The 72089-nt window shown below is 37.0% G+C and overlaps 3 protein-coding genes, 4 non-coding genes and 1 pseudogene across 8 annotated transcripts in view; 3 read left to right on the top strand and 5 right to left on the bottom strand.

Annotated features, from left to right (window-relative positions):
• LOC131164163 (protein ABCI7, chloroplastic) overlaps positions 1 to 5976 on the top strand; it is a 23172-nt gene extending 17196 nt beyond the window's left edge. Inside the window, exons 3-4 of the mRNA XM_058121157.1 lie at positions 4765 to 5024; positions 5534 to 5976. Of these exons, the coding sequence (XP_057977140.1) occupies positions 4765 to 5024; positions 5534 to 5855 (582 nt within the window). The 3' untranslated portion in view covers positions 5856 to 5976. The remainder of the gene's footprint in view (positions 1 to 4764; positions 5025 to 5533) is intronic.
• Positions 5977 to 41619: 35643 nt separating this feature from the next.
• LOC131165158 (U6atac minor spliceosomal RNA) lies at positions 41620 to 41747 on the top strand. The gene has a single exon (XR_009139479.1). It is a non-coding gene; the product is annotated as a U6atac minor spliceosomal RNA (small nuclear RNA).
• Positions 41748 to 41800: 53 nt separating this feature from the next.
• On the bottom strand, positions 41801 to 41911 carry LOC131165159 (U6atac minor spliceosomal RNA; annotated as a pseudogene).
• Positions 41912 to 42147: 236 nt separating this feature from the next.
• On the bottom strand, positions 42148 to 42271 carry LOC131165156 (U6atac minor spliceosomal RNA). Its single transcript, XR_009139477.1, has one exon. It is a non-coding gene; the product is annotated as a U6atac minor spliceosomal RNA (small nuclear RNA).
• Positions 42272 to 42435: 164 nt separating this feature from the next.
• Positions 42436 to 42560, bottom strand: LOC131165155 (U6atac minor spliceosomal RNA). Its single transcript, XR_009139476.1, has one exon. It is a non-coding gene; the product is annotated as a U6atac minor spliceosomal RNA (small nuclear RNA).
• Positions 42561 to 42724: 164 nt separating this feature from the next.
• Positions 42725 to 42848, bottom strand: LOC131165157 (U6atac minor spliceosomal RNA). The gene has a single exon (XR_009139478.1). It is a non-coding gene; the product is annotated as a U6atac minor spliceosomal RNA (small nuclear RNA).
• A 67-nt stretch (positions 42849 to 42915) lies between these two features.
• LOC131164583 (pentatricopeptide repeat-containing protein At5g46580, chloroplastic) lies at positions 42916 to 45283 on the top strand. The gene has a single exon (XM_058121877.1). The coding sequence runs from the start codon at positions 43027 to 43029 to the stop codon at positions 45187 to 45189; it is 2163 nt and encodes a 720-aa protein (XP_057977860.1). The 5' UTR covers positions 42916 to 43026; the 3' UTR covers positions 45190 to 45283.
• A 3393-nt stretch (positions 45284 to 48676) lies between these two features.
• On the bottom strand, positions 48677 to 66295 carry LOC131164675 (protein phosphatase 2C 29). Of its 2 annotated transcripts, XM_058122051.1 has the most exons (4): positions 64112 to 66295; positions 58524 to 58637; positions 57287 to 57551; positions 48677 to 49570 (listed from the first exon to the last, which is right to left on the bottom strand). In XM_058122051.1, exons 1-4 carry the CDS (start codon positions 65942 to 65944, stop codon positions 49446 to 49448), a joined length of 2337 nt encoding a protein of 778 aa, XP_057978034.1. In that variant the 5' UTR covers positions 65945 to 66295; the 3' UTR covers positions 48677 to 49445. The 2 variants fall into 2 exon arrangements, with proteins under 2 accessions (XP_057978034.1, XP_057978035.1); XM_058122052.1 differs by lacking the exon at positions 48677 to 49570 and having other exon boundaries at positions 57334 to 57596.
• Positions 66296 to 72089: the final 5794 nt, after the last annotated feature.

Here is a 72089-nt window from a genome sequence, read left to right as displayed (position 1 = left end):
ATATATGCAGAAAAAATTAAAGAGCAAGGGTAGAGAGTGAGACCGAGTTTTTTACGAGATTCAGCTTATACCCAGCCTACGTCCGTGCCTTAGGCAAGACCACCTAAGGATTTCACTATAGCGTTCCTTTACGGGTGGAATAAACTGTTACAATCTCTCCTTCAAATCGGGTGGAGCCCCCTCTCCAAGCGATACCCCACGCTCGGTACAACGATACAATAAACCTGAACCGTCAAAGAAAACAAGGAAACAAGAAAAGATTCTTGTGTACAAGAGATGCCCTCAGATAGAGGTGGTTAGTACAAATATAGCATAGCTAATACTTCAAAGAAAATATCAAAGAGAATTGAATTGCAACTCAAGGATGTATGTCACCAGGATTCTTCTTTTGATTTGTATCAAACCTCAGAAGTTTTGCTTTCAAATCGATCAGAAACTCAGTTTATCTCAGAAAAATTCTTAGTAAGAGTATGTGTGCAAGAGGGCTTTGAGAGAGAGTGAGCAATATAGCTTGAAATCTGATTTTCAATTCTTGGTATAATTTGATTTGAGAAACCATGTATTTATAGGCTCAAAAAGTGTTAAATTCGTGTTGCCCAAGTTACTTGGAGTATTTCCCAAGTTTATACGGAGTTTGGGGCACAAGCAACTCGATTTTGTAATTTAAAAAGCTATTTTAAAAACTAGCCGTTCGAGGGTCAGTCACCTGAGCCTTTGGGGGTCAGTCGCCTGATCCTTTTGAACACTGCAAATTTTCAGTTTAAAATAGGGTCAGGCGCCTGAGAATTCGAGGGTCAACCGCCTGATCCTTCACTGCCTATTTAAAATTAGTTCAGCAAAATCTTCAGTTGCCTGAGGTCTAAAGGCTCAGTCGCTTGAACAGTTATAAAATTGTTTTTGTGGTTTGTTTCCAAAATTCTTAGTCATCTTGCTTTGATACATTTAAAAGGCATTTTCCTGGGTTTTCAAAGTAAGGTCTCTAAGTCCATATTAACCCCTAAAATGAGCTTCAAAGCATTCAAAATGATATTTAAAGTGAAGTACTTACATAAAACTTCCTAAAGACTTTAAAAACTCTCTAATCTTGAAGTCTTTTTGTATTTCTTTGCTTTGAGTCATCTTTGCCTTGAGCTTGAGTATTCTTTAAGCTTCCACATGTTTTGAGCATCTTTGTCCTCTTGAGCTTTTCTTTTGATCACCTTGTTGATGAAGTATAGCTTTATGTTACTTGTGATCTTGGACTTTCATTTCTTTGACCCTTTTGAACTTTGTCATACTAGGTTTCCTGAAATATCATCACTCAAACAATAACTTGTTAAATTAACCTTTATTTGTTATCACCAAAACAAGATTCGAAAGTCATACTAGGCCAACACTATTGTTTATAACTTGTATATTTATATATAATGATATAAGAGCTAATGGAGTGACTTAAATCAATTTTTTTTTTTGTGTTTTAAGTCTCTCAGGAAAGATTTTCACTCTATTGTTATGTATAATTTGGTTGAACTTTTAGATGGTGAGACTAAGTACTTGATTTTGTGAGCAATTACCATTTTGATGTGGAATTTAATTTGTGCAATTCCAAGGTTTCAAGTTTCTTGAATTTAAGCATTATGCAAAACTACTAGTTTGTCAATTCAGTGACTGCTCTTCTAGTAGTTTGATGTATGTATCTCTATCTCATTGCTAGATTTTACGGATTGTTTACATGCAAGACCTTTTCAGTCTCTTTGCTCATTTTTTCCCTGATAAGATCTTGAAGCATTGGTCAGTGGAAAATGTTGTCCAGCAATTGAACATGGAATTCCAGCTGCAGGAAGAAGGATGGATGGCTAAGCAGTACAAAGGGACTGAAGAGAGAACAAGGGTCATTGAGTTTCTAGGGTTTTATATCCCAATCAAGAACTCAAATCTGAAATTTTAATGAAACAACTCCAATAAAAACTGCTGCATTAACCTACCTAATAATACTATAACCTACAAAAACCCTAGAACCATAGCCCTTAATATCTCTTGATAGATTTTAATCTCCATCCTCCATTTTCTTCACATGCTAGTCATGTGAATACTTAAAAAGACTAGGAAAAGGTGACCGAAATAAAAGAATCACAAGGCATAAAATCCACTAAAATGAACATGCTCGTACACTAGCATGAATGGTATCCCGCTGCAGTGGCATGAACTGCAAATATTGGGCTGTTTGGCCTTTGTTTGGACCTGAATGTTCCATAATCAGATCTCCTTCTCCCCCCCCCCCCCCCCCCCACCCCCTGCCAGGGGAAAAAAAATAATTTGGCCTGTCATACTTCCTGTAAAATAGAATCTGAGCTTTGATCATATTTCCTAGGATGATTAGCATGCATGGCTGGCTGCAATTGCAGAAAATTCAAGGTTCGTGGCATGTGTTTCTTTGATATAGCACAAAAGCTACATTTTTCTTTACATAATTGCTGCCTTATGAACTTCTTTTTGAAGTTTGTTTTGATTGGGTTCCTTTGGCTGTTATTTCCTATTTTATAGAAGATGAGTTTTCCTTGGTTTACCGAAAAAGCAAGCAAATTACTCTTAAGCTGTAATGACTTCTTTTGGGTTTTTTGGAAGTATCGGTCCTCTCGTTGACCTAAAGGCTTGAGCTGTTGGTGGGAGTGGATCAATGTTAACATCCCTTCTGTGTTTGTATAGGTCCACAGTACATGGAGAGAAAACTATGCAGGTAATAATGTAGGAAGGGCAATGATACTCCAAAACAAGGATTCTATGAAATAAGAGCTTAATATCATGTTGATCAACCACTTGGCTTCAAAAGTTTATGCTGTTAGGGAATGAACTGACAATGTATGGCAGGCAAAAAGGGGAGCGTAGAGAAAGTACTTATGTGGCTTAACATTCTTATTTCACTTTATTTTTTGGCATACTTAAGTTGAACACCTAAATTGGGTTTCAACTTTCAAAAGAATTAAGGAATTATATGATATTGCCTCATTTAATGTCAGGGAATGAAAACCATTGGTGAACTTTTGGTGATGGTGTTGATCTTTGTTGAAATATTTTCTAAAATAATCAATTTTATGGGTTTTCATAGTCTTCCATTTATGTATTTACTAAAGCATTTATGAGGAGCATTTAATACTATGTGGGTTTTTCCCACATTGGAAAGAGTGAAAAAGGAAAAGTCATTAATAAATGATAAGGCGAAATATTCTCTTAAAATTGGTTAAGAGATAGTGCTAGTGTGTACTCCAATACACCCCGCACACGCACACGCACGCACGCGCGCACACGGTATGGTCTTTAGGATGCTAGTGGTGCACAAGCACTTAGCACGCTTGCACACTTGCGAGATCGTGATCGTTGATCATGATCGGATGACTTAAAATTAATCTTATATTTTTTATAAGATCAAATGGTGCGATTTGAACCGTATAAATAATCTGACAGTCAGATTTTAAATTTGAATAGATGTAATTGTTGGGAATAGGCATAATTATGTCTATTTAAAGACATGATTAACTCCAAGAATCTTACAGAAATATTCAATCATTCTCTCTCTCTTTCTTTCATAAGGCTTTCATAAACTATATCTTCTTCAATTTTGTGTTCTGTTTTCTGCAGAAATAGAATTTTAAAAAATTGTTCAGATTCTTCTAAGGGTGTTTGTAATCAGTTTTTCGTTTGTGTATAACGCAAACTGATATCAAATTATATTCTAGGTTTCATTATATCTTGAAAACGTATTTGTTGAATACACACCGATCTGGTTGTGCAAATAACTTTTTAAGGAAAGCGACATTGTAACGTGCCTTGAAGCGTTTTCTGTTCTGCAGCATTTTCTCTATTTCACTTTACAATCTTTGTGTGGCAGTGCCCAATTTAACTTGCTATCAGTAGTGTCTTTGTTTCTTCTCTTTCTTCTTGGGTTTTTCAGGTTAAACAAATTTATAGTTCACCCCAGGAGAGATTTTGAAATATTGTTGAAGGCAATGCTAAATAGAAACCTAGATTGATTTGATGGTTGAGGTAGCTGAATATTTAGTAAATGGGTCTCAGTAGTATCATTGATGAGGGTTTGACTGGGATTGGTCCATTGCAGTCGCAGAGAATTCAGTTTTGAAGACTGTCAGGAAGAGCAATGTAAGATTTAGAGTTCGTACTAATCTTATAGCATTAAGGTTATGTTTGGTTTGGTGAATACCTATTCTCTGTATCAGATTGATTTTAAAAGAAATTATGTTGTTACTATAAAGTAAATAACAATATGAAACTTTTTATGAATTTATAATAAAGAATAGACGAGGAATGACTGTTAGCAACTTTCTCTATGGGGATGTTCATTCTTTTCTTATTACATCTTGAATGAAATAATTAGGAATATGCAAGAAATAGTTGTTTGCTCGATTTCCAAATTTTAAACTATATTCCATCTTATTCCAAGAATACCTATTCCACCGAACCAAATGAGCCCTAAGTTTGCATTCATTTATAAGATATGGTTCTGCAATGTGTTTGCTGGAGAAGTTGCTTGTTGAGCTCTGTCTAAAGCTATTAACCTCACCTCCCCCCTTCTCCCTTTTCCTCTCATTATTAGAACCAAAAAAACAAACAAAAAGGAAGATATTTTAGGACGCTTCACTTGAATCCATGTAATCTTGGCTTTGTCAATGATTCTAGTGCTCCTGTAGTTCAATTCTTGAGTTTCTGATTTTATGCACAAAAAAATTGTTAAGCAGCATTAGAGCATGGTTGTCAGTTGATAATTTGCAGGAGTCATCTAGTACCTACAAACTCATAGAAGTAAGCACAGGTGGGAAATTGAGCAGACACAATCTCCATGTTCAGCAAGTGGGCCCAGACACAATAACAGAGTTATCAACTTTCCACTTGGCGGCTAGTGATCAAACACAAGATCTACATAGCAGCTTAGTCTTGGACCATCCACGGGGTTATTCCCGACAACTTCACAAGTGCATAGTGGCTAATTCAGAAGGACAGGCTGTATTTGATGGGAATGTAAAGGTCAACAGGTACCTGTATTTCATCTCATTTTTTTTATTAAGGTTGTACTGATTAAATCATACGTTCGCCAATCTTCATGATCTATAACTTATTTTTTTGAACAATGTTGTGGCTCCAATATATGTCATGTTGAGCTACACACCCAGTCCCTTGCCAGTGAAAAATGAAAGGTTTATGTCATGTCAATTTTAAAACCAGTCAGGTGCACGCTATGTCAATTTGAACTCCATAATATGATGGGGTTCCTTTGATCCAAAAATGATTGTAATGGCCAATTATGTTCTTACTACAATTTTTTTTTTTTTAAATAAAAATTTGGAGTCATTCAGCTGTGACTGATTATTGAAAACGTTTCAGCACATTGGGCTGATTAACAGATTTAATTCTGTCTCACCCAATTCCGACTTCTCAAACATCCTAGTGCATGGCTTATGAACATATTTTGAAAACACCTTTCAAGGCTAGAAACTGTTCTCAGCTTATATTGTGTGCTGAATTTATATGTTCTATCATGCAGATATGCACAGCAGACTGATGCAGGACAACTAACAAGGAGCCTTCTCCTTGAGCCTCGTGCAACCGTAAATGTCAAGCCCAATCTCCAAATCATTGCTGATGATGTCAAGTGCTCCCATGGGGCTGCAATAAGTGACCTAGAAGAAGACCAGCTCTTCTACTTCCGTGCACGTGGTGTTGATTTAGAGACAGCTAGAAAGGCTCTGGTCTTCTCCTTCGGAGCTGAGGTTGTTGAACGTTTGCCTCATAATATTATGAGAAAGAAAGTGGAATCTCATATAAAAGGACTGTTGGAACCCAAACTCAAAGGGCCCTCAAAGTGAGGGTGATTGACAGATTGTAAATTTGTGTAGAATGTGTTTTCTATTGTTTTCACTATTTAACAGAATGATAATTGTTATTGCCATTATAATTATTTTAAGTTCTGTGGTGGTTGGTAATAAATATTATCCAGTGTGTTTCATATGATGCTCAGGCATATAACAAAAAAAATTGAAAAATTACCACTATGAAATCACCATGGCCATGCTGACAACAAATGTTGCTTCTTTCTTGCTAGGCATAGGCTCTGCCTAGTCTTCTCGACAACCAAGAGGAGATAAAAAATTTAGGTCAAGGTTGATGTGATTATAGTTTTGTCGGAAATGAGAATCATCTGTCCCCATTTCTTTCGTCCTTCTTGGTTGGCTACGTTGTGAAAGTGCAATCAGTGATTTAAAATTTTAACATATCAGTCGAGTAGAATATTATTGATTTTTTCCTCTTTTTTTTTTTGTTGGAAATCAAACATGTTAAACATCAATTTGCCTACGGCTAGCTGATCTCATCAACCATGTTTTTAGCAAAACTCGCCATGTTGAGTATGCAAACTACTGAGGGTTGAAATTGTGATTCTTGGAGAAATGAAGAAATGATACGCCTGTACAGAAGGCTAACGAAAGCAGAAAACGTATTGGGTTAAGAAGCAAACAAGGGCTAGGGTCCACAAACATGTAGAAAGCCTAAGAATAAACGGTAAAGGCCCTTTCTCACATTAGGCATGTGTTACAAACAAGGGGTATCCATTCTTTCCACCAATATTCTCTCATTTCTTTTCAGAGTTCTATAAATTTCAAGTTTTGTTGAATTGTAAAGTTATCTTTAATATTCAAAATCCAACATAGGGGTTGTACTATTCATATGGTGGTTTAATTTATATGGTGCTTGCACAAGTCTACAAAGGTGACTGCACAAGTTTACAAAGGTGACTGCCTAAGTATACAAAGGTGTGCTGCAGAAAGGAGAATTCAACAAAGGTGGTCAGTACTCTCTACTATAAATAGAAATGCCTACTAAGAGTTCCAATCCATCCCAAGTATCTCCAAATCCACCTTTAGAGAAAGAAATCAAGTACTCTCCTGCAAAGTGTCCCTGTTGTAGCCTGTGTTTCTAGTTTCTTCTAATTTTAGAGAGATTTGTATACTCCTAATACAAGAGAGAGTTATCATTGTTCTCCTCTTATAATTATACAGAAGTTGTAACACCCTTTTTCATAGTGGATTCCTTCTACTCTTACCCGAGGTTTTTCCCTTGATTGTTTGGGGGGTTTTCCACGTAAATTTTTTGTGTCAATTCCTATTTTCTCATTTCTTATTTTAGTTGTGTGATATTGTTCCTACCCATTTAATAACTAACAGTGGTATCAGAGCCTTGGGTTACGACTTTTGGGTTGGGTTTACCATTCACGGTTACTATTCACACATGTCACCGGAAACTTTTATAGTATTGTGAACGTATACAAGATTTGTTCAAGTATATAGTTTCATTCATTTACGATACTGTTCACATATACGGTATTGATCACGGTGAAAAGTGGAAGCCTGTTTAGTGAAGGAGCAGATTTTATCTACTACAATGGCAGCAAAGTACAAAATTGAGAAGTTCAATGGGGGTAATTTCTTCCTTTGGAAATTGAAGATGAAGGCAGTCTTGAGAAAGGACAATTGTTTAGCGACAATTGGTGATAGACCAACAGGGATAACTAACGAAAAATTGAACGAGATGGATGACAATGTTGCGGCCAATCATCTTCTAACATTGGCAGATTCTGTGTTATCAAGCATTGCGGAGAAGAAGTCAGCAAAAAAAAAAAAAAAAAATTGGGATGCGATGACAAAACTCTATGAGGTAAAGTCACTTCACAATAAGATCTTCTTAAAGAGGTGACTCTACACTCTTCGAATGAGTGAGTCCACATCGGTTACGAACCACATCAACAATCTTAATATGTTGTTCTCCCAACTGACAACATTAGGTCATAAGATTGAGCCAACCGAACGAGCAGAGCTTCTACTCCAAAGTTTGTTAGATTTGTATGATCAGCTTATCATCAAAATTACAAATAATATTCAGTCAAATAATCTAGTCTTCGATGATGTTGCGGCGGCTGTTTTGGAAGAGGAATCCAGGCGTAAAAACAAGGAAAAAAGATCATCTAATTCTCAACAAGTTGAGGCACTACTGATGACGAGAGGAAGATTAACAGAACGTGGCTCTAGTGGGAGTCACAATCATGGTAGATCAAAGTCAAGGGGTAAGAAGAATTTTAAGTGCTACAATTGTGGAAAAAGGGGGCACATCTCGAAAGATTGTTGGCATAAGAAGAAGAATGCAGGGAAAGCTCCTGAGGAGAACACTTCTCAAGGATGCATTGCGAGTACTTCTAGTGATGGCGAAATCATGTGTCGACCCGGGTGCGTGTCTAGAAGGGGGGTGAATAAACGTTTTTCGCACTTCTCGAGGATATGAAAATTTTTTGTTGTCACAAAATTATCTTGGCAAGATGCAAAAGTATTATATTATAATTTTCATTCAAAGAAAATAAACACAAACAAGCAATATGAAATAGGAAGGATAAGAAAAGCTTAACACAGTGATGTTAACATGGTTCAGCACCAAGCCTACGTCCATGCCTTGAGACCAACTCAAGGATTCCCAAATTCACTAAGCAACCCTCCTTCACTGGCGGAGAAGCCTTTACAATCCAACTGCTCACCAAGAGCTACAACGAGGTGCTCACTAAAAGTCACCTTACAAGGGCTCATAAAGAACCCATCAATACAATGAACTTGAAGCAATGAGATATATTAACAAAGTGCCCCTTCTTGAGTAGATATACCAACACCTCACACTATTCTCTCTTTACAAATGATGTGTACACAAGAGTAAGAAGCAAGAGAGCTTTGGAGCACAAAATGAAACCCTAGAATGAATGCTCAAGTAAATGTCCTCAACAACCAAAGTGCTTGACTTGTCTCAATAAATGCAAAGGACTCATTTTAAAGGCCAAAGGGACGAGCAATGCGCTGGGGAGTCGTTGGGCATTAATAGACATAAGACAATTTGGAAACTAGTCATTATATCGCATTAAATGCTATCTGCAACCTAACATTCGTTGATGAGGTCACTCCTTCGTCGACGAGTTCTTCGTACGCTTTCGTCGATGAGACTCTGTGTTTGTTGACGAACCTTCTATTCTAAATTTAGGTGGGTCTCGATTTCTTTTCGTCGACGAGTCCCCTGTGTACGTCGACGAACCACTCATTGTCTTCGTCGCCGAAACCCCTGTGTTCGTCAACGAGACTGTTCTGAACTTTTAGGTGCTCTTGGTATATTTTCGCCGATGAGTCCCCTGTGCACGTCAACGAAATTCCTATTGAGTTCATCGATGAATCCCTTGTATTCGTTGACGAACCCTTTACTTGAATTTGATTAAATGTGTTCAAAATCTAGTTTTCGTCCAAATAAAGGTTCTATCTTGTCCAGAATAAAGTTTTACCAATTTAAAGATGTCTTGATTTGATAAAACATGTTTGGAAGTCAATTTGACATCTTATTCATTTTTAAGTGACTCGACATGTAATAACTTGAAAAATAAGGGTATTTAAATAATAAAGAGGGATAGAAATGGAAACGGTAACAGAAGGAGGCAGCCGACAAAGCGTTCGTCGACAAAGTTGCACTTTGGATGTAATAATCTCAAGAAATTTTCTAGGCCTCATCGATGAACATAGGGGTTTCATCGATGAGGGTTCTTCAAGATCTCGTCAACGAAGGAACATCTTGTTGACGAGAAGATACCGAGAGAGGATTTTTGGGAAGTCTGAAATTCGTCGACGAGGGTGCAGATTCGTCGACAAACTTTCTACAGAACTCGTCGATGTGGTGACGTGACTCGTCGACGAATTCCACAGTATAAATAGCCTAAAACCGGGTTAAATGCATAAATTTTTAGAAAAATTCACTCTCTCTCTCTCTCTCTCTCTCTCCCTCTCTCCTATGGCTCCACCTCCATTTCTCTTCGATTTCGGCCCCGTCGTTCACCGGATCGACAATCTGAGGCCTCCACGACACTCCTAGGGAAGTTCTCCCTAAGTCTGCTGGAGCAGATCCTTGGTGGGACGAAGTTGTATTTCATCCTAGATTTAGGGTAAAGTCTTTTATTCGAAATTAGGCTTTTCGGCAGTTGTAGGAAGTGTAGAAGACGTAGAAATAATGTTGTTTTGTTTTGGGATTTATGGTTTTCAGTGTGTTGAGTGGAGAACCCTGCGAGTGTAGGACCCGCTATAGTAGGGGAATTTTAGCAGAAATCAGGTAAGGAAAATATGCTATGCTAGGTAATACTAGTATGATTTCAGTATGAATTATATGTTTTTATCAGATTATTATTTCATAGCAAGAATTTATACAGTGTATCAAATACGTTTAAAATGTTTTAAATTACTGTGTGACATGAGAATATGGATATAGTACAGAAACATGTTTTTACAGTATTTTCAGGATTATGTTTTATAGATTATATAGACAGGGAATATGTTTTCTAGTATTTTCTAAATACTATGATTATACATTTATCAGTACCATAACATACAGTTTTACAATTTATTTCAGAAATACAGTTGATATAGATACAGTTTATCACAGCGTCATGGTTAATACAGATATTATAGAATCATGGTAAAACAGATAGATTGTATACAATAAGGTATTATTAGTATCAGACCCTGATGGATCAGATTCAGCAGAGCACTGCATCGTTACTATATACAGATATTCAGTATAGAGTGCACCCACCTATTCAGATAATACGTGGTAAGTAGGTTGATCAAATGCCCAGGAGCGGATGGACTCCCCATCAAATATGGGTTGAGGCTGATCAGACGGATGGAGTATAGTGGTTTATCCTGGTTGACCATCCAGGGTAAATCCCGTCTTTGGGCCGCACAACCCTATTATGAGGGGTTAAATCATGACATACAGTCATCCGAGGAAGTTTTCAGTTATTATTATGTATGTACAGTTTCATAGAAACAGGGAATATATGTTTATATATATTAAAAGTATTATGTATAGAAACCTAAAATACAGATATGTTAAGCAACATGGGAAGGTGGTTGTTATATTATTTGTACTATATTTTCAGATTCAGTTAAATGTGATTATGTAGAAACAGATCTTCTCAGTATTGTAACTCATTTGCCACACACTAGCAATAGCATATTTTGTCTTACTGAGCGTTGTCTCATCCTATTAATTTAACATTTTTCAGGTGATCTAGGTAGACGAGCAAATCAGGCTCGCAGATGGAGGGGCCTCAGTACTGCCCTGTCAGTAGAGTGAGTATTTTTTAGAGTATTTATGTATAGCCCTAGCCTAGTTGAGGGTATTTTGGGAAACAATCTTATACGTATATTTTGGGGACACATTTTAGCACTCTGGTATTGTATATTTTATTTTTGATATTTATATGGATTCTGCTTCTTGTTGCTTAGGTTGATGGTTTGGTTTAATTTAGTAGGTATCAGAGCATTATAAATCTTACAGTAAAAAAAAAAAAAAAAGTCAGAACTAGAAAAGAAATAGCAGGTCGTTACACGACATGCATGTGTGAGCTTGAAATCATTTTCTAAACCTATTATGAACTATATGCTTGTATGATTTCCTTGTCTCTTGCAAGATACTCTTAAAGCACACCATATGCACAAGAATTACAATATACATCTCATACACACACCCCAACACAAATATGTAGAAGTCATGAATGCCTTGCTTGAGTGGTTGAGTTTCGGATGTGTCGTATGTTGGTCTTTGCTGCCTGTTCGATATATATATATTTGACCCTTACGCTTGTCTTAGAGTTTTCCTGTGTATCTGAGCTAAGCCTAAGGAGAGATGTTAGTAAACTTAAGAAACTCCTAATGGGTTGTTGTCATCAAAATAAGCTGGAATGAAAGCCCTTAGCCACTAGGGCTAACATTCTCCCCCTTTTTGATGATGACAAACCATTTGAGTTCTCTTGAACGATTTTTAAAAAATTTCTCCCATAGAAAATATGCATATATGTTAAAAATGTAACAGTTCCTCCCCTTAATGTATGCACTACGTGATCATCATATTTAATTTTGGAAAGTAAATTCAAATGAAATTTTGGCAGCATGCTGTCTATAAGTTAAACATTTTCCATATTTTTAACCTGCATCAATTTAAGATTCTACACAAGCAGTTCAATATCATCATTCAACACAATCAGTTTAGTATTTCCATTCAAGCACAAACATCTCAGTAGAAGTATCAATAATGCATTATAGTCATGTCTACCATTTGTCTATTTTGAGTACATAGGTGGTGTAGGGCAATTTGCATTAGGACATCAAAAGTGATGCAAATTCAACAATATCTTAGATCACGAAAAAAGAACCATCACCACCTCAAAGTGTCTAAAAAAACTAAAACAAAGGAAGCTATTACTACATCAACAATCATCATCTCCCCCTTTGCCACTATAAAAAAAAATAGGGGCAACCCGAAAGCTACTCTGGGGGCGATCTAGTTTGGCGAGGATGGCGGCAAGGGCATCTTCAATGGAGTTAAAGCATGCTCGATGTTGATAGGCTTGCAGAGCCAAGGCCGCATTAAGAGAATCAAAACGGGCATGATTGCGCTAATCAGAATAAGTCATGGCGAGCTGTAGGCCATTTAGACGTTCCATGACGGGATCAACAGTAGGGTCCTCGGCCTCTTCGTCTTCCTCCATGACAGCCTGCACCTCATCCACGGGTGCCCTGCCCTGCTCATAGGCCTTTACCCCGGTGTTCGTATCCTCATCTTTCTCAAAATGCATGTGGGGCAGAGTAGCTTTAGTATAGGTATCGTCTGGTGTAGGTCGAATGCAGGGTATCCCTGTGCAAATGAGGCCAAAGTAATCGAAAAAGGTGGTGAGTAGGCGACCGCATGGCAGGCATCCCCGTTGCCATTTCGGACTCTCCTCCATATGTTGAATAATGACCAATGACTAGTAGTAGATACCTTTGCCATGCCACAGACAGTACATGCAAAAGATATCTCCCAACGTCACCCAGTCGCGTTCGCCGGTCCTTGGGGAGAAGTTATACGTGATCATTTGATGCAGGACTCAAATTTCAATGGTGAGATCCTTTGATTTGGGACGGGCTATAGGAGGAATGTGGGGGTCACCGGTGATCAACTTTAGAGCCTCGTGAGAGTCAAACTAATCAAAGCGAGTAGGCCAAGAGGCCTTGTGAAGGCCCTATATCGGATAGAGCTGGCAACCTAAGACCTGAGAAAATGTGTTGTCCGAGAGGCAAATGATGATTCCCTAAACCGTAGAATAGGCCACAACACCTCGATGGAACAGAAAAAAATTTGCATAAAATACCTGGACGAGCTCCTCATATACAAGCTCACCCAAATCAAACAGTTGAAGGAACAATCTTACTGTGCACGATGTGGCGCTTGGAAATGTCATTCTGATACTAGTAAGTGGCCTTAGAGGAAACAAAGCACCCTCGGTGGAGGCTTACCGGGACTGCTCGGTGGAGGCTTGCCGTTGAGAGGAACCCTCGCCAAGCTCGGGGTGAGAGGGTCTCTTCTTCGAGTAAAAGGCCATCTGAAGGAGAGGAAGAGAGGTGAGAGAGAGCTAGGGAGAGGGAGGTAGGGCAAGAAGGTGGGAGTCGGCTGTGAGGAGTTAGTGAAGGCTGGGGGAGGTGGAGTTGGCCGCAAGAGGCCTCGAGGGTGAGCATAGGATTGAGAGGGTCTGTGAGCTACGAATGAGGGGGTTTTGGGTGTCGAATAAGAGGGACAAAGGAGGGTAAGGTTTAGGGCATCGAACGAGGGGCAAAGGGATGAAGGAGGGTAAGGGGTCGAAAGCTAGGGTTAAGAGCCATAAAAAAATAAAAAACACTGAATGCTGGGAAAGATAAGTAGCCCTAACGAATTTCGTCGACGAAGATCTTTTTACTATTTGGCAACGAATCCCCTGTGTTCGTTGACAAAGTGCTTCCTATTATTCGGCGACGAATGCCATGTGTTCGTCAATGAACACATCTCATGTCTTGGTGAAAAATCCCTTGTGTTCATCGACGAGGCTAGTGAAAACAACTGAGTTTTATCTTTTGGGAGTTTTGAGCCAATGAAAGACAAACTTGTTGTTCCTAAGAGAGGTCCTTGGAAGTGCACATGCCAAAGGCGTGGCTAATTTTGCTGATTCTTTCTATGACGCCCCGACGCGCCGAGTGGGGCCCGGGTGCCACGTGTTCCAATCACCTGCATCCGATACCATAATTATCATGCACGTAGCGGAGCATAAATAAATAACCTCAAATAAATACCAGAGTTCTATATAACAACCAAAAAACTAACACTACAACATCCAAATATCTATCTCCACAACCAGTATTTAAAACATAATCTCGTACAAATATATCTATACATATATCAGTATCTCACAATACCCCAAAAAGAAACTACCACAAACAGTACTAGCCTAGGCCTTCAAACACGGTCTCCAGAAGAACCTGAAAAATTGTTAACCCATTAGGGTGAGACACTTCTCAATAAGGGTGGAATAAATTATAACAGTGTGTGACAAATGAGTTTTAATATTTACATAACAAAATAAATTGCTTCTCATATAATATCAATAACAATTGAGAAAATGTACCATTAATAACATCCCCAACATCTAATATCATACACACATCCAATATGCACAAGCACATAATTTTTATGCAAGCGAAAGTCCCCAAGGATAGGGAAGATTACCCGCCCATACAAGTAACTTCCCTTTGCTCTGGTACTAAAAACTACCTACCAGAGCACTCACCTTACTTAGTAAGCCCTTAGGTGAAGTATTACCTCGTCGCTAGTCCACATATAATTATTATTTTAAAGGCGAAGGTTTCCAAGGATCGGGATGTCTACCCGCCCATACAAGTAGCATCTTTTTGCACTGATACCAAGAAACTACCTAATAGAGCACTCACCTTTCTTAGCAAGCCCCCCCTGGTATGTTTACCTCGCCGCATGCACACATATGCATTCACAATATGCTATACTATTATTTTTATGCTATAATTAAATTCACATGCCCACAACACATCTACACAGAAATCATGCATCTCATACTTCATCTTCCAATGTCCTCAGTACGTGGCCCACACAGAGCAACTGCGTACATGTCAGTACGTGGCCCACACAGGCACCTACGTACTTCTTATCTACACGTGGCCTACACAGGCACCACTACCGACATAGGGTACATAACATGGCCCACACGGGCGCCATTATCCACACAGGATATAACGTGGCCCACACAGGCACCACTACCCACACAAGGTATATAACATGGCCCACACAGGCGCCATTATCCACACAGGATATAACGTGGCCCACACAGGCACCACTACCCACACAGGGTATATAACATGACCCACACAGGAGCCATTATTCACCAGTATCCAATCCCCATGACCTACCCGTCATACATCAGTAGAACAAGCTCCTCGACCTACCAATGTCTTACCCCATATAAATGACAATATGACAAGCTCCTCAACCTGCCAACGTCATATCATGATTTACATCTAGGCAATATAACAACCTCCTCATGCCAATGTTATATTGAGATGCATATGAATAACCACACCAGTTAGTTCACACAAACGCATCAATGCATTTCCACACAGGAATCCAACAGATTAACACATTCCCACACAGTAATCCAATAGATCAATACATTTCCACACAGGAATCAAACATAACAACTCATTCATCATGCCATAATCATTTCAAACACCCCCATATACAAACCCAAATGCCACAAAAATTCATATTCAATTTATTAGAAAGAAATTATTCTCATGTCACACGGTTTTAATATCATAAACAATTATCCCAAATATAGTCTTAAACCAAAATCATTATTTTCCCAATAATCAGGCTATTCTAAAAATCATATAGATAAATAATAAATTTCATACACTCATAAATATCTAGCTCACGTTAATAAAATACTAATATAATTTTATTCCCCCTTACCTGATTCCCTGAATCATGCCTGCATGGCTCCCAAAATTATACCCGTGGCGCTCACTCGAACCCTGATTCAATCAAATCAACCCCAATAAAATATTATTTTAACCTTTCCTAATTTACAATAATTAAATAATAATTAATTTCTAAATAAACTATTTATCCTAATTTTGGAGCTATTCCTACAATGACCCCAAGAGAAATTTGCTCCGCTAGACTTGTAAAGAATCATCCCTAGATTCTCGTAGTGGTATCCAATCACCCATTTGGCTTAAAATTTAGGAAAAATTGAGATAAAAATGAGAATTTGGCTTACCCCAAGAGATATGCCCATGTTACTCTTACGAAAAATCGACTTCGGTAGATATGTCGGTGGCGAAGAATGGAGTTCGGCGGTATCTTTGAATTTTCAATTGAATGAAAATTGACCGTAAAATCATAGAAAGAAGAGGAGTGGAGAGTGAGAGAATATATATTTTTTCCCTTTCTCTCTCTTTCTTTCCTGCAACAGCGCCTGAAATTTTGTTTTTTTATGTTCTTCTTTCCCTTTGTTTTGTTCCAGTAGAAAACATAAGGAGTAAGTTTTCCTTTTTTGTTTTTTGTTTTTTCTCTCCTTTATCCTTAACTTTTCTTTATCCTTCTGTAATTTTATTATATACTTTTATATATATATATATATATATATATCCAAAATCTTTAAATTTCTTAATTTAATTAATTTTCTTAATAATAATTATTTAATTAATAATAATAATTGTTTTTAATTAATAATTTATTATTATTATTATTTTTGGGTCGTTACACTTTCTTTGTTTAGGGGTTTTTTAAAATATCAGCCAATTAATTCTTAGTATTTACGTATACTAACTCAACATCCCCCTTTTGAACATGATCTTGGATAAAGTGGTGTCGTATCTCAATATGTTTGGTCATAGAGTGTAGGCACGAGTTTTTCAAGATATTGATGGTGCTAGTATTATCACAATGGATTGGGGTACCATTTATCAAGATTTTAAAGTCTTCGATTTGTTGCTTCATATATAAATCTTGTGCACAACAACTACTAGCTGCAATATATTCAGCCTCGGTGGTTGAAAGAGCAATCAAAGTTTGCTTTTTACAAAACCATGAGACAAGCGAATGTCTTTAAAAGTGACATGTTCTACTAGTGCTCTTTCTATCAGTTTTGCACCTGCCATAGTCAGCATCTGAGTAGCTGATGAGGTCAAATGGAGCATTTTTAGGGTAAAAGAGCCCTAAGTCATGTGTCCCTACTAGGTACCTAAATATTCACTTAACGACATTAAAATGTGACTCTTTGGGACATGGTTGGAATCTAACACACAAGCAAATACTGAACATAATATCTGGCCTACTAAAAGTAAGTTATAATAAACTACCAATCATTCCTCTATATAGCTTTTGGTCAACATTCGTCCCATTTTCATCATTGTCAAGCTTTGTTGTTGTGCTCATAGGGGTTTCTTTGGGTTTTCCTGCTTCAAGTCCAAATTTATTGAGCATGTCCTTGACATACTTGACTTGATTAATGAATATTCCATTTTTCAATTGTTCGATTTTCAAACCAAGGAAGAAAGTTAATTCACCCATCATACTCATTTCAAATGTCTCATGCATAGTCCGGGCAAATTCTTTACACAAATCTTTGTTTGTGGCCCCAAAAATGATATCATCTACGTAAATTTGAATGACCAACATATCATTTTCCTTATGTTTTAAGAACAGGGTAGTATCGAATTGTCCTCTTGTGAAGCCATCTTCCAAGAGAAATTTGCTTAAACATTCATACCATGCTCTAGGTGCTTGCTTAACTCCATATAGGGCTTTTGAGAGTTTGAGAACATGTTCAGGGTGAGTATGACTCTCAAAACCTAGTGGTTGTCTAACGTATACTTCTTCATTAATGAATCCATTTAGAAATGCACTCTTGACATTCATTTGAAATAGTTTGAAGTTTTTGAAACAAGCAAATGCAAGTAACATCCTAATCGCCTCAAGTTTAGCTACAGGGGCATAAGTTTCATCGTAATCAATTCATTCTTGTTGATTATACCATTGTGCAACTAGTCTCACTTTATTTCTCACAATATTACCATCTTCATCTTTCTTATTCCTAAACACCCATTTTGTACCTATTATGGTTATGTTCTTTGGTTTAGGGACCAATTCCCATACTTTGTTCCTTTCAAATTGATCAAGCTCCTCTTACATTGCACTGATCCAATTTTTACCATTTTCGGCCTTCTCAAAGTTCTTAGGCTCTATTGGAGATACAAAGGCTATGTGATTGCATCCACTTCTCAAGTGTGACCTGGTACTAACTCCTTGGGATGGATTACCAATGATAAGGTCAGTTGGGCGGTTTCTAACAAATTTCCATGCTCTAGGGAGTTCTTGATTTTCTTCTTCAGGTCTTATAGAATCTTCCTTAGGTGATAACTCTTGATGATCATTTTTAATTTCTTGGGAATTTTCATTTTTCTTACCGTCTATTTCAAGTTGCTCAAGTTCCCTTTCAATTCCATAGAAGTTACTTGGTCATCCTCGTCAACTGTTTCATTAGGTGTATTAGGGTGGATTTCATAAAAAAAACAACATGCATTGATTCTTGAACAACTTGAGTTCTTTTATTAAATACTCTGTAGGCTTTACTTTTCATTGCATATCCTAGAAAGATCCCTTCATCGGATTTTGAATCAAATTTGGCTAAGTGATCTCTATCATTTATAATGAAGCATTTGCATCCAAAAACCTCGAAGTGTGAAATGTTAGGTTTTCTACCCTTCCAAATCTCATATGGAGTATTGCCTATTTTGGATCTAATAAGGACACGGTTACTAACATAGCATGCTGTACTAATGGCTTCGGCCCAAAAATATTTTGGCAGTTTATGTTCGTTAAGCATTATCCTAGCCATTTCTTGGAGTGTTCGGTTCTTTCTTTCAATTACTCCATTTTGATATGGAGTTTTAGGTGCGGAGAAATTGTGTGAATAACCATTTGCATGGCAAAAATCTTCTAATTCTTGGTTTTTAAATTCTCTTCCCCTATCACTCCTAATATGAACAATGGACATACCTTTTTCATTTTGTACTTTACCACAGAAGTGAATGAAAACACTGCATGTGTTACTTTTGTTTGCTAAAAAGATAACCCAAGAAAATCTAGAAAAGTCATCAACAATAACAAATGCATACAATTTTCCAGATATGCTTGCAACATCATTTGGCCCAAAAAGATCAAGGTGAATGAACTCTAATGGTCCTAATGTGAAGATTACTTTCTTAGTTTTAAATGATGATTTATTTTTTTTTTCCCATATTGGTAGGCATCACACACCTTATCTTTAACATAGTCATCTTTGGGTAAGCCATTTACTAACTCTTTAGAAGATAGTTTATGCAAAAGGTCCATGCTAGCGTGACCTAACCTCCTACGCCATAGCCAACTGGACTCACTTGTTACCGCCAGACATTTTACATCACAAGAATTTATATCAATAAATTCAATGGTGTATACGTTTGATTCCATCTTGCCTACTAATATAGTATTTCCATGTAAGTCAGTTATAGAACATTGTGTGGATTGAAATAAAACATTTAGTCCTTTATCACATAACTGATTAATACTTAACAAATTATGCTTAAGTGTATCTACAAGAGCAACATTCTCAATGGAGAGAGAGGAGTTACCAATTTTACCTATGATTCTTCCCTTGGTGTTGTCTCCAAATGTCACAAGCCCTTCCTTTTTGTAGCTGAGTGAGATAAATTTGCTTGCGTCCCTGTCATATGCCTTGAGCACCCGCTATCAAGAATCCACTTGTTTTTCATCATGGAGGTCTTCAAGCAAACCTGCAGAGAGAATTAGGTGATTTGTTTTGGTACCCAATTTACCTTGGGTCCTATGGGGTTAGTGTTCTTGACCACATATATGTATATTTCTTTCCTTTTCCTCTGTTTCCTCTAAAAGGACAGGTGAAGCGTACATGACCCTTTCTCTCACAATATAGGCAAGTTTTATTTACGTGCAAAGGGTTTGGTTTGGGTGCTAGATTTTTGTTTGGTAATGAAATTCTTTTGACACAAAGGTTTGTAAAACCGATAGATTTAGATGATGAAAAACCATAGCCTAAACCTTCTTTAAAGATCCCAAATCTTTGAGCTCCAAGTAATTTGTCAAAGTTTTCCTTTCCATTTGTGAATTTGTAAATGATATTGCACTGGTTTTCAATTTTCCTTTTAAAGACAAGTTTTACTCAACACTTTCTTCAACTTGGTTTTTCAAACTTTCAATTTTCTTTTTGAAAAGCTCATGATCAATTCGTGAATTTTCATTGAGATCATCAATTTTTGTAATCAGAGATGCATTTTCCTCCTTTAAAGTAGAGCAAAGACATACTTCTTTTCTCTTGCATTTCGAATGAGTTTCTTCAAGATGTTTATTTCTTCTTTTAGTGGCAATTAATTCATTATAGAGTTTTCTACAAGTATCTTTTAATTCATCATATGAGGGAGTGTACTTGTCGTCAGAAATTACCTCATCTTGCTCGTTCGCCATGAAGCAAAAATTTGCGAATCCTTTCTCATTTTCTTTGTCGGTGGAGAGTCCATCGAGCTTATGCCATTCAATTGTATTCATGGCTTTGTATTTTTCCTTATCTCCTTGCTGATTGTTGTCCCTTTTGAATTAGGGACATTTTGCTATACGATGTCCAGGCTTCTTGCAATTGAAACACTTTATGCTTGATTCTCCTTTATCCTTTTGCTTGACAGCCTTTTTGTTCAATAAAAATCTTCTGATTCTCATAGTAATGAGAGCTATTTCTTCATCATTTTCACTCTCTTCTTCTTCCACGATTTCCTTCTTGCTTGCTGTCCTCAGGGCCATATTCGTTGACTTTTTTTGGCTTTTCAACTTCAGCAGTAGCATTCTTCTTTTTGATCTCATAGGTCATGAGAGACCCAATGAGCTCATCAAGAGTGACCTTAGATAGGTCCTTTGCTTTTTCAATAGCTGTGGACTTTGCATGCCACGACTTTGGCAACGACCGAAGCACTTTCTACACATTGTCTTCCATAGTGTATTCCTTATCAAGTGCTTTTAAGCCATTTGTTATATGTGTAAAACGTGTAAACATGGAAGTAATAGAATCACCTTCTTCCATTTTAAACATTTCATATTCTTTTACCACCATATAGATTTTGGATTTTTTAACTTGAGATGCACCTTCATACGTTACCTGGAGCTTTTCCCACATTTCCTTTGTGGTATTGCATTTGCAAATACGGTTGTACTCTTCATCACTCACAGCACAAAAGAGAAATTTTTTTGTCTTGTAGTTTATTTGAACCAACCTTGCGTCAGCGTCCGACAACTTCTTGTTTGGAATGATCTCACATTCTTTATCTTTGAATACGCATCCTCTTTCAGTGATCATATTCCCCATTTTCAAGTTGTACGATTGGATGAAGATTGTCATTCAGTCTTTTCATGCCGAGTAGTTGCTTCCATTGAATTTTGGTGGACGATTCATAGATTTTCCTTGTGCAAACATGTCCACTATTTGATCTTTACACTCTAGATGTTACTCCAGAGGTCAAGTGACTCGCTCTAATACTAATTGTCGATCCGGGTGCGTGTCTAGAGGGGGGGTGAATAGAGGTTTTTTGCACTTCTCACAGATATGAAAATTTTCTGTAGTCACAAAATTATCTTGACAAGATGCAAGAGTATTATATCACAATTTTCATTCAAAGCAAATAAACATAAACAAGCAATATGAAAGAGGAAGGATAAGAAAAGCTTAACACAATGATGTTAACGTGGTTCGGCACCAAGCCTACATCCACGCCTTGAGACCAACTCAAGGATTCCCAAATTCACTAAGCAACCCTCTTTCACCAGAGAAGAAGCCTTTACAATCCAACTGCTCACCAAGAGCCACAACGAGGTGCTCACCAAAAGTCACCTTACAAGGGCTCACAAAGAACCCTTCAATACAATGAACTTGAAGCAATGAGATATATTAACAAAGTGCCCCTTCTTGAGAAGATATACCAACACCTCACACTATTCTCTCTTTGCAAATGATGTGTACACAAGAGTAAGGAGCAAGAGAGCTTGGGAGCACAAAATGAAACCCTAGAATGAATGCTCAAGTAAATGTCCTAAACAACCAAAGTGCTTGACTTGTTGAAATAAATGCAAAGGAATCATTTTAAAGGCCGAAGGGATGAGCAATGTACTGGGGAGCCATTGGGCATTAATGGACATAAGAAATTTTGGAAACTAGCTATTATCATGCATTAAATGCTGTCTGTAGCCCAACATTCGTCGACGAGTTCTTCGTATGCATTCGTTGACGAGACCCTGTGTTCGTCGATGAACCTTCTGTTCTGAATTCAGGTGGGTCTCAATTTCTTGTCGTCGACGAGTCCCCTGTGTACATCGATGAACCACTCGTTGTCTTCATCGCTGAAACCCCTGTGTTCGTTGACGAGACTGTTCTGAACTTTTAGGTGCTCTTGGTATATTTTTGTTGACGAGTCCCCTGTGTACGTCAATGAAATTCGTATTAAGTTCGTCGAAGAATCCCCTATATTCGTCAATGAACCCTTCACTTGAATTTGATTAAATGTGTTCAAAATCTAGTTTTCGTCCAAGTAAAGGTTCTATTTTTTCCAGAATAAAGTTTTACCAATTTTAAGATGTCTTGATCTGATAAAACATGCTTGGACACCATTTTGACATCTTATGCATTTTTAAGTGACTCAACATGCATGTGTGAGTTTGAAATCATTTTCTAAACCTATTATGAACTATATGGGTAACATCCCTCAATTTCTTAATATAAAATATCACACAATAGATCAAATGGTCAACCCGAACCCGTGGGTAGCGGGGAACACCTGTCAAGCACAGCGGAAAACCTAACAGCAGTAAACATAAAATCTCAAACATCCAATCATAAAACATAATACCAGAGCTTTCTATAACATTATAAAACTGTACTTCTATACATCCTCATATACATCAAAATATGTCTAGGGTCAAACAAAAAATAACTCTGACCCTATTACACAATCTTACCCTTCTCACAGGGTAATCTCACCAGCTCAACGGTGGCCTTGACCCACCGGTCTCTCAGGGGCTTATGAAAAATTAATTAAGTTTGGGGGTGAGACACTTCTCAGTAAGGGAAAATAAACTAAATACAGCTGTGTGGCAACATGAATATTTAATACAATTATACGCATATAGTACATTTCAAATTTCGTAAACGTTCATCATATCATACTGAATAATTACATGCTTTCATATTTTCTAGTAAGTCATATCATACATAAAACATTTGTTATACTAGTAATACTGAAAACAAACCTAGGATGAACAGCTAGCTAGTGTCATGTATTACCCCCCATAACGGGTTGTGCAGCCGGAAGGCGGGACCCGACAATGGCTGGCCGACCACTGCCGAGTCAAATATGTATGTAAGTATGATGGGCTCACCACACCCTAGTCCGGACTGCCAGGTGGACGTCCACACTCTATTGAAAGCCACATCGACTATCCATCTCCCATCCCCTCGTGGAATGTTTAATAATAATAATAATAATAATAATATTTAATTAATATTAATTAATAATAATATATTTTATTAATAAAATAAAAATTAATTTTTTCTTTTCTTTTTTTTAAATCCGTTTAATTAATTAATTATTATTATTATTTTTTTTTGGAAATCATTCCACTAATCTTTTATATCTCTTTTTGGGGTTTTTACATTTTCCCCTCCTTACAAAAATTTCGTCCTCGAAATTTGCCATTCCCTTGTTTCCCTTCCTTAGTGAAAACACTTCCAATTTTTATTAATTTCCCTCACTTATGGCGGAGGAATACCGTGGTTACAACGATGGTTCTGGGAGATTACAACTTTTCCAAAATTCTCCCAAAGCCATTCATATTTCAAAATTAAAAACCCTATATATTATATGTTACACTATACAAATAAAAACTACAATACTATTCCATTCACTTGACTGGCTCAACTCTAAACTCCACTGAATAATTGCGGATATCTCTGGCGCATCTGATCCTCTAGTTCCCAGGAAGCCTTCTCAATGGCATGATTGTGCCATAGAACTTTTACCAGTGGAATCTTCTTCGTGCGTAGCTCCTGTTCCTTCCAGTCAAGAATCTGCACTGGCACTTCCTCATAAGTTAAAGTATCACCCAACTCCAGTGCTTCATATCTGATCACATGGGAGGGGTCGGGGGCATATTTCCTCAGCATAGAAACGTGGAATACGTCATGGATCCTAGATAGGACCGGTGGTAATTCCAAGCGATAGGCAACTGGACCCACTCTCTCAAGAATCTCGAATGGTCCAATATACCTAGGGCTCAGCTTACCCTTCCTCCCGAATCTCATAACACCCTTCAGCGGTGTCACCTTCAGGAATATGTGATCTCTTGTGTCAAACTCCAATTCTCGCAGACGAGTATCAACATAACTCTTCTGCCAGCTCTGCGCTGTCTTGATCCTATCTCTGATGAGTCTGACTTTATCATGAGTCTACTGTATCAGCTCTGGCCCCAATACCTATCTCTCACCAACCTCATCCCTATACAATGGGGATCGGCACCTCCTGCCATACAGTGCCTCATATGGTGTCATCCCAATGCTGGCCTGGTAGCTGTTGTTATACGCAAACTCAACCAGTGGCAAATACTGCATCCAACGACCTCCAAAGTCCAGCACACATGCTCGTAGCATATCCTCTAGAATCTCTATCGTCCTCTCTGTTTGTCCATCTTTTTTAGGATGAAAAACTGTGCTGAACGACAATTGAGAACCCATGGCCCCTTGCAGACTCTTCCAAAAACAAGATGTGAACCGTGGGTCTCTATCTGAAACTATGGACACTGGGACGCCGTGGAGTCTAACTATCTCCTGGATGTATAACTCAGCCAATCTGTCCAAGGAGTAGCTAACTCTGATCGAAAAAAAGTGGGCAGTCTTCATCAATCGATCCACCACTACCCAAATAGCGTCATGTCCATGTAATGCTGGCGGTAATCCTGAGACGAAATCCATCGCTATATGCTCCCACTTCCACTCAGGAATGTGGAGTGGTTGCAACGATCCCGCCGGTCTCTGATGCTCAGCCTTCACTTGTTGGCACGTCAAACACTGATCCACATACTGAGCTATCTCCCTCTTCATGTTGCTCCACCAGAAGGACTCTCGAAGATCCCTATACATTTTAGTGCTACCTGGATGTACGGTATATAGGGACCGATGTGCTTCCTCCAGAATGACTTTCTTGATCTCCGGATCAACAGGAACGCATAACCTGGTATGGAAGCTCAAGGCTCCATCATATGAGATGCTGAACTATGGTTTCTGACCATCCTGTACCTTTCCCATAAGCTTTATTAATTCTGCATCATTCCTCTAAGCTACTTTAATCCTCTTCTGTAGAGTCGACTGCAAAACCAAGTCAGCAATGAACGCTTGGTGATCACCCTCTACCAGCTCCACACCAAGCCTCTCTAGATCCATCTGAATTGGATGCCGAATCTCCACTACAGATATAGGTGAATCCACTGATTTTCGACTCAAAGCATCAGCAACCACATTAGCCTTTCTCGGGGTGGTAGTTGATAGTGCAGTTGTAATCCTTTATTAGCTCCAGCCATCTCCTCTGCCTCATATTCAATTCCTTCTGCGTGAAGAAATACTTTAAACTCTTATTGTCATAAATATCTCACACTTACCCCCATATAGATAGTGCCTCCAAATCTTCAATGCATAAACAACCGCCGCCAACTCTAGATCGTGGGTAGGGTAGTTCTTCTCATATTCTTTCAACTGTCGCGAGGCATAGACTATTACTCTCCTCCGCTACATCAATACACACCCGAGCCCTTTATGGGATGCATCACTATAAATTACGAACCTCTCTTCTCCTGAAGGTATTGTCAACATAAGCGTAGTGATGAGTTGCTGCGTCAATTCCTGGAAGCTCTATTCACATTCATTAGACCACTCAAACTTCACTCCCTTCTTGGCCAATCGAGTAAGTGGGCCTGACAATCTAGAGAAACCCTCAACAAACCTGCAGTAGTACCTAGCCAATCCTAGGAAACTCCTGATCTTGTGCACGTTCTTTGTCATACCCAGTCTACTACCGCCTCAATCTTACTCAGATCAACAAAAATACCACCCTTGGATATAACGTGTTCAAGGAAGGTAACTTGTTCCAGCCAGAACTCGCACTTTTTGAGCTTCGCATATAGCTTCTTCTCTCGCAACACCTGTAACACTATACTCAGATGCTCCTCATGCTCCCCTGGACTCTTCGAATTCACCAGTATATCATCAATAAATACTACCACAAACTGATCCAAGTACTAGTGAAAAACCTTGTTCATAAGATCCATAAACACTGCAGGAGCATTCGTCAACCCAAACTGCATAACTAGAAATTCATAGTGACCATACCGTATTCTAAATGCCGCCTTCAGAACATCTTCCGCGCTGACTTTCACCTGATGGTACCCAAAGTGTAAATCTATCTTCGAAAAGATCTGTGTCCCCTGTAACTGGTCAAACAAATCATCGATACGCGGGAGCAGGTATTTATTATTGATAGTTAGTTTATTTATTTCTCGATAGTCGATGCACAATCTCATCGAGCCATCCTTCTTCCTCACAAACAAAACCGGTGCTCCCCAGGGTGACACACTAGACCGAACGAACCCCTTATCTAACAGCTCCTACAACTGCTCTTTCAATTATTTCAGCTCTACCGGTGCCATTCTATATGGCGCCTTCGAAATCAACGCTATCCTCGGAACCAAATCAATAACGAACTCTACCTCACAATCAGGAGGTAGTCCTGAAAAATCCTCGGAGAATACATCAGGAAAATCCCTCACCACTGGGATATCTTCCACCCTCAGTTCCCTTTCTGATACAGCCTTCACATAGGCTAAATATCCCTAACAACCTTCTGATAGCAATCTACGCGCCTGAATAGCATATAATAACTGAGGTGGGGTGCGCACACGTGATCCCACGAATCTATACTCCTGTCCCTCTAGAGGTTTGAATACTACCACTTTCTTATGGCAATCAATGCTAGCATAGTGGGCAGCTAGCCAATCCATGCCCAAGATTACCTCAAACCCATACATGTCTAAAACCACCAGATTAGCTAACAAAGACCTCCCCTGAATATCCACTAGACAGTCCCTGAGTACCTTTCTACATACCCCCACGGTCCCAGTCGGCGTAGCAACAAATAAACTAATTTTTAACTACTGAGTCTCAAACCCACACAATTTAACATAATCCCGGGCAATAAACGAATGCATCGCCCCAAAATCAAACAAAACAGTAGCTTTAAATGATAGTATTGAAACAGTACCTGTCACCACATCGCCGGCTGCCTCAGCATTGCCTGGCGTCAAAGAGAAAACTCTAGCTGGGGCCGTATTCCTCTGCTAGCCTCCTCGTGGTGCATGGTAACCTCCTCGTGCAGGTCTAGGAGTAGTACCAGTCTGTGTCGAACACTCCCTCATCATATGTCATGGATCCCCGCACCTGTAACAGACACCTTGCCCAGCATGACACTCTCCCAGGTCTCTCTTCCCGTAAGATGGGCAAGCGGAAGATGGTGTGGAAACCGCGATTCCCGGTCTCCTGTCTCTGGTCCCTATAATAGCCACCTCTCTTCCACGCAGCACGACCGACTCCCTACTGGGACCCAGAAGGTGTAGACCTCTTCTTCTGCCTCTGCTCCTCAGCCTCCAACCAATCACCAATTTCTGCTATAGTGGCTCGGTCAACCAGCTCGGCGAAGTCTTGCAACTTCAAAATCGATACCTACTTATAAATTTCTCTCCTCAAGCCTCTTTCAAATTGTCGTACCTTCTTCGCCTCATCTGGAATAATGTACGGGGCGAAACGAGATAGCTCGATGAATCTCACTGCGTACTGCTGCACTGATAGCTGTCCCTGCTTCAGATTCAGGAACTCCTCAATCTTAGCCTCCCTAGAAGAGGCTGGAAAATACCTGTCGAAGAATGTTTCTTTAAACCGTTCCCACGTCATCTCTACAGGTACAATCCTCTACTGCTCTAATACTCTCACTGCCGACCACCACCTCTCGGCCTCTCTAGTCAATTTATATATGGCAAATAGTTCCCTCTGTTCCTCAGAACACTGCAGCACTGCAAATATTTTCTCTATCTCCTGCACCCAATTCTCAGCGACCGTAGGATCCGTTCCCCTTGAGAAAGCTAGAGGATTCATCTTTATGAACTTCTCTATCGAGCTACTGTGGCCTGTCGATGGACCACCCTGTCCCTTCAAACGTCTAGCAATCTCTGCCATCACTTGCTGTGCTACGCTGTGTAAAACGGAATTTGAATCACTACCCGTAGTGCCTGAGGGTCCAGCACCCTCACTCCCACTGGCATGGGCACTATTGCCACCAAGGTCCATCCTAAAAAACATGTAACTTAACTCAATACCTCATTCTCTATACATATCACTCAACTCATATGGTATGTTTTCCTAATTAACTCGTCACTCTTGATTTTAATTTAAGGTTCAATCCTGCAACCTAGATACCCAACCCGACGATAGTTTACAATGAATTTCCTGAAGTCGTCACCTCAAGAAAATCACACAAACCACCACGGAAGTCCTACATCTAGACTACAAAACTAGACCTCAAATTCCCTTATCCTATACTCTAGTATTATTACTGCTGCACTCTAGAGTCTACAGAACCTAGTATCCTAGGCCCTAATACCAAATGTAACGTCCCTCAATTTCTTAATATAAAATATCACATAATAGATCAAATGGTCAACCCTAACCCATGGGTAGCGGGGAACACCTATCAAGCACAGCGGAAAACCTAGCAGCAGTAAACATAAAATCTCAAACATCCAATCATAAAACATAATACCAAAGCTTTCTATAACATTATAAAACTGTACTTATATACATCCTCATATACATCAAAATATCTCTAGGGTCAAACACAAAATAACTCTAACCCTATTACAAAATCTTACCCTTCTCATAGGGTAATCTCACTAGCTCAACGGCGGCCCTGACCCGCCGGTCTCTCAAGGGCTCCTGAAAAATTAATTAAGTTTGGGGGTGAGACACTCCTCAGTAAGGGAAAATAAACTAAATACATTTGTGTGGCAACATGAATATTTAATGCAATTATACGTATACAGTACATTTCAGATTTCGTAAACGTTCATCATATCATACTGAATAATTACATGCTTTCATAGTAAATCATATCATACATAAAACATTTGTTATACCAGTAATACTGAAAACAAACCCAGGATGAATAGCTAGCTAGTGTCATGTATTACCCCCCATGACGGGTTGTGCAGCCCGAAGGCGGGACCCGACAGTGGCTGGGCGACCACTGCCGAGTCAAATATGTATGTAAGTACGATAGGCCCGCCACACCCTGGTCCAGACTGCCAGGTGGACGTCCACACTCTACTGAAAGCCACATCTACTATCCATCTCCCATCCCCTCATGGAATGGTGAACACTAATCTCAGCATAGATATCTGATCTACATATAGCTACGGTACCGAGCCCTTAAACTGAACTAAACTAACATCCTGGTTATGATAACATATAATACATGATCATATATATAACATCATTATGGCCTCATGCCGAAAATATAGTAATTACGGCCTCGTGCCGAGATCATGCATAAATACGGCCTCGTGCCGGTAACATAAATACGGTCTCGTGCCAATAATATAAATACATGGTCTCATGCCAAAATCGCTTCAGGTATATATATTCTGAAAATAAATCATTTATCATATAATCGTCAAAATCATCACAACATAACTCATCTTTTCATAATACCTGAAACCATGCTTTATTCATAAAATCTTTCACATCATAATACATTTCACATAAAATAGTATTCATGCCACACATATGCTGTTAAAAGTCATACTTCATATTCTAAAATCGTGATTTTCCGGCATCTCATACATACATATATATTTTAATCATCATAGCAGTATTTTCCCAATCTCACATTTCATTCATAATAAACAATATAGCATATGCTTTTCTGAAAATAAATTTTACTCATAATTAATAATAATTTGCATGGAAAATAACTGCTTTAGTTTATTCCCTTACCTGGCTACTGAGAAATTCGTTAGGACCCAAATCCTACGCCCTTAGTACCCGAAATTCAACTCCTAAAATTTACATTTTCCCCAGATTAATTAATCTATTTCTCCAAAATAATACTCACCTAGGCTCCATACACCTCAAATTAATATTTAAACTATTATTTAACACCCCCACCTAATTTTCTAAATTTTGCCTGCGGGTCCCAAAATTACACTCGCGATGCTCACCCGGGCCCTAAATTTCAGAAATCCTACTTCAACCTCAGATGCTCAATATTTTAGCATTTCCAAATTAATGTTAATTAATCAAAAGTAAGCCCCTTAATAACCCCCGTACCCCAAATTTGGGATTTTGACCCGACACCCCCACAAGAATTCTGTCCCGTTAGACTTGTAAAGAATCATCCCTAGATTCTCGTGGTGGTGTCCATTCGTTGGTTGAGCTTATATTTTGCAAGAAATTAAAGAAAAAATGGGAAAATGGCTTACCCTAGGGAATATGCCTACGCCTCTCCTACCACCGATCCGCTCCGATAGAAATGACGGTAGCGGCGAATGGAGTCTAGTGGTATCTTTGGATTTTCGATCAGGTGAAAATCTGTCACGAAATCGAGGAGAGAGGAAGAGAGAACGTGAGGAGAGCAAGAGGAACTACACTGCATGAGAAAAGAAAAAGAAAAGAAGAAAGAAAGAAAGGGAAGAAGAAGGAAAGTAATAAATAAAAAAAACAACCTCCTGAAGCTTTAAGGAAGCTTTAGGAAAGAAATAAAAAAAATAATAATAATAATAATAATTAATTAATATTAATTAATAATAATATGTTTTATTAATAAAATAAAATTTAATTTTTATTTTTTTTATTTTTTTATTTTTTTTATTTTTTTGGAAATCATTCCACTAATCTTTTATATCTCTTTTTGGGGTTTTTACAATATGCATGTATGATTTCCTTGTATTTTGCAAGATACTCTTGAAGCACACCATATGCACATGAATTACAATATACATCTCATATGCACACCCCAACACAAATATGCAAAAGTCATGAATGTCTTGCTTGAGTGGTTGAGTTTTGGATGTGCCGTTAGTTGGTCTTTGTTGCCTATTCGATATATATATATATATATTTGACCCTTACGCTTGTCTTGGAGTTTTCCTATGTATCTAAACTGAGCCTGAGGAGAGATGTTAGTAAACTTAAGGAACTCCTAATGGGTTGTTGTCATCAAAACAAGCTGGAATGAAAGCCCTTAGCCACTAGGGCTAACATCCTGTATAGCGAAGCGAAAATTATCTCTAAAGGTGGTAAGAAACTCACTGATGTATGGATCATGGATTCAAGAGCAACCTAACACATAACCTCTCACCGAGACTGGTTCTACTCTTATGAATTTGTTTCCGGCGGATTTGTATTCATGGGTAATGATCATGTAACAACCTGCTATTTATATAACACATTTTCCTTTATTTTTTTCCTTTTTGTAAATCATAAAAACTAACTTTCTGAAGTACTACTAATAATCCCAAGCCCAAAGGAGCATTAAGGAAAACTTTATATGTCATACATACCTAAGCATCGATATACAAAAATTGGGAACTGCTATATACAATACCAGAAAACTACAATATTCTGAAATATATATTTTTTAATGCAAAATGCCCAGTGACGTCGCCATAATCTGAAAACCACCCCAAAACACCGGTATCTTATAAACACCTACCCTTCCAGTGTGCCGGTGCAAAATAATCTCTACTCGCGAGCCTAGGCTGCTCGCCTAACTGGATCTCCTGAAAAACAGTAAGTCACTAGGATGAGATGACGCTCAGTAAGAGAAAATATGCTATTATTAGTGCGTGATGGTTGAGTTACACATTTAATATACTGAAATAATGTTGATACTGTAATATGAGTAAGCTGATAAACTGTATAGAACATATATAATGTAGTTTAAAATATAATTGTGTATCTGAGTTTGCTATTTGCACATACTGCTAATATGATAATATAAATTTCTGTTGTGTGATATATCTGCATATAGGAACTTCTGTTGTACCTAGGATTCTGTATATCATGATATAACCCCTCATGATAGGGTTGTGCGGCCACGTAGGCTAGACTTACTCTAGTTGGCCTACCGGGCAAGTCAATCTGTATCTAATATCTGCCAACCTAGCCCACTGCAATCTTTCCAAGCAATCTCTATATCTAACATCGTCTAACCAGCCACCTCAACCCAGCTCACTGGGGAGACTGCAATCTCTCCTGGAACAGCTAGATGGAATCCACATACTAGTTGAGTAATGTGGTTGCACTCTATCTGTAATAGTAACGGTACCGTGCTCTGTCATATATATCTGTTTGTAATTTCCACAGGGATCTGATATCGTGTAATAATATATACATATATAAATATATATTTATCTTGCTGCTTTTAACATGATTTCAAAACAACCATAACACTATAAATTTGATCTGTAATATCTGGAATATCTGACTGAAATATCTATAATATCTGTCTGAAATATATGTAATATCTGTCTGTAATATCTATAATATTTATCTGTAATATCTGTAATCTCTGTCTGTAATATCTGTAATATCTGTTTGAGTATTATGATTTAGAAATCATGTTATTCTGAGAAATACTATAAGTCTCATTTTCTGCTAATAAACTGTATATTTGGATATCGGTAAAATTGTATAATCAACATACTATATTGTAATTGTAATAACTCGGAAAAAAAATTTAAAATTAATTAATAATTAAAATTATGAATCAATTAATTAGTTAAATATTATTAAATTAATTTATTAAATAAACAAATAAAAAATAGTAGTAAAAAAATTAAGAGTAATTATTAATTAATTAATTAATCAGTTAATTAAATATTATTAAATTGAATTAATTATATTATTAAATTGAATTAATTAAGTTAAGTAAAATGATGGAGATATATATATATATATATATATATATATATATATATAAGTATATAATATAATATTATTATAATATATAATAAAGTTAAAAAAGAAAAAGGAAAGGTTCATAACAGGAAGCTGAAGCTTCCTAAAATCAGTGGAAACTAAATCTCTCAGGTTCTCTCTCGCTGTCTTTGTCTCCACCTCTCTCTCTCTCTCTCTCCTCAATTTTGTCGGTCTAACAAGTGCCGATCGAGAAGTAGAGTGTGTTGTTGGATTCCTAACTCCGCCACCGATATTTCTACTGGAGGGGATTTGTCGTGGAAGCGGCATAGGCACCATTCCTGGGGTAAGGCAATTTTTCCCTAATTTCTCAGTTTCTCATTAGATTTTCAGTCAAATTGACGATCAGACACCACCATGGGGTCCTAATAGTCATCGTCGTCATTTTGATCGGAGTAAATTTCTAATTGGGGTTTTTTAGGCCCCACTCCAAAGCGAGAGTGAGATTTGAGAAATTTGGCGAATTGGTTATATTTGAGGGTATAATTGTTTATTTGGTATTTAAGGGTCTATGAAATATTAAAATAGTATTTTATTTAGGATTAATTTAATGGAATTATGATTTTTGATTCAGGGTCCGAGTAAGCACTGCAGGTATTTTTCGTGGTCCCTGTTGACGTAGTTCAAGAAATCAGGTAAGGGAAAATTATGTATTAAATCAAATTTTATGATATTAAAGGTAATAAATTATGTTATATTATATGTATGTTTTGGTGTGAATTATAAAATGCCAACCATGTAAAACTATGTTTTTTTTTTTTAGCTTAGGATTGCTTATGTAGCTATGTATATGTGAAAGTCAACGGATGAAAGTGAAAAGTAATTTTTGAGGAATTATGTAAGAAATAAAATGTATTTTTGGCATATAAATGTTAAATGTGGGTTGACTTATTTTACGAGAAATATATATTAATTAGACTGTTAAATTGTGTGGCATGAGATTCTGTGCAAATATATGTTAAATGTATGAGATGCAGGCTAAGTAAGTAAAGCATTGAGAATAAAATATGAAATAGACTATGTTGCTTATGTATGTTAAATGCAACCATGTAAACATAAGATAGCTGAAAGACAACCATGTTAGCAGATCTAGCACACTTCTATATAGACTAACTGATGACAGCTAAAAGGAGCTGTAGACTATCTGATGATGGCTAAAGACTAGTTGTAGTACGAAGGAAAGAAATGAAAATGCAATGAAATGGCAATGAAATGACAAATGTGAATGATGTAACGTAGAAGATCACGTAAAGAGAAATGCAACGCAATGTTTAAGCTATGAACATGAATAGATGTGTATGATTGAATAATGAAAGAAAGAATAATGTATTATGATATTAGAAGTATTTATGTATGTAGAACATGTTGGGATTGGGGGGGGGGGTATACTCTTCGCCCGAGAGCTTGCTGAGAAAGGCAAGTGCACTAGTAGTTTCAGATGTGGCAGTAGCTGCATAACGTACTAGGGCAGAGACAACCTACTTGTATGGGTGGGTACATTTCCCTATCCTTAGGGCCTTTGCCGATAAGCTTTTATTGAACGGTGTGAGTACAAGATAAATCGAACACTTAAGGGCTTACTAAGTAAGGTGAGTGCCCTGGTATGCTTTAGTAGTGACCGTGGGGTTACCTAAATATCAGAGCAGAGGGGTGCTACTTGTATGGTCGGGTAATCACCCTTATCCTTGGGTAATCTCGTGAGTTAAATCTCTGCATGTGATTGATTAAGTTCAGAGAATGATTTCAGAGTTATGTTAATGATTTGAAAAATGTTATTAAAATGATATTTATATACCTCATATTAGTCATACACTATTTTAATATATTGTTTCTTCCCTTACTGAAATGTGTCTCACTCGAATATAAATATATTTTTTTTCAAGATCTCCTTGAGATCGAACTTAGAGAACTCATGGTTTTATAGCATTTTTGGGAGATATAAGAAACAAAAAGGGTATAAACATTTTAATGATGTTTTTGGGAATGCAAATATTTTATGTTTTAAATCTTTTAGATATTATGAATGGTTTTGAAATATACTGTTATTGTGAACACGGAATATTTTTGGGAGATATGTGTATATATGGGAATATAGGTGGATGCATGGGTTATTATGGTGTGTAGATAGATTTAGAAAACCCTGGTATTATATTTGTTGGAAGATTATAATTATGTTTTCCGCTGCATAAATGATATTAGAATGTGGATTATCAGGTAAATGAATGGATTAGTAGCACTCCGGACCCACTTAGGGAGTCAGGGCGTTACAGTAATAAACTCATGCCACACATTTGATTAATCGAAATCTCATGCTTCATATTTGTAATTTTACTGAAATAATAATACTCATGATATCCTGGAAAATAAACTGATCATCATGCTTGTAAAACATAACCTTTTGATAAACATTCTAAAAATGCCCTAACATAGTATATTTTCCTTACCTAATTTCTAAGAAGTCCCTACTGTGCTCTGGTTTTATACCCACAAGGTTCTCCACTCAACACCCTGTAAAATCACATCTCCCAGAAAAAAAATATCGTTATTTCTTCATATATTATATTTCTTATGACTGTGGGAAAGACAAATACTAAATAAAATGTATTACCCTGAATTTGGGATGTAATCCAAACCACTTCCACCAATGATCCACTCCAACAGACTTGCAGAGAACTTCCCCAGGAGCGTCGTGGTGGCCTCAGATCGTTGATCCAACAAGAAATGGAGTCGAGATCGAAGAAAGAAGGGTAGAGGGTTGTTTTAGAGAGAGAGAGAGAAAGAGAGGATATCTTCGCACTATTTTCTGCTGAAAAATCCAAGTTTTGGCTATTTATAACTCCATATTTGTCGATGAGACACGTAATCTAGTCGACGAGTCCCTGAAGAAGTTCGTCGATGAACCTTCACCCCTCGTCGACGAATTTCAGACTGCCTCAAACCCCCTCTCATTATCTTCTCGTCAACGAGGCCCTCATGTATTCTCGTCAACGAATCCTCTGTGTTCGTCGATGACACCCTGATTAATTTCCTAAGTTATTACAGATCATGCCTTAGAGATCAATGGTGTCGGTAATATCAAAATGAAGATGTACGACGGTACGATTCACACAATTCAAGGGGTACGACATGCGAAGGGCATAAAGAAAAATTTACTGTCTCTTGGATAGTTAGATGACCTTAGCTATAAGACCTTTAATAAAAGTGGAATCTTAAAGGTTGTCAAAGGCACAGTTGTATTGATGAAGGCAGAAAATATCATGGAAAATTTATACACACTACTGGGAAATACTATACAACAGGGAGAAGCATCAGTTACATCAACCCTAGAAGAATCAACGATAATGTGGCATCACAAACTTAGCCACATGTCTAAACATGGTTTGAAGATTCTCTCAGAACGTAATCTTCTTCCTGGATTCAAATCAATAAGTCTACCTTCCTATGAGCACTCTGTTACAAGTAAGTAACATGGATTAAAATTTGAAAGATATACTGCTAGAAGAAAACACATTCTAGACTTTATTCATTCTAATGTATGGGAATCACCAGTTCCATCCCTAGGAGGAGCACATTATTTTGTATCATTTATTGATGACTACTCTAGGAGATTATGGGTGTATCCAATCAAAAGGAAGTCAGATGTGTTTCTAGTAGTCAAAGAATTCAAAGCGCATATGGAACTTGAGTCTGGAAAAAGAATCAAGTGTTTAAGGACAAATAATGGAGGAGAATATAAAGACAATGATTTTATTTCATTTTGCAAGCAAGAGGGTATTCAAAAGGCAGTTCACTATTGTGCATACACCTCAGAAAAATGGCATAGCAGAGCAGATGAACAAAACCATATTAAAAAGGACCAGAGCCATGTTGAAGACTGTAGATCTAACCAAGTCATTCTGGGCTGAAGTAGTCAAAACCGCTTGTTATGTGATAAATCAGTCACCATCAACATCAATTGGTTTGAAGACACCGATGAAGATGTGGATTGGTAAACCAACCCAGTATTCTTCTCTTCACATATTTGGATGTCCTGTATATGTAACGTATAATGCCCAAGAAAGAACTAAATTGGACCCAAAGTCCAGGAAATACATATTCTTGGGTTATGCTGACAGAGTCAAGGGGTATCGCCTATTGGATCCCACTACCCGCAAGGTCGTAGTCAGCAGGGATGTGATATTTGCACAAAATGAACTACAAAATAAAGAAAACAACAACACTTCGGAAACAACTACTACTGTTCAGATAGAAGAAAATAAAGATTTTTCTAAAGCCGCACCAGAGCATGAGGAACAAGAACCAAATGAGGCCAATGATACAGAAGTTCAACGTTCAATACGTGAAACAAGGAAACCATCATGGCACTCAAATTATGTCATGGCAAGCAATACTACATATTGTCTTCTAACAGAAGATGGAAAGCCTTCAACTTTCCATGAGGCTATCAGTAGCACTAATGTTTCTTTGTGGATGACAGCAATGTAGGAAGAAATTGAAGCCTTGTACAAAAATAATGCATAAAAGCTTATTTCATTACCACATGGATGTAAAGCCATTATAAATAAATGGGTCTACAATATCAAGCGAGATGTCAATGATCAGGTGGAATGATATTGTGCAAGACTGGTAGTGAAAGGGCATGCTTATAAAGAAGGTATTAATTTTAATGAGATATTTTCTCTAGTTATTAGACTTACTACTATCAGAACTGTATTGGCTGTGTGTGCTGTGTTTGATTTATATCTAGAGTAGTTAGATGTGAAAACTTCTTTTCTTCATGGAGAACTTGAAGAAGAGCTTTACATGTTCCAACAAGAAGGTTTTGAAGAAAAAAGAAAAGAAAACTTGGTTTGCAGGTTAATCAAATCTCTATACGGCTTAAAGCAAGGGCCAAGATGTTGGTACAAGAGATTTGATTCCTTCATAATTAGCCTTAGATACAAAAGTTTCAGTGCAAACCATTGTACGTACTACAAAAGGTTTGGTAATAATGAATTCATGATTTTATTGTTGTATGTGGATGATATGTTGGTTGTAGGCCCTAATAAAGAAAGAGTCCAAGAATTGAAGACACAATTGGCTAGGGAGTTTGATATGAAGGATTTGGAACCAACAAACAAGATTTTAGGGCTATAAATTAACCGAGACAGAAAAGACAAGAAGATTTGGCTTTTTTTAAAAAAAATTATTTGAAGAAAGTCTTACGATGCTTCAACGTGCAAGATTGTAAGCCAATTTCTACCCCACTTCCTGTCAATTATAAATTACCCTCAAGTATATGTCCTAGAAATGAAGCAAAGAGGATGGAATTGTCTCGAGTGTCGTATACATCAGCAATGGGAAGCCTAATGTACACTATGATTTGTACGAGACCAGATATTACTTAGGCAGTTGGTATGGTCATTCGGTTCATGGTGAATCTGGTAGAGAACATTGGAATGTTGTAAAGAGGGTCCTAAGATACATCAAAGGGACCTTAGATGCTGCATTGTGTTACGGAGGATCATAATTCATTGTTAGGGGATATGTTGATTCATATTTTGCAGGTGATCTTGACAAAAGAAAATTCAATGCAGGTTATGTGTTTACTCTTGCAGAAGGAGCAGTAAGCTGGGTATCAAAGTTGCATACTATTGTGGAATTGTCTACGACTGAAGCTGAATACATGGTAGCTATGCAGACTTGCAAGGAGGCAATATGGATTAAAAGACTATTGGAAGAACTCAGGCACAATCAAGAGAAAATTTCTCTATATCGTGACAGTCAGAGTGCCTTGCATATTACAAGGAATCCAGCTTTTCATTCCAAGACAAAACACATCAGAGTGCAGTATCACTTCGTTTGAGAAGTTGTGGAAGAAGGAAGTGTGGACATGCAAAAGATTCACACCAAAGACAACCTAGCAGATGTTATGACAAAATCAATCAACGCTAACAAGTTCATATGGTGTAGATCCTCTTATGGCCTAACAGAAACGTAAGTGGCATGGAACTGGCAAGACTAGAAAGGATGAAAAAAGAAGAAAAAAAAGAGGTTTGAAAATGACTTTAAATGGGAGAATGTTGAATTGTAAAGTGATTTCTAACATTCAAAGTCCAACATAGGGGTTGTACTATTCATATGGTGATTGTACTATTTATATGGTGGATGCACTGTTCATTTGGCGGTTGCACAAGTCTACAAAGGTGGTTGCCTAAGTCTACAAAGGTGGGTGGCAGAAAGGAGGATTCAACAAAGGTGGGAAGTACTCTCTACTATAAATAGAGATGCCTACTAGGAGTTCCAATTCATCCCAAGTATCTCCAAAATTCACCTTTAGAAAGAGAAATCAAGTGCTCTCTTGCAAAGTGTCCTTGTTGTAACCTGTGTTTCTAGTTTCTCCTAATTTTAGAGAGATTTGTATACTCCTAATACAAGAGAGAGTTATCATTATTCTCCTCTTATAATTATAGAGAAGTTGTAACACCTTTTTTCATAATGGATTCCTTCTACTCTTACCCGTGGTTTTTCTCTCGATTTGTTTGGGGGGTTTTTCACATAAATTTTTGGTGTCAATTCCTATTTTCTCATTTCTTATTTTAATTATGTGACATTGTTCCTACCCATTCAATAACTAACAAGTTCTATATCCCTTAAGGCCTAATCTTAAAAGATATCATATAAAAAGTGGTATTAGTTATTAGCTCACCCACCATTGCATTTCTATCCAAATGTAGAATATGGGAAATTGAGTAAGCAAGACAATTTTCAAACAAGTATTAGTATTAAAAACGTTTAGAGTAATGATTGCAAGAGAGGTCAAGGAAAATGTTTAGGATCATAGGTCTAAGTCTGTGACATTACGAATCTACGTAATAGCATATGAGAGGAGAAGAGGAATTATAGGCTCCATGTATCTACCTCTAATATGCTGCCATATGAGCTCATGATAGTCATGGATGGACCCATGACCTATAAAGAGGTCAAGGAAATTGTTTAGGATTATAGGTCTATGAGTGTGTAACATTATGAATCCACATGATAGCATATGAGAGGAGAACATGAATTATAGGTTCCTTGCATCCACCTCTAATGTGCTTATGATAGTCATGGACCCATGACCTATAAAGAGGTCAAGGAAAATATTTAGGATGATAGGTCTATGAGTTTATGACATTATGAATCCACATGATAGCATACGAGAGGGAGAAGAGGCATTATAGGCTCCATATATTCACCTCTAATGTGTTGTCATATGGGCTCATGATAGTCATGGACCCATGACCTATAACATTACTTTAGGTCAAATGGTTTTGGCTTACAATGATTTAAATTTGTGCTTTAAAGAGACGGTGAAAGGACTCGATGTCTTATAGATGACCCATGAACTGTCATTTGAAATGGGTTCGAAGTAATTTACTTATAATTAGGTTAATTCAAACCCAATCCATTTACTTAATGAGTTAAACAAGTTCAATTGGATGCCATCTTGATCTATTTAACCCACAACTCACTTGGCATTTGCCTATCTTAAGGCCAACAAAATTCATTCACATGAATTATGATTTGTAAATATGATCCGCAGTCATAGGCCATAACTCACCCTCCGCAATAACTTATTTTTAAATTTTAACTAATATTGATTGAAATTTTAAAGAAAAAATAATGAATAGTTAAACTAGGAGCTATGTTTAAAATTTTCAATTCACATTGTTGAAATATCTTAAGAAAAATACTGAATAGGCATTTTAAAAAAATATAATTCATATTTGTTGAAAAAGTAAAGAAATTTTTTTAATAAATTTATTATATATTTATTAACACGTATTTCTTTGTAACAGGTTGATTAACTAGGATGGGTCAAGATTTATATTTTACTCACCCATTTATCAATGGATTAACTTGAACCAACATGTTCAACTCTCAGTTTCGCCATACATTTTTAAAATATGAATTTTAAGTTTTAAATTTGAATTTGTTTATATTTGAATAACTCAAAGCACTTGAAAAATCAAACTTAAAAACAACAAATTATTTTAATAGATATGAAAATATACATGTGAAAAGAGTTTCATATAAGTTTTGCACATATTATAATCGGCTAATTTCATTTTGTCCCTCTAAAGTTATAAATTCAGTAATGTCCATGTCAATTTTAAATTAATTTTTATATCTTATTTACTGTCCAAATTTGTGTGAACTGGTTTAAATAATTTGATTTTAATTTGTTTCCTAAAATTTTGATCATTTTCAATGTCTCACTTGAATTATAGTTGATCCAATTGTTTTGTATTTTCAGTCCAACAATGAATCCAAAGTTCTAGGCTCAAATCTTTTATTTTTAAAGCAAAGTTGGGTTGATTTAATAAAATTGGTATTTAAAATATTTTTCTCAAGTATGACTTGAGCTGTTGAATTAAAATTTATTTCCTAACTAAAATTTGGTGTCGTCCCACATCAATTATAGAAGAAATCTTATAGAACTATATATATCTCTACTCAACCATAGAGCTTCTATGCTTGTAGAAAGGAAAGACAGTTGGCATCTCCCCTAACAGAGACAGGAACAACTTTCGAGCTTACCTGTTATCGATACATACGGTTAAGACTCTCCGCTTTTTGTGGATCTTATCCAATTTTTTTTTCCCTATTTTGCATATTTTACCCAATTTTTTTTTTCATTTTTTCTTATTTTTCAAATAAACCGAAGCGGGTAGCTTTAACCATATATATGGGCAACACTTTACCTCGAAGGCTATTCCCATCTCTGTCAAGGAGATGCCAACCATCTCTCCTTTCTACGAACATAGAGGCTTTACGTCTGAGTAGAGATATATGTAGTTCTGTAAGATTTATTCTCTAATCAATGTCGGATGATATCAAATTTTAGTTAGAAAATAAATTTTTAGAAAAAATGAAAAAAAAAATTTGGGTAAAATCCAATGGAAAGAAGGGAAAAATTTTGGGTAGGATCCAGTGAAGGCAAGTAGAGATGATATCGAATTTTAGTTAGGAAATAAATTTTCAGAAAAAAAAAAAAATAGCAAAAATTTGGGTAAGATCCGCTGAAAGCGGGTAGCCTTAACCGCATGTGTTAACAGGTAAGCCCGAAAGCCGTTCCCATCCCTGTCAAGGGAGATGCCAACCGTCTCTCCTTTCTACGAACACGAAATTGTAGAAAGAAGGGAAAATTTTTTAAAAAAAATGAAAAAAAAAATTGGGTAAAATCCAATGGAAAGAAGGGAAAAATTTTGGGTAGGATCCGGTGAAGGTGAGTAGAGATGATATCGAATTTTAGTTAGGAAATAAATTTTCAGAACAAAAAAATAAGCAAAAATTTTGGGTAAGATCCGCTGAAAGCGGGTAGCCTTAACCGCATGTGTTAAAATGGTAAGCCCGAAAGCCGTTCCCATCCCTGTCAAGGGAGATGCCAACCGTCTCTCCTTTCTACGAACACAAAATTGTAGAAAGAAGGGAAAATTTTTTTAAAAAAATGAAAAAAAAAATTGGGTAAAATCCAATGGAAAGAAGGGAAAAATTTTGGGTAGGATCCGGTGAAGGCGAGTAGAGATGATATCGAATTTTAGTTAGGAAATAAATTTTCAGAACAAAAAAATAAGCAAAAATTTTGGGTAAGATCCGCTCAGAGCGGGTAGCCTAAACCATATGTGCTAACAGGAAAGCCCGAGAGCCGTTCCCGTCCCTGTCAGGGGAGATGCCAACCGTCTCTCCTTTCTACGAACACGAAATATTAGAGTTAAACGGACGTATATGTAGTGCGAGGAGAGGTCCTCCTTAAGCGATGTGGGACGCTCCAACTTTAGGTTTCGCTACTGATTCAGATAATGTCACCGAAATATCCCACATAGAATTGTTTGTTTTCCCCTTACAGCACCCCCTCTCTCTCTCTCTCTGCGTGTGCAATGGCTGCTGCACTCTCTACAGGTATGAATAAGCATCCGACTATACCTCCCCTTTCAGACACTAACAAGATTCCTGTTTCGTTCACCTCACCAGTAAGATTGCCCACCAGAAGATTCACCATTTTCTGCAACTCCACCAAGAATTCCCCAGATTTGGCACAAGTAGATAAACCCCATCAACAGAGCTGTTCATCCCTCGCTGACCAGCTCAAGCCTATATTCACGACCATCCTCTCTGACACCCCAACAAAGCAGAAAGACAAAGTAACCCAAACCCATCTTCCATCTAAGCCGAAGTCTACTTGGGTCAATCCCACCAAGCCCAGACGCTCTGTTCTGTCTCTCCACCGCCATAAACGTTCTCCTCACTCTTACGGTCCTCAGTTTAGAGACCTCAAGCTCTTTGCCCAGCAGCTCAATGAGTGCGGCAGCTCTAAAGCTGCTTTCATGGCTGTTCTTGAACAGATCCCTCACCCGCCCACAAGGGAGAACGCACTTTTGATACTCAACAGCTTGAAGCCATGGCAAAAGACCCACCTTTTCTTCAAATGGGTGAAGACCCAGAATTTATTTCCCATGGAAACCGTCTTCTACAATGTCACAATGAAGTCTTTGAGGTACGGGAGGCAGTTTCAGCTTATTGAGGAGCTTGCCAATGAGATGATTAGCAATGACATTGACCTTGACAACATTACTTACTCCACAATTATTACCTGTGCCAATAGGTGCAACCTTTTTGATAAGGCTGTGGAGTGGTTTGAGGGGATGTACAAAACAGGGTTGATGCCTGATGAGGTGACCTACTCTGCTATTTTAGATGTTTATGGGAAGCTGGGGAAGGTTGAGGAGGCGATGACTTTGTATGAGAGAGGAAGAGCTAGTGGGTGGAAGCCTGACCCTATTGCATTTTCTGTACTGGGGAAGATGTTTGGTGAAGCTGGGGATGATGACGGCATTAGATTTGTTCTGCAAGAGATGAAGTCCCTAGAGGTGCAGCCTAATTTGGTTGTGTACAACACATTGCTAGAAGCAATGGGTAAGGCTGGAAATCCTGGTTTGGCACGCACTCTGTTTGAAGAAATGATTGATTCAGGCATCACCCCAAATGAACGAACACTAACAGCGCTTGTTAAAATTTATGGCAAGGCAAGGTGGGCTCGAGATGCTTTGGAGCTTTGGGAGCTAATGAGGTTGAAAAGGTGGCCAATGGACTTAATTCTGTATAATACACTGTTGAGTATGTGTGCGGATATTGGATTGGAAGAGGAGGCTGAGAAGCTCTTTCAGGACATGAAGCATTCAGAGCATTGCAGGCCAAATAGTTGGAGCTACACTGGTATGCTCAATGTGTATGGGAGTGGGGGCAAGGTGGATAGGGCAATGGAACTGTTCGAGGAAATGTCAGAAAAGGGTCTTCAGCTTAATATTATGGGATGCACATGTTTGATTCAGTGCCTGGGGAGGGCTAAGAGAATTGATGATTTAGTTAAGGTTTTTGGCTTGTCTATTGAAAGAGGGATAGAGCCTGATGATAAGCTGTGTGGGTGCTTGCTCTCTGTTGTCGCCTTATGTGATGATGTTGAGAAGGCAGACAAAGTTCTAACTTGTTTACAGCAAGCTAACCCAAAATTGGTTGCCTTCATCAAATTGCTGGAAGAAGAGGCAGGCAGCATTGAAATTATTAAAGAAGAGTTCAAAGGCATACTTAATGAAGCTGCAGTTGAAGTTCGAAGGCCCTTCTGTAACTGTTTGATTGACATATGTAGAAATAGGAATCTCAATCAGAGAGCCCATGACCTGCTTTATTTGGGAATTCTGTATGGGTTGTACCCACGTTTACATTACAAGACTGCAGAGGAGTGGCGTCTCAATGTTCGATCACTATCGGTGGGCGCAGCTTACACTGCATTGGAAGAGTGGATGGAGAGTTTGACAAAAATTGTTGAGCGCCAAGAGGCATTGCCAGCATTGTTTTCTGCTCACACTGGTGCAGGAACTCATAAATTCTCTCAAGGAATGGCCAATGCCTTTGCCTCACACGTGAAGAAGCTGGCTGCACCGTTTAGGCAGAGTGAAGAGAATGTAGGTTGCTTTGTGGCAACTCGGGCTGACATTGTGTCATGGTTGCAATCAAGCCATGCATCTGCTACTGTTAAAGCATAAAAAAGATTAAAAGTGTATCATCTATCATTGCTTGTAATGTTAATACTGGTGAATTCAACTTATATTTGACGTCAAATTTTTACAATGCTTTCAATATGCTTCTTATTATTGTTCTTTTCTGTTTGGCTGCTCTGTAAACTGGGTGTTTTGATGGATGTTGTGAGCAAGGCCCCAGATCAATTAGCAGTTACATTATCAGAAGCCAACAAGGACATGTACTCTTGCTGCCAACAATCTGTGCAAATAGCGGCTGTGGCTCAATGAAATGTATTGGCGGATTGAATAGCTGGACTTGGCTAAATATGCTTCATTCCGTTTGGAAAAGAAAAGGAGACAACAATGCCATAGCTATCAGAATATTCTGGGCAAAAGAGCACGTTAGACTGCACATGGGTTTTATAAATCCGGACATCAGATCAAGTCATGTGAAGAAAAGGTCATCTGAAGCCTCTCCATTCAGCACACTACACTCAGTTGGGATCTTCAAATTGCCCCTCTGGATCTCATCCAAGTAATAATCCGCTGGCAGTAGCTGTTACAGAATCAAACGATATGATGTCTCCACTGATGAGGAGAATATTGATATTCATTATTTTTCTCCTAAAAGGTCTAGAGTGTTGGGAATTAACAACAAATTTCCGAAACCTCTAGAAACAAAATAGGAAAAGAATACACGCCAAAAAAAAAATCAATTACACGCACAAGACAATATTTACATAGTTAGGCACTTTTGCTTACGTCCACGGAGTTGTAGGGATTTCACTATTATCAGAAAGAAAATATAGAAAGTGTAGCGGTACAATACTCTCTCTCGCTCTCTCGCGAAGTGTAAGGCTTCATCCAATCACCCAAAAAACAATCGTTTTATATGCTGCGCATAGGGTTCCGAATGGGTTACAAAACGGGCCCAAAAAATTTTCCCGGGAGCGTTGCCCCGGGACCCCCACAAGTACGACTAGGGCCTACGGCCCAATTCTTTACTCCATGGACTAAGCCTTAAAATAGAAATCTCTCATTAAAGAAAAGTTGGATCATCATCCAGATCGAACGCAATTAGGCTTTACAAAGTTCAACATAGAGCAGCTGCAACAAGAGTATCTGAAGTAATAAAAGAATTACTTGGCCAGCTGGGCAAGGAAAAAGTATCTCTGTAGGAAGTCCCTTGGTACAATAATGCTGTTTTCAGTAATACCAATTCTATTGCTGGCTTATCAATTTTGGTCTGTGGGATATAAGAGGGTTTAATGACACCCTATTAAGCATAAAGAAATTTTGAGTGCACTAGAAGTTGATGAATCCTCATCTCATGAGACTAGATTAAGATCTCAAATCTTTCCGATACTGTTAACTACTAAATTCCTTAGATGGAATATTTTGCATAACTGACATGAATTTGAGAAGGACAGAATTTTGGAATTGTGGAGGAACCAGGTGACTTCCGGTTCATTGTAAATGATCAGTCCATTGCCTGTTTTATCTCATAGGCAGATGATAGCAAATATTGTAGTTCTTTCATCTATGCGAAAAAAAATTGGAGACTCAAGAGAAGGTCTTAAGCATCCTTGAGAAATTTTGATTATAATACCATTCTCCCTTTCTTTAGAAATTAAAGATTTCTAAAAGTAATGCAAATCTTATGGATACTGTGTGTTGAAAACATCTCGGTCGACCAAATAGTTGATTGGTCAATAAGTTTGACTTGGTTTAGGCAACCGAACCAAATTGAACTGAGCGTCCTCGGGCGACCAAACCTTTATGCGGTCACTTTTCACCTTCCCCGGACGCCCGAACTTCACGTTCAAATTCACCTCGAGCAACTGAACTTTAGACCTGGCGACCGAATAGCGGTCTTTTGAAATCGCCTTCGGTTCAGCTACCTGAACATATTTTCAAATACTCAAACATCAAAAACTCGCTTTTTCTCTTGTGTCAGTTCGGGCGACCGAACTTCAAGTCAGACGCCCGAAACTCTCGGGTTGCTCATTTTTAACTGGGATAATTAGGGTTAAAAATTAATTAAGCATTTTTAATAATTTCCAGCGTGTCTCCAACGGTCAAAAATTTCCCTCAGTCTATATATACCCCTTTCATAACTCAAATTAATAACTTTGATTAGCTCATTTTCTCTCTAATTTTTATCCTAATCAAAGTTCTCCTGAAACATGTTTTTATTACAAAATCTTTTATAGGGTAAATTTTATACTTTCCCAATACTCTTTGTTACCTTTTGAAAATCATTACAAAGAATGTATTCATTTTGATTGGACTTTTATTTTATCAAAGTGCATTTGCTCTCACCTAAACTCATATTTTTTTTAAAATCATTTTGAGGGTAAATCTTTGAGTTTCTCCCATTTATTGGTTGATAAATACTTTTGGAGAAAATGTTTTATAGAATTTAAATCTTTATGTGCTTATCATATATATCTTGTTCATAAATTGAAAATATTATTTTGAGTAAAACATCTTTATTCCTTGAGCATTATTTCATATAGCACAATGGTTATTTTCATCAAGTTGTGAGGCCAAACAGATCTAGTAATACTGTAAACTTGTTGACTTCTCTTCTGGCTAGAAATCTAGCATCTTACAATGTTAAAGCAGGAGTCCACTGGTTTCCTGGAATACATTGTCAAGAAATATTCAAATGAAAAATGATGCTCAACTTCTGATGTTAGGCAGATTTTGCAATTCCAGATAATTACAGACATCCTTGAAGCTGTAGTTAACACTGCTGAGACAAAATTTGCTGTTTTTTCATTGACAGCTCCAGGGCCTGAGGGTTATTCTAGCTATTTTGTTTTAATCTCGTCTCTACAAATCAAGAATTGAAGATTTAGTTATTGATATTTCAAAACCTTATGACCCAGTTAGATTGGAGTTTCTATTAAACATTTTTTTAAGCTTCCTAGCTTTTCTTAATTGTCTGAGGGGGCGCCAAAACTCCAAGATTTTCTATTGCTCTAAGTGGAGGGCTTCCTGGTTCAATTTCCTGGGAGGATAAAAAAACATATATTCAACACTAGCTGAGAGCCGGGAAAATTTTAATCTTGATTCCTTCAAATCCAAAATCTAGAAGATTTAGGCTATGTTTTTGGAACAAGAATTCTGTTCAGAAATAAGAAAGAAATATATTTCGCATTTTGTTCTCTCGGAGAATTGAATAGTATTTAAAATAAATAAATATAGCTTAATATGATTAAAAAATTAAAAATAAATATTAGTGCTGCATAGAATTAAAATTCGATCATTTATTATATATTTTACTTCATTTCTCACTTAAAACCCAAAAAAACCGTTTTGGTTCCTCCATATTTTATTGACTCAAAATTGCAGGCAGGGGAGTTGCCCAATCTAAACTGGACTGGAATCCTTTGGAATAGTCCCCGGTTTCCATTTTCCCTGCAGCCACAAACCCCTTTGTTGCTTAGTTAGCAATTCTGGACACAGCTTCCTCTGCAAATAAACACATATAGGTAGAACTGTCTGCACTCTGAATTCAAAATTTTCACATTCAAACCTCATCTTGATATTCAAAAATTTATACATGAAATGAGTGTACTATCAAAATGATTCTTGCAGCAAAGGTACTCTTTTGTGGTGCCATTGGGCATGGCAGCTTTCCTTGCTCTGCAGCCACCAGTATGTACAAGGAATGAGCTTGTATTCTACAAGTTGATCTGGATATGAATTTTCATCTTCTTAATAAAACCGCATTGGTGGAATCCACCTTCAAAATTACAGAAGCTCAATACCCTTGAGAAGGGAATGCTCTAGTTCAGCAACTAAAATCTAAAACCCCCCACCCACCAAATTACAAACATAATTTTTGTGGCTATGAAAAACAAAGGAAGAAAGACACCAACGAATGAAATGAGCCTCCACCTATGCAAAATCCTAAAAAGGGACAAAAACAGAAATTTAACTTAAAAAAAAAAAAGAAAAAAGAAAAAGGATCCTTTTGCCTAGAATGCATTTTTCAACCCCATCTGCAAATTCTCATTTTCCCCCACCCAATTTTCTCGAGATATCCACAGAGTCTTGATGTTTATCTAGTAAGATTAATCTTTACCACTATCACATGGGGTTTCCCTTTCCAACTGTACGATTATGGCGTGAAATGAGAAAAGCCTTACAGGACCCAAAAAGAAGTGTCGGCATTGGAACTGCTCAGATGCCTGCACATTACCTCTGCTTGAGGGCCAAAACTGCTGCATCACCTGTATATAGAGGAATTACTTATGCAGATGAATGTTTCAGAGGTATTTGCCTGATGACTTCCATATTCTTCCTTCAAGTGATATCACCATGACAGTAACATCATCATGGTATTTTCTACGATCTCCTTGAGGGATGTCCAGCAGTTCATGGAAATCCATTCCTATATAAGCAAAGAAAACAAGGTTTAGAATAAGCACAATTGAAAAATAAAATGCAAGCAATTTGGAAAAGCATCCGTTAAAAGCATACACCAGCTCAAATGAATAAATAGTATAAAGGTAGCCGCACATGAGAAAAAAAAAAATGATTCATATTAATCTCATCAGTATAAAAATGATGATGATGATGATGATTATTATTATTATTATTATTATTATTTTCAAGAATAAGCACAATTGAAAAATAAAATGCAAGCAATTTGGAAAAGCATCCGTTAAAAGCATACACCAGCTCAAATGAATAAATAGTATAAAGGTAGCCGCACATGAGAAAAAAAAAAATGATTCATATTAATCTCATTAGTATAAAAATGATGATGATGATGATGATTATTATTATTATTATTATTATTATTATTATTATTATTTTCAAGAATATGGACATTTGACATGAATGATGAATCAGCATACAAAAGGTCAACCTAATTTAAAGTATCTATACACCATAGAAAGAACACCAAAGCAAATCTTCCATTGAAGATATTTTGGGTTGTTATCAAGACTACTATACAAATTTCATTTTATAAATGTGTTTCACGTGGTAGGGCAGAAAAAAAATATATATTCAATATATTCAGCAAAATGCTATTGGCAGCATAGTAATAGCCAGACATGATTCTAATGACTGAAACCAATGACATACAAGTTAGTGCTAACTGATTCAATTAACAGAGCTATAAGTCGTTCACCATTCACTGAGTCCTTGAGGCACCAGACAAACATGAAACCACAAATTCATCTATTACAGCTAGAGTGCAATTGCCTTGACAGACAAATTATTGGGTATATTAAGCAGATAAGTTTGCCAACAACCACCATAACATGGAACAAACTCAAAAGGAGGCAAATATGCGGATATAGAAAAAATAAAACGATCAACTTACAAACATATCTAGAATTTGGAAGATAAGAGTCAGAGTCAGATCCATCTTCAAACAGGGTTAGCTATCAGTGTAAGAGGGGTGCTAGCAACAGCTGTTCCATGCAGTTTCTTTATACAAATTCCCTATGATTGGGCCACTTGGCTATCTTATTCAACCATAATGTGTCAGCTACTTCAGGCAGTCTTGGATTGTCAATGCTACTTTTTGCTTTTTCAATTTCCTTTCATTAATTATGGCTAGCCAAAAAAGCCCCGTCATTAAGTGTATGAGACAGCATGGAGCAATTGCTCCAAGCATTCCTCATCAGTGTAAACAAGCCAAGTGCCGAGATGAAGGCTTCAACACCAAAAACATCAGCACTGGCAAAAAAAAATTCCTAAATACACAAGTTAACCAAAAAAAGAAAAGGAGAGCTTAATTCACACATAATTTTGAAAAAAATGTGTTGAACTTGGTATTTTCAATAACAATATCTATGATGTAGCTAGATTCTAGAGAATCATGCCCAATTGCAAACAATTCAAATGTAGCAAAGAAGAAAATCAAGGAAATTAAAGAGAACCCTTTTGGGCCTGGCACCTTTTCTTTTTGGGGGTGAGACAGGGGATGGAGGAGTGGGTGGGGGTGCTTGTTTAAAATTTAGGATTCCAGCACCAAATAACCAAGCCTCAAGACTCCCAATAGGTGGTGTTAGCTACATGAATCCTCTTCCACCACTCCACGTGATCTAGGGTAATATCCTCCGAAAGTCAGAATGCTGTCAAGTCCTTACAAACTATCTCAGTCCAAGTTAGTTTTGGTCTTCCTCTCCAACAACTACTAATTCCTCCCCATTGATACATTATTTGGCCTACATTGCAAGTGCCCAAACTGTGTTAACTGCCTTCTCCTCATATAATTATTATGCCTAACTTACTACTAATGTGTTCATTACTTATATTATCTTTTAGAGTTAAACCAGTCATCCACCTAGTCAATTTCATAACTTCACCATTTGTATATGTTGCTTCTTTGTTGACATTCTAATCCATGAAGCACTTCTGGTCTTATAGCCAATTATAAATATTACTTCTAATTTTAAGAGTATTCTACAATCACACGACACTGTTGAAGTACTTCTCCATTTTAGCCAACCTGAACTCTATGTAATACACCTTCAATTTCTCTTTCAACTAGCAAAATAGATCAAAGGACCAAAATCTACTAATGCCAAAAATTTCTTGACCACCATGTTCAATAGTTTGTCCAATATTCCTCCTAAACTGACTAAAATTATATTTTATGTAGTTTGTCTTCTACTTAGCTTAAAAACCTCTAGATTCTAAATCTTCTCTCCATAATTCCAACTTAGATTCTATTACACCTCTAGTTTCGTCAATTCAAGACAATATGATCTATAAACAACATACACCATATAATAACCTCATTTTGGATATTTCCTAGTAAGTTTACTGATAACTAAAGCAATCAACGACTCAAACCTAACCCCTCAAAATAAACAATAAACAAAATGAACAATTAAACTAGGAAACCCCTTTTAATCCCTTTCCATTGTAATTCACATCCCTCTGACCCTTCTTCGATTTGTACTTACCCCCAACAAAGTGCACTTCTGTCCCTCTAGCATCACACATTTTTAAATCCAATTTATCCATTATCTCTTGGGCTTCTAAATCCTTCCTAGAAATCACTTCCACTGGTGTAGGTAAAATTCCATCATTGCACCGCATTTTATTATCCAAACCATTATTTTCAAAAATAGAAACCCCCTCCAATCCTTCCAACGGGGCTGGTTGAACATATGATATGGCCCTGAGATAATCAAAGGAATCAAAAACATATCCATATTGTTTCCGAATCTCATCCAGCAGCAAACTCCCATCACAATCAAACTAACATATGTCATCACTATTGTTAAATTACCACTTTACCTAAAAGCTTCAGCTACTAGGTTGTAGGCCAACAATTTATATCAAGCCTTAACACTCCCCCGCAAGTGCAGCCCAATAGAACATGGAGAGAAACAAACAATGAGCAACACCCATATTGGGAACACAATAATTTTTTTTGAAAAACTTACATTAAAAGCACGCAACAAGACTAGAACCCAAGACCTCCTCGTAACCAGCTCTAATACCATGTTTGAGAACCACTTCATCTAAAAGCTTAAGTTGTTAGGTTGTGGGCCAACAATGTATATCAAGCTTTACCAACTATCATTATCTGAAAAATCTCCCCATTTCTAAGCCTCCTTTGCTACTTCCGTTACTCCCTATATCTTTCTTCTTAGCAAGTGGATCTTCCAAGATACTCAATTGACCTTTAGAATCTCTCCTTTGGCCTTATCTCACCAGAATGCTCTCTAGCTTCATATAATTTCCTCATTTCCGTGCCCATCAGAGTAGCCTTCCGTACACCTTAGGACCCTTAGATTTTTCAAAATTAAACCTAAACCATCGGGTTTTGCACCTAAACCAACTTCTTTTTTACTATTACTCCAGGATATACAAATCTCCTTGGCAAAACCAAAATCAACAACCGATCTAACACTTTTGTTATAATCATTTTTTTTTTTAAACTGATTTGAAAACCAAGCTAAAAATCATCCTAAGTACACACTCAATGTTGATCCTCTCTATGTTTGTCTTGAAGAATTGGAGACGGTATATGATTTCGTTAACTATCTGAATACCAACCTCCCCCTTGTCAGGCTTCTGTGAATTTTGACCAGGGAAGTGAACCTCTTCAATGATAGGGTCAAACATGGGGCCTTGCAATGGGCCTTCTTAGAAACAAAACCCAACTATGAAATCCCGTGTTGAGGAGGACCTATTTTTGAAACCAAAGAAAGAGCCATAGAATTATTATTTAAACATTGGACCTGTTCTATTATATGGCCCAAATTTGTTAAGAAAGAAGCACTAGCTTTCTCACATACCTGGCCCAAATCCAAGACGAGAACTAGACGTCCCAGCACAACCTTCGTACCTTCATCTTCCACAATTGCAACCCTAGCCATCTCTATGACACTCATAGCGAACACCAGAACCCTCTACACTTTCACCTTCTAGATGCTCTCCTCCAGTCGAGCAGCAATGTTATCCAGAGCTGTCACTTCAGGTTGCTTCAAATGCAAATCTCCCCCACAGTTTTCTAATTTTATATAGACTACACAGCCTTCGCCTAACCTCCCTTCCAACACCACCTGACTCCACGACCTGGGAGCTAAAGAACTTGCTACTTCTGACCCTTTAGGATCATGATGAAACTCCTTCACAACTCGCAAAACTCATTTGCAAAGCTTTTCCATCCAATTCCATTTACACCTCCAGGACTAAATGCTGAAAAGTTATTCACTTTCCCCCTCAGCCCTAGCTCCAAAGACTTCCGCACGGACCGCACCTTCATCCACCTAATCGTCATCCAGCAGTGAGGGTTTCCCTTATGAACGTTTCTAGATCCCCTTTCTAGCCAAACCAAAGTTGACAAGCCATCAACAATCTCCTTCAAGAGTTTAACCCACCAATTTCGAGAGACGTGGTCCTCAAGCACACACAAGAAAGGGGTCTCCCCCTACTCCAAACTCAGATTGAAGGATAACTTTCGATCTGCACCAAATGCCTTAACATCTACTGATGGCACAGCCATGATCGAGTTCATGTGAGAATGATAGGGTTGTTTCATGAGAGGAAGAGAGGTCCATTCACAAGCTTGTTAGTTTCCTTGATTTCCTATAAACCCTAATCTGATCATACTACCTTTGTATCTGAGATAAGTAATTTAAATGCACATACTTAAAAGTTTAGGGAAAAGAAGAGGGACTTGCACATGATATATATTTACCTTGAGAAAGCATATGATAGAATACCTAGGGAAGTTCTATGGTGGGTTTTAGAAAAAAAAGGTGAATGTAGTAGGTATACTGGTGTCATTAAGGATATGTACGATGGAGTAATGACTAGTGTAAGGACTATAGAAGGAGAAACTAAAGAATTTCCTATCACCATAGGTGTACATCAAAGATCTGCTTTGAGTCCTTATCTTTTTACTTTAGTGATGAACTAATTGACTAAGAGTATTCAAAAGGAGGTTCCATGGTGTATGTTGTTTGCAGATGATATTGTATTAATTGATGAAACTAGGGACGGAGTAGAAACTGAGTTAGAATTATGGAGAGAAACTTTGGAATCCAGAGGCTTTTGGATTAGTAGAAATAAGACAGAATATATGAAATGTAATTTTAGTAATGAAAGGAGGAATATTGGAGACAAAGTTAAACTTGATGATGAAGAAATAAATAGCACTTGTAGATTTTGATACCTTGGATCTATTATGCAAGTTGAGGGAGAAATTGAAGATGATGTAATGCATAGAGTTAAAGCAGGTTAGGTAAAATAGATAAGTGTTTCAAGTGTGCTCTGTGATCATAGAATACCCTTAAAATTGAAAGGGAAGTTTTATTAGACAGCTAGAAGACCAGCTATGCTATATGGATCGGAATGTTAGGCGACAAAGAAACATAATACCCAAAAAGTAAAAGTTTCCAAGATAAGAATGCTTAAATGGATGAGTGGTATAACATTGAAAGATAAATTAAGGAATGAACATATTTGCGGTAAGTTAGATATAACTCCTATAGAAGATAAGATAAGGAAGGGACAACTCAGATCGTATGGGACACTTGCAACATAGACCACATAATGCACTAGTGAGGAAAAGTGAGTTAGTTACTGTGGGGGACAGTAGAAGGGGTAGGGGTAGGACCTAAAATAACTTGGGAGGAGATAGTGAGTAAGGAGTTAATATCCCTAAATCTGTCAAAAGAAATGGCCCATGATTGCATAAATTCGTGAAAAAGGATTCATACAGTCAACCCCACCTAGTGGGACTTAAGGCTTGGTTTTGTTGTTGTTGTTGTTGTTGAAATACATGCATTTATAAATTCATCATTTGAGTAAATTTAAGGCACAAGGATTTCAAAAAGTATGCATTTTAAAATTAATTGTTTAAACATTTTAAAAAGCTATAAATTTGAATTTTTATTCTTAATATACAAAAGCGAAGTATCCTATGATTAGAATTTGATCAAGATTCTCAATTTATTGAATCAATTTTCACACCATCTCGCATCTATTTCAGAAAAAGTTCCACCTTTTTTAATCAATAGAAGCTTTTTGCTGCATTTTTTAACAGGAATCTAGCTTTAGGCAAAAAGCAATAGAATCTCTTTGGTAAGTTCCTACAAATTATCTACAAGAACTCCAACCAGAGCCATGAGGAATTCAGATTTACGTAAAGGACCTAAAACTGCCACAAGGGACCAAAAAAGTTTAAATAGAAACAAACCATTGGTCTTATTTGTCTCATTCTAAATCTCCATCCCCCCCTCCCCACCAAAAAAAAGAAAAAGAAAAAGAAAGCGCCACAGCCAGCACCATTGCCAAGGCCAATTCATAGCATATAAAAATCATCACCTTTTCCATGCTCTGAGCTCCCAACATTTTTGGTGGCCAAGCAAATCACTGAAGCATGTCATCATCCCTTCTGAAGATAGTTCTAATGGTGTTGGTGAAGGCAAATGAATGAATTGAATGATCATGAATATGAAATTCAACCGGTACTCACATCATGTTGATGAAATTCAAAGATTGATATTGTTGGCTTCCATTGCAGATAATTAGAACAAAGTGATGCAGTTGACTGGAACGAAAACTAAAAAGACAAGGGGAAGGGTTGAAATGGTGTTGAGGGTATGAGTTGGGGAGATACATGGGCATGGAAGCAAAATCAAATGCATGTATTTGGGCTTTCAAAATTCACCTTGATTTTCACCTGAATTCAAATGCCAACCTCAAAATATGACCATAACACTTTAGTTTGTATTTAAGACCTCAATTTAAAATCACAATATCTAAATACACATTCCCAACTGCACTATAAATAAATTTTCAAAAATTCAACATTTTTTTCATAATTAATATCAAATTAAATCAAAACACAATAAATTCTGCCCTTATTTAGGCTAGAAGTCCATGATTAATACAGCCTCCAATAAATTTCCTCTGAAGCGGCGTTGACTCTATTCTCAAGACCACAATGAAGAAGTTCAATGAATTGAGACAAATGTCACTATGGACACTAAAAAATGAGAAGCCATTTGGATTCAATGTTGTGGGCAAGGCAATGTAAGTTATTGTGATAAAAATGTTATCGAAATGCAGGAGTGCTGACCAAAGCTGCAACGGGGTTAAAAATTGGACATGGCTGAGATGATGTCAAGTATCTAAGACAAATCAAAATGATAGGTCATGAAATAGAGATGAGAATGCACAAAGGCGGAAGGTGGGATAGCGCTATATCAATGGCACTGCAGATTCATATCAAAGACCAGCATTATGAGAAACTTAATAGTTTAATTCAATTGCTTGATGTGATGAACAACTGAATATATAGATAAACCATGAAGGCAAACATTAAACAAAGAAGGGAACAGAAGGTAGAAGATTTCATGACTTTTACAACCAGTAGCAGACCAATAACGGATAATACCAGATATGTAAGATCAAAAAAGGCAGATAAGTACAATTTGCTTCCTGTCTAAATTTGACAACATAGACTGATACCTAGCATCAAATTCTTACAGTGACATGACCATCCTACAAACTAAACCAAGTGTATAACTTGACAGATTAAATCAGATGTGCCTCTTCAAGTCATTTATATATGAGAAAGGGAATAGATGTATAGCTAAATGAATAAAAAACTCAAAATTACCAGCTTTCTTGGCAGCACGGAAAAGGAGCTCCTCTATCAAGTGTTGCGCTGGGTCCCCATCTGGAAACTTCTCCATGAAACTCTCAACATGAGCAACCACTTCCTCATTACTCAAATATTGATATAAGCCATCAGACGAGAGGATTAAAAACTGATCTCTCAGACAAAGTTTATGGTGACGAAGTGATGGTGAACAGGATATGTATGGTGCAGTACCAATATACTCATTCCGAAACATTTCCAGTAACGAATCATTCCACTTTGGCTGCACCAACATGCAGATCAAAATATCATTTCAATCTCCATATTCCTGATGAAAACACATTTGGCATACTCATTACATCAAAGAGACAAAAAAGGAAAGAGTGAATCATTGAAAAGTCTTCATCTAGTGCACATGGCAACTTCTTTCTAGGTATCACCTTATTTTTCAACAGTTTTTACTTCAATTTTGAAAATAAATTTTCACTTCAGAAACACAACTATACTATCTGGAATGTTCGGAGTCTTCGGACCTCTTTTGCAGTTCTTCTGTGGCCTTCGTTATATCTTAATCATTTTTCAACTCTTCCAACACATACACACGCAGGCACAAAATGCAATTTATCTCAATGGTGCCTGGTGTTTAGCACAAATGCTTCAGTGCAAACAATAATAAATAGCATTGTTTCTTACTGAAACAATAAACAAAAATTCAGAGATTTTGCAACTTTATGTTATTATTAATCTTGTTGTCTAAACTTGCTAATGTCCCTTAACTCAAACTAATTTTCGGAGGCAAACATGATTTAATTGTCAGACTCGATCTTTGAGCATTGAACAATTTTCATTTTGTATCTCTCTCAATTCTTCCAATTATTTACAAAATAGAAACAACTTTATAATTAACCACCACTCCCCCCCCCCCCCCTCCCCAAAACCAAAAAAAAATACAAAATGCAATAGTTTCAGAGCATGACACAAAGTACTGAATTTGATGCACAACAACATCAGGATATGACAGTAATGCAACTCATCAGTGCCAATCTGGATGCCAGTAGTCATAACAAATCCAAAAAATTCTGCAGGGATAAAACAGGAAAAGAATTTTGTTGTATCATCAATAAAATAAGCATATACAAACTGCACTGGCACCACCACCACAACAAACTTTTTTTTTTCTTTTTTCCCCTTTGAGGACTGGGAATGGAGGGAACCTTGAAGTAATAATACATCTAAGTATAATAAAAAAACAGACCTGCTTGAGAAATCCAGCTCCAAATGCTCGTGTGACTTTAAGACGACCTTTCACCCTATCATTAACAATACACTGGCTATCATCTGGATGTTCTTTCTTGATTCTTATGATTTCCTGCAGAATTTAAGCAAATAGACAATCACTAGCAAATCTAAGATAATATGCATTAAATAATCACAAGAAAAGAAATCACAACAAGGGTTATGCAATCATCATTATTAAGCAACAGACATGGGCTAAAAGACAAGATATTAAGAGAAATTTTAATATAAATCATTAATAATAGAGCAATAACCATCTGGAAATGGATTTATAATCGATAACATGAAATCAAATCTTCAGATTTTAATGCCTTGAATGAAGCATTGCAGCAAAGCCACATTAGTATAATATTTAATTTCAACCTGAAGTAGAACTTAACCATCCAAGAGTCTCAAGTTCAGCAAATGATTGACACGATAACTAAAACAAGGCTAAGTAAAAAAGATCTAAACACAATGGTCAGTGGGAATGAGATGTAAAAAAGATTAAAAGATATCTGCTGCTTTGGTGAACACATCTCCAGGCAGCAAAAAATAGAAGTCGATGACATTAATAAGCTACCCACTGAAAACTTAAACACCTATCAAAAAGAAACACGGCTGACCAACATGATTCACGGGGTAGATTTTCTCTTCCTTCACTATCACAATGCTGACAAACAAAAAAACAAACAACAACCAAGCCTTGGCTCTACAAGATGGGGTGGGCTAAATGAAATCTCTTCCTTCATACTGCACAATATAGGGTAGTATCCTCTGATAGTTGGAATGCTGTTGAACCTTACTATCTTGGTCTTGTTCTAGGTCTACTCTTCCCCCTCCTATTCCCACCAACAATAACTAGCTTACTCCTCATCATTGGTGCAAAATTTGGCCTACATTGCAAGTACCTAAACCATTTAACCACCCTTCCCTTATCTTCTACAGGTGCGGTGCAAAACCTACTACAATTGTGTTCATTCCTTAATTTATCTTTCAGAGTTATACCATTCATCCACTCAACATTCTATGACAAGGCTTACAGAAAGGGAAAAGAATTCCCAGGTCTGAAATCCTCAGAGATTTTATCTACACAAGCAGATAACAAAAAAACTTCAGTAAGGAATAAAACTCATCCAAAATGTATGCACAGGCATATATAAAGATAATAAAACATGAGAATTGTGCAATTTTCCCATATGAGTTGAATGAAGATTGATTATCATAAAAGGTGAATGAAGATTACAACATCATAATTTCCACAAACAAAAAGCTTTCCAAAATATCAAGAAGTCTATTTAGTTTATCCTGCCCCCAAGCAGAAGGTGTGCGTTGTGCACTAAAATCAAACCTTAGTACACAATTATCCAAAACTCTCTCTCGATCTCCCTCTCTCGCCCACTCACACAAACACACACTCTGTCTATGCATGCAGATGCAGTGGGGTGTGCCTTTTTTTTCCCTGAGTGGTAGAGAGAGAGAGAGAGAGAGAGAGAGAGAGATAAGAGAGAGAACAAAAATAAAAGTAGCTCCAATCAAAGTATCTTGAAATTTTTAAATGGTTCAAAAACTATATGCCAAACTCTAAAACCTTGTCAAAGCTTAAGTAAAGTTGCATTCAATGGCAGAGTCTCCAAACAATTTCCATCAAATTTGACAAAGGAAGTATATAGAAATCATTTTCTTCCATATAATATTGTAGAATACCAAAATTAACATTACCCAAGTCCCAATGCACACCACAAACTCAAGACATCATAGACAACAAAATTCAGCAAGGTCATTTTTCACATTGAACACCTAGATTCCTAGAATGGCACAATTTGAGTCATATTTAAATCTTCTCTCATTCTTCTTCAACCAATTCTGTTTTTTTTCTAAGCACTAGCATCATTATGTAAGAAAAATATTTTTTAAAAATGACGTGCTCAAGCTATTCAGGGAGGAATGTTAAAAATAAATGGAAAGGGTATTTGTAAAACTTGTTTGTAATCTAAATATAAGTATAATGTCTTACGAATCACTTTTCTTTTCTCTGGGCACAATATTAAGCATCAATTTTATTCATTCCCTTTGCTTAGAAAAATTTTAACAGCTGAAGAGGTTGATAATATATTATGTAAGAATAGGAAACCTTATAGTCTTCTCTCTTCAAATCCATAAATTTACTTTTTATTTAAACTTTGATTTTTCTTCTTCTATGCTTGCTTATAATATTATGACATATCACTCGAGGGTAATGAGAACTGCCTTTTGATCTTTTATCTTTCTCCAGGATCATAGCCTCAATTTCCATGAAATAATATTTAATCATTCTTTTTTTCTCTATGCCACCCTAGATGGTACATCCATTAAAAGTTTAGAATAATCTAGTGTTGGTAGATATGAGAAGACAAATTTATCATATTCTAGACAATTTACACAAATTTTTTTAGGGATATCTTACCTTAGAATCCTTACTCCCCAAAGTTTGGATATCATAGGCAAAGAATGCAAGGTTATCCACCACTTGGTCAAAATATTTGAAAATTATAATAAAATTTCAAACTGAAACATCATCACGCATTAAGCTTCAAACTTTCCATAGGAAGGCATTCAATGACCACTTAAGAGATTCCTCTGTTTTTTAATATGGGGCTAAATTTGGGGACAGCATATTCCCTTTCAATATGGTCCATGGTTAGAATCATGGAAATGGCTTTCCAGCATTCATTTCTCAACATATTTGACCACAGTCAACTACCTGGACACCTTTATATATGACTTGATTTGAGAGCTGATCTCCATTCAATTGACCAAATGGTTACGCACCGCACAAGCCCCTGAAGTCAAGCAACACAAAATGTGGGGACTTGGGGAAGGGCCAACATACCTGCATCACAGTAACATGCAGAAAGTCCAATTATTTGAATCACATTGCATCATCCAATACCATCAACAGCTACTGGGAACAAAGCTTGTGAGAGGAAGATGGTCTTAAAGTTTCACAGCTAGCTGAATACAAACCCAAGCTTGTCTTCCATTTCGCAAGTTACAAGTGGCATTGTACATTTCAAATGAAGTTCAAAAATAATCTTTGGTGGGAGAGGTTACTCCAAAAGCTCTATTTCCCCATTTATATCACCTCTTTAAGTATAGAGCCACATTTACCCTCTATCTTCCTCCCAATCCTTCATATAACTTAGCAGGCCAAGCTACCCATGTTAGAACTTATTTAGTAAATTTATTCTTCTAAATCTTTCATAGACTATTCTTAGCAGTTATGTTGTTACAACCACCACATTAGTCTCAACTTCAAAAAGAACAAGAGAAGCTGGAAGAGCATTCCCAGGACTTGCACCCTGGTCCCGAAGGTCATATCCATATCAGGTTTAAAGAGTGTAAAATCTTTCACCTCTCATGATTCCTAGACAAAGATCATAATTAGGTGTTTGATGGAAACAATGGGCTGAACTAGATATAAAGGTACAAGTCCAGACAAGTCTGATTTCATATTCATTTGAACAAAAGACACAAAATTATAGGAATGAACCCACCTGCTGATGAGTATAAAGCAGCAAAAGTATCAGACTTGAAGCAAAGGCTAATTCTGATCTACAGCAAAGAGTTTACCATGAAAAATGCCATAAAAGGTCAAAATCCATGGCTGAGGCCAAACCTGCATGAATGCTTTTATTGCAGATAGTAGTAAAAAAGCCTAGAGTGTACTTGTAGCCATAAAAAGCAAAGCTGGATTTCAGCTAATGCTCATAAGAGCTAACTATCTATGAAGATCTGATTGCATCCACAAGTACAGAAAATGTTGTTGAACTACTGTGAGGATTAAAAAGACAAAATCATTCTATAATTCAACAATATGAAAAAAAAAAAAAAATTTGTCAAACTTGAATGTATCAAAAGCTGTCACATCAGATGATGAATCTATTCCTTCTCCACAATCCTTCAGAAATGATCTAATCATCAACAGCTGACATCAAGTCAGACAACAGACAAATAGAACCATCTCCAAAGGCTTAACACATACATTAAAGGCATAACCATCAACAAAACAATCAAATTAAGTACAAAACCTGGAAAATACAATTAGCGGGGCAGCTTACCAGGAAGCTTCCCCACATCTTCCTAACTGTATTTTAGAAGGGGAGATGAAAATGACAAGAAGCTAAGAAAGGGAAGTTTTGTCACATCTAACTCTTAAAACAGCATCAAATGCTAAATAGCTTTACTGTAAAGCAACAATTTTTTCCCTTTGGTGTAAAAATGGACTCTGCCAGCAATAGGAACCTCCATGGCATCAATGGGTTGAGAGACTTTACAAAACAGGCCTCCCAGTTCACCTTAGTTCCCCAGATGGTCAACCCAAGGCACAGGTAATTTTATGAAGCTGTTTGATGATCAAAGGGGGCATTCTACAAGGTATAGATTAAAGAAGATACATCAACATATTATCTGTTTCAGCTAGATGTTAAAGCATGCAGAAAATGACAGATTAGGACAGCTCAAGCACCATGTCAAGATGTCATGACTCCATTTACCCAAGAGGATAAACCTATTGAGGCAGCAGGGCAAATGTCTAGGACAACCTACTAGGCTCAAGGTAAAATAATTCCATGAAATTCAAGACACAGGTAGGACGAAGAAAGATTAAGGGAGACAATATTACTTCATCATAAGTAGGTGGACTATTATGAACTGGCCATGAGAACGCTCCAAAGGGATGTCACCTAACAACTAAAGATCTGGTTGTTCGACTAGACCTACTGCATATGAAGTGCAAGAAAAAGAAGCATCCACAGATAGATTTGACATGCGTAAACCTTCAATAAAAAGAATTAGGAATGAAAACAACATTATAGATGAGTTAAAATCATCATGCCATTTGGCCCATCCTTGAGCATTGACTATATACTTTGGTAAAGGCAATGTACAGAAATGAATATTTGAGGATCAGCTACAACCCTAAAATTCACCAATGAATATGAGAATCACATTATCCCTTCATTTGAGGAAAGTAGATTAGCGTGCGATCAGTGCCCAAGAAGCAGCAAGTCCTGACCACGAATTATCTCACTCAGCCATTCCCAACCCTAACTGGCATAGGGATAGCATGCCTGTTGATAGAAAAATCATGAAAATTTGCACCTTGACCTATGCCTCATTGTAAGGTCTTGAAATCATGTTATCACATCCTTTTGTCTCTACTCTATGCTATGGATAATTGAGTTTAACAGCTTCAGAAGAACAAGTGAGCAGTTAAAAAGATAAATGTGTAAGTTATTGAAATTGCTATATTCAACTGGTTCTAAAAAATCCTGGGTTTAAGGAAAAACAAGATGTCAGACACATATTAGTCAGCATATGCACCAAGTCAAAATTGTCCAAGCTAAAAATTAGTTAATCTTCCGCAGTGCACATAAATACAGAAGGTTAAAAAAATGATACCAGATCTCTATGCAGCATATTCTTATATCCATAATGTCCAAACAGGCTTCCAATGCATGATAATACAATGAACAATGAACAATGAACAATGAACAAAAATAATAGCAATTGGAAATGAAGTCCTACCTCTTCAATGCTTGTGCTGTGATCAGTGGACAGCTGCAAGGCTGTCAACTTCACTGCCTGGGCAGGCACCTCACGTACCACCTTACTCACATTTTCACCAGGAGCAGTGGACTCCTCAACTATACCCTCCGTGCTTGAACCTACATCCCCCTGTCCATTTGACTCCGTCCTAGAATTTAACTCCTGTGGCTCATACTGTGCCACTATAGCTCGACTATCACCCACATTCATCACATAAACATCCTCATCTCTCATAAGCGCAACCAACAAACACGAACCCATCAATGCAAGCTCAGGATTCGTATCTATAAACTTATCTGTCATATCCAAATATGCAAACTCAGTTACTTCAAGAGCACGCGACAATGCTCTCAAAACCAACTCATGATCAACAGGACCCACCTTCCGTTTCCTGCAACTCCCAGAAGTTCTCTCCTCCTCCCTACTATCAATTTCAATTTTCTCCTTGTCATCTAACCCAAATTTCCATGGAAATAACTTTCTTCCATGACTCTCCCTATGCTTAGATAGACCATGTTTCAATTTGGACAACAAAAGCCACCTTCTGCTCACTGCAGAACCAGCATTGCTCACACTGAGAGCATCATCAACAGAAAAGGCAAAACGATCAGAACCCGAAAGATCAAGCCCATCTTCTGGATCATCCTCAGCAAGATATTCCCAGAGACGCTTCCGTCTAGTTTGAGCCTCTTCCGGATGAAATGTGACTCGCTTACCAGGACGATCGAGGGGTTGGGCATTCGGATCGTTTCCAATCTTCTTCAAAATTTCCCCAACACTTCCAGCCTCTCCAGCCGAACAGTCCTCCGCTACTTGTGGCGGGTTTGATTCCTCTAAAACCACTACATTTTCTGAGGTCACATCCCTAACCTCAGGTCTCAAAACTTCTGTATCAGCTTCATCAACATCCCAAAACAATCCCTCAAGCTCATTGAACACAGCGCGGTAGAGATTGCCCATCAAGAACTCCGGCGCATCGGGGCCGTTAAATCCGTCATAAATCCCAACAAACAACCACCCTTGCTCTTCCGATACGACCACATGAACCCGATCCTCGCCGGCCTTCCCCAAAGCCCACTGAACATTACTCTCACTCTTCACCTCCGACTCGCCGCCGTCTCCGGGCGCCGACATCTCCTTCCGCCCGCCGAAATATCTCACTGGCACTACCCACGGCCGCTTCTTCTCCGAGAAGTTCCGGTAAAACGCCTTCCGGATCCCCGAAATGCCCTTCTTCCTCCTCTTTTTCACAAAAGTGCCACCCAGCGGAGCCGAGAACGGCACTCTCCCCTCACTCGGCTCCGCGGTCCCATCCAACGGCCCAGACAATGCCCCCCGCTCGATCGGACCGGACATGAAGAAACCCCTCTCCATCGGGCCGGACGGTTCGCCGCCTCTCGGAACCGGCTGCAGAGGGAGGGCACTAAACGACGACGTACTCTCGAAGCCATTGACGATACTGCTCTTCACGCCGTCAGTGGCATCGTCGTAAATACCATCGAGCTGGAGGACAGTTCTGGGAGTTGAAGTGTTGGCGCTCACGGAAGCACCCGAGATGGCCTTGAACCCGGTTTCCGGCAACCCGGGCCGGGGCCGGAGCTCCGGGTCGTCGAACCGGAGGGACTGGGTCGGCGAGAGGAACCGGCCGGAGGCAGTGGGGGAGGGGAAACGCGCGGAGGAGCGGACGTAGCAGAACGAGTGGCCTAGGGCTTCGTCAAGCGCCTCGCCGGCGGCGAAGACTGGGTCGGGCTGGTGGGTCGCTCCGGTCGGATCCTTGAAGCACGAGACGAGCTGCGAGAATCCGCCTCCCATCACATTGGATGAGAGAGAGAGAGGGGGGGGGGAAGAGGGAAAGAGCTGTTTCCCGGCGACGAGAAAGAGAGCAGCAGAAGAAGAAGAAAGTGTTTTCCTGCTTTCAGGAAGTGTTTTCAGAGTGGGAGAGAGAGAGAGCGAGAGAGAGAGAGAGAGAGAGAGAGAGTTGTTTTTAAAAACAAAAACAAATAGAAATTTGTTTGCGTGTTTTGTTTTGGGCCGGTGTGGTGAAGCGAGGGAGGAAAAGGAAAGGAAAGACGACTTGGTTGGCTGTTTGGGGAGTGAGAAACTGGGGAGAGAGAGAGAGAGAGTAAAATGGTTTGGTTTTTTCTTTTTCTTTCCTTTTTCTTTTCATTTACTTTGTTTTACTCTGACTTGAATTTCGACTTATATTATTCCGTTGGGTGCAGTTGTTGGGTCTTGGTTGACGGTTACACCTGGCGTTTCCCATCTGCTGGAATTTTTTTTATTGTGAGGGAAGGAGTCCAGGTCACCTGCCACGTCGATATTTTTGGCGCTGCCGGGGGGTCACCCTGGAGGGACGCCACGTCAGAATCCAACCGTTATTCCCATTTTGCCCTTAGGACTTCGATAATTGAATACGGGGAAAAGGGAAAGTGGGGAGGGATGTGGTAGGGTCAACACGGAAAATAGAGGCTGGGCGAGGCATTTTTGTCTTTATGGGGGTGCTTTTGTCCTTTTCGTTGTTTGGGTCTTTAATGGGCCTTCCAGTTTGGGGCCTCGCCTCAAAGCCCAGTTTGCTTGGAGCCCTTTGTCCACTTTTTATTCCAATTGACCAATCTACCCCTTTTGTTTTTAGGAGGGACACACTCTTTTGAACTCCTCTTTTTCCTTTTTTTTTTTTAAAAAAAAATTAATTGGCCTTTTCCCTTTAAATATAGTAATAGACTAAGTAAGAAATGATTATTGTCCATAAAATTTAAAATTTACATACTACAAAATACTACATTTATATTTGAACAAGTTTTAATGTAGGGCTCGTGCTAATTTAGTTGTTCAAATATTAATATAACACCGTATAATTGTGTAGTTTCTCATCTTACGTAAAAAGAGGATTCTTATTATAGTAGCTATATAATTATTTCTATGATTTCCCCATCTCATTTCTTGCTATTGGCCACTCATAGTTGACCCACTTTCATTAATAACAATCTCTATTATCTGTCACACTTCTTCTTTATGACAAAGAAGATATTCACTTTTTAAGATGATTCGCCCCTTTTTGGCTCGATTTCATCTTTTTAAACTTAAAAAAATAGTTCTAATATGTTTAGTAATTAACTTTTTTTCATGGCATATTTAGTATCATTTTATTTTTTGTTCTCGTTGTTGTGCAGGGAAAAAATAAATTATGGAAATGCATTTTCAGCTATCTTCAAAATAATCGAAAATCAAATTTTATGATTTTCAGTTGGTTTGACAACTTATTACCAAAATATTATAATGTGCAAAATTAATTCTTTTTAAATTAAATCATTCATCTTGCTCCAAGTTAAATGATCAGGTAAATTTAAAATATAAATTTAAATATTTTAAATATCCCTATATTTTTTTAAAAATAATAATAAGATCATTTACAAAAATAATTAACTTTCATGCCAGTAAAATTTTTCTTCTAGCACTGCAAATAAGCTTTGAAAAAATAATTATTAAGTAAAATATTTATAATAAATTTTATTTCTATTTTTTAGCATTCTATTCTAATTGTATTCTTTTGTATTTCTATTATTCTAATCTTACTATTTAATTGATAGTTGATTAAAGGACCAAAAATTGCATGTATTCAATCAATATTTTATTTTATTTTAGTTTTAAAAATATAAATTTAAAAATTATTAATTTTCAATTTTTAGTTTTTATTTCTAATTTTAAATTTTTTTAAATTTTCATTTTTATAACTTTTGACAATGATACAAAATAGTCACTAAGTTTTCAACATGTTACCTTTTAGTTTTTTTTTTTTTTTTTTTGTAGAACTTTTAAAAGTTATAGGTTTGAAACTTTTAAAAATTAAAAAATAATTTTTTTCTATAGAATATTCTATTTTACGGATGTCTTTGTTTTTTAAAAATATTTTTAAATTATTTTTACATTAATTATACTTCCAAAAAATACATATCCATTTTACTATTTTAAATATTTTAAGATCCCTTATAATAGTTTTGCTAAACACTCAATATCACTTTTTTTTTTTTAAATCATTTTTCTTGGTGGGGCTAAACTATTTTTATAATAATCTCGACAGCTCTGTCTCATAAGTCTTTTAAGTCCCGATACAAAAGTTATAAGAGGCAAACTAAGCATTTATTACATGTGCATTATTCCATATATATTGAATTCAATGCATACATATCGTATTTTGTCACGTCTAGTTATGCTTTTTAATTGTCAATGACTCATACTATTTATTGGGATCCACCTCAAATTTTGTCATTAATTTTTTTTTTTCTATTGTATTTTTCACATACTGACACGTCTGATAATCATCAATGACTTGCGATATTCATTAAAAATCTCCGGATGTATCAATAGGCTATTTTTTATAAAGTCATTTTTCCTATATGCATATTACTGTATCTTTAAATCATCATACATTATTGCACTTTATTGTGATTTGCTCATGCATAACCATGCATTTAAGATCCAACGAATCAAAAATTTAATGCTTGGTCAACTAGTTCATTGATTGACCCACTTGACTTGTCACCGAATTGTTATATACGCACACGCCGACACAACCACACATTTAGCAATATATTTAATATTAGTTTTCATCATAGTTTACATAGTAATAAATACGCATGCACATACACACACATATTTATATTTTTTTTTTTTTGAGTTATGTCGTGTCAAATAATCATCGATGACTTTGCGATGGTTGTTAAGAGCCTACAGATCTAATATTAGGTTTTTAAATCTCAAAAAAAATCGCTTGTTCTTTGATTGCTTATACATTATTACACCTTGGTGCGACTTATTCGTGCATAACTAGACATTTAAAGTCCAACAAATTAAAAAAAAAAAAAATTTATCGGCTAGTCAACTAGTTTATTGATTGACCCACATGACTTATTCACCAAATCAAAAATTATGATATACACCCAAGAGGGGTTGGACACACACACTCATAGCAATATTTTTAATATTAATTTTCATCATATTTTATATACTTCTAGAGACTAATTATATTTAGCATATGGAATATTTTCAAACGTCAAAGTATTTTTAAATAAAAAATGGTGATGACCACCATTTTTTATTTGAAAAAAACAAATGGTGTCCTGCCTCGTGCATTGCTCTGTGGTTCTAAGTTATTTTTGTTTTGTGCTTAATATTTTTTTTCTCATATTTAAACAAAAAATTTCAGCAATGATAAGTTTATAAAATAATTAGTTTTTTTTTTAATTTCAAATTCTTATTTTGAAATTCACTGGATTAAGAACTGTTAATTTCTTGGAATTCAAATTCTAGATTCATTTTTATTTTCATTTTTGTTTTTCAGTTCAATTGTGAGAAAAAAAAATTAGATTTTAAAAATTTAATTTCTTGGTATTCAATTAACATATCAATTCTAGTTTAAATATTTATGCTATGTTTGGGAGCATGGATTTCGAATGTTGGATTTGGGCTTGAATGGACTTGAACAAATTTTAATATAATTTTATAGTATATCTAAATCCAATATGACTTTAAATCCAAGACCCCTCTAGATATAGGATGGGTGTTTTTACAGTTCAAATGACATATAAAATTAATCAATAGTACTGTACTTACCACAAAAGCATTATATTTGTACATACCTATAACTTGATATAATTGCAGCATATTGGGAGATTGGGTATCAAAGTACCCACTACACTTAGTGGCGCAACAATCTCAATCTTAGAACGAGAGTTTCTATGTTGTTTTGACTACTATTGTATATCAAGTTTCGTGAACCTTTCTTTTTTTGTATTTTTATTTTCTATCTTGTCGCAAATGTTGCTTGTGTTCATTCTTAACATCGAGTGCATAACACCTTTAGTGATGAAATAGAATTAGAGAGCCACTTTTATGCATAATAATAATAATAATTACTATTTTTTTTAAGGATGGTGTCCAATACCCTTTGGACACCTCCCAAGACTCGAATGGTGACATTTTAATTAGGATCAACTTGAGAGAATGATGAGTCTAGTTTTATATCAAATAATATTATAATCCCATGACGCATTATACCAAGTATAGGTTAAGGCCCTATTTGTTTGCACTTAACTATCTCCTAATAAAAGCCCGGTTCTTAGTGGTTTGAAACTTAATGAATCATTTTTTTATCCTCCTCCTGATTACACTTGAATCATCTTTGATTGCAGTGAGCCAAAATCTTTCCATTGTGGGTTCGATTAAAAGTGTGCTCAAGGGTATTGTCGAACAGTTTTTGCCCCAAAAAAGAAGAAATTGCACAATAACCCATCACACACTTATTCTTCGATACTTATTTGATGATAAGTTACCAACCATTTAGATCCAAGCACAATTCAGATCATATCAGAATTTGTTTCAAAGATTCAGAAAATTACATGCAACAATTTAGCACTTAATGTTTAATTTAATTAAATAATTTAATCATTAAAACATGTGCAACTTTAGATATATATATATATATATATATATATATATAACACATATATAAAAGATTAATGGCATGCAGCTTGTAGCCAACATTTTGACACTTGCACTTCTAATGATTAATACCTACTATTTGTTTGTTTGGATTTCAAATTTGAATTTGAATTCATGTTAATTTAAAACCAAATATAATATTAAAAAAAAGTATATTAAATTTTATTCAAATTTACATAAATCTACACTCCCAAATACAAGCTAACTTTTTTACTGTCAATCTTATTGAAAAGTACTAATATGTAATACATTTTTTTTAATCTATTTTTATTCAATTAATTTATTAATTTATATTATTTATTTAATTAATTAAATTTTAATTTGAAGAGAGATATTTTAGGCTACCAAAAAATAGATGAGAAAAAAATTTGTGTTCATGAATTAATTATGATTGGTCGAGTGTTGAAAATTAAAAGGGTCATTTTCTCAATTAAAATCATTGTATATCTTAATTTTCAATGGGTCATTTTCTCCCTTTTTTCTAAAAGAAAAATATTTTTAATATATAAATTTGAATAGAAGTTGACTTCAATCCAATCCTCCAAGGCGATACAGTTCAGCGCTAATAATTAATTACTGGCATTATATTTAATTTTCAATTTATTATTATTATTATTTTAAGAAAAAAGAAAAAGAAAAATGGGGGATGGGCATTTTGGGAATTTCAGGGGGAAAGAAAAAGGAGTAAATGGGCCACGTAGAGTTGACTTGACAGGCCCAAACCAGGAAAGCAGATCCTATTTGATATTTCCCCATCGCTGGTTGCCTGGTCCGGTCCAGTTGTTTTCAAAACTCTGCCACGCTGTACAGACAAGATCGGACTTTCTCCCTCCGTTCAACGGCCCAGATCTAGAGAGAGAATGAGAAAGTGAGAGAGAGCCTATCCGATTAGTCAAAGGGGCGTGAATTCCTCTCCCCCCTTCCTCTGTCCCTATCCAAAATGTTGTCTTTAAATTATAAATTATAGTTTATATTTAGTATTTTTATTGTATCTGAAAATACCCTTAAAATATTTTTTTCTTAAAGAAATTATATTTTAAGGCAAAAAATAAATGTGAATTTTATCGTATTCTTTGTATCGTATATTTTTATATAAAAAAATTATGTTCAAAACTTTAATTAAATAAGTTTTTATTTTTCATCTTATATCGACATGACCACATAATAATATTATTATTATTATTATTATTATTATTATTATATTCATATGTTTCTGAATATATATATATATTGGGAGGGTAACCTAACTATTCATGAATAAATAATTTAGCAATTATTTTGGGAAGGCGTGAATGGGCTTTCCCCCCACAGTCAAAAAACCCCACTTTGATAATTAATAATTGAGAAAATGAAAAATTAAGAGAGAGAGAGAGAGAGAGAGAGAGAGAGAGAGAGAGAGAGAGAGAGGGGAATTATGCATGTGAAGGGCGGGAAAGAGGAAGCTCTCTGCAAGTCAAAG

This window comes from Malania oleifera, chromosome 9 (genome assembly GCF_029873635.1).
Source record: "Malania oleifera isolate guangnan ecotype guangnan chromosome 9, ASM2987363v1, whole genome shotgun sequence".
NCBI lineage: Eukaryota > Viridiplantae > Streptophyta > Magnoliopsida > Santalales > Ximeniaceae > Malania > Malania oleifera.
The sequence above is the reverse complement of the archived record's forward strand: the minus strand, read 5'-3'. Positions and strand labels throughout refer to the sequence as shown.

Coding starts and splice junctions, on each gene's coding strand:
- LOC131164583 (XM_058121877.1), top strand. CDS start 43,027: ATGGCTGCTGCACTCTCTACAGGTATGAATAAGCATCCGACTATACCT.
- LOC131164675 (XM_058122051.1), bottom strand. CDS start 65,944: ATGGGAGGCGGATTCTCGCAGCTCGTCTCGTGCTTCAAGGATCCGACC. Junction 58,638..64,111: donor ACAGCACAAGCATTGAAGAG/GTAGGACTTCAT, acceptor TAAATTCTGCAG/GAAATCATAAGAATCAAGAA. Junction 57,552..58,523: donor GAGCTGGATTTCTCAAGCAG/GTCTGTTTTTTT, acceptor ATGTTGGTGCAG/CCAAAGTGGAATGATTCGTT.